Genomic DNA, 66,330 nt, shown 5'->3' on the forward strand with positions numbered 1-66,330 from the left:
AATCATAACCATTGGATCATATTAATCAATGGTTGAGATTTAAAATTACCAATAACCCAAGAAGTTTCCTAGAATTACTCTTTCATCATTATAACCGACATAGTTTCCTAGAATTGTTCTTTCACCATATTTGTAATGCCAAATGTCAAAAATTTGTTGGTTCTTACCATTAATAGGAAACTCCTTATTCTTATTTGAATTCTTTTCTCTATAGGGGAGGGTTATCCTAAAAACAAGTAGTTTTCTAGGAAGGCTAGGAATAAATCATAGCCATTGGATCATGTTAATCAATTGTTGAGATTTAAAATAATCAAAAACCGTCATAGTTTCCTAGAATTACTCTTTTACCATTATAACCGACATAGTTTTCTAGATTTGTTCTTTAATCATATGTTGTAATGACACATGTCAAATATCTATTGGTTCTTATCATTCCTATGAAACTCTTTATTTTTATTTGAACTCTTTCCTTTCTCTCTCTCTCTATCTCTCCCTCTATATATATATATATATATATATATATATATATATAGTGAAAAGACGTAAGGCCCCGAACCCGGTAGCCTTACTTTAGCGTCGGATTTACTCATAAACACAGTTCTTACAAATCAGAGTTCATTAAAACTTTCGCGGAATATAAAAACTTTCATAAAACATTTCATAACAAAACACGTCTTGTCTTAAAACATCATTTTGTCTTTCAAAATAAACGAAACATTAAACTTAAACGTCTTGAGTCTTCCGATGCCAGCCTCTTATTCAGTGCCACGTGTCTCCTCAAGCGAGCTGCCTCATCCTACTCACCTGCGTGCATACTAAAAGTCAGCTACGCTGAGTGAGTTCTAGTTAATCATACACTATACAATACACATAAACTTATATTCTTACATTCATACTTTCATACTTTCATACTTTCTTTTGTATTAACTTACTTTCATATCTTACGTTATAAAGAGCATTACGCCCTACATTCCTCGAGTATTATTAGGGCTCGGTACCCTCCTTCCTCGAGTATTATTAGGGCTCGGTACCCTCCTTCCTCGAGTATTATTAGGGCTCGGTACCCTCCTTCCTCGAGTATTATTAGGGCTCGGTACCCTCTTTCCTCGAGTATTAGTAGGGTTCGGTTCCCTAGTTCTCGAATATTAGCAGGGTTCGATTCCCTCTTCGTTACCATACAACCATACATCATACCTCGAGTATTATTAGGGCTCGGTACCCTCTTTCCTCGAGTATTATTAGGGCTCGGTACCCTCTTTCCTCGAATATTAGTAGGGTTCGGTTCCCTAGTTCTCGAATATTATTAGGGTTCGATTCCCTCTTCATTACCATACAACCATACATCATACCTCGAGTATTATTAGGGCTCGGTACCCTCTTTCCTCGAGTATTATTAGGGCTCGGTACCCTCTTTCCTCGAATATTAGTAGGGTTCGGTTCCCTAGTTCTCGAATATTAGTAGGGTTCGATTCCCTCTTCGTTACCATACAACCATACATCATACCTCGAGTATTATTAGGGCTCGACACCCTTTTCGTAACCATACAACCATCATTTCCTTCTTTTATTAACTTTTTACGTTCATACACAAAAGCATACATATCATACTTACCTTATACATAGCGTTACAACCTGACAGTACGTGCAATATCCGAAGATCGTTCACGTACCATCAAGCAATCATTCATACATATCACATTATTCACATAAGGCATACACTTATCTCTTAGGATAAGCGTATTAACAAACATATCGAGTATGCACACAGCCCCGAAAACATAACACATAAATGGGGCTAGAAACTCACCTGAATCCTGTTACGCTCTCCGTTAATCGTTATTCCCTTCTTGAGCTGTGCACGGCTAACTGTATAATATTTACATGTATCAATTAACTACTACTACTTATGTTGTATTTCTATCTTTATACAACCCACAACAAACAGGGGTCCGGGGGCAGCGCCCCTGGCAGCGGGGTCTAGGGGCGGCAGCCCCTAGCAGGGTCCAAGGGGCAGAGCCCCTGGCTGGGGTCGAGCTGTCTTAACACATTTTTCATTAGGTTTTTAATTTATTTTCTAAGCGAACTTAACTTTAGGCGAAGTTAAACCTTAGGCGAACTTAGCTTTAGGCGAAGTTAAACCTTAGGCGAACTTAGCTTTGCAGGCGAAGTTGTCATCAGGCGAACTTAGCTTTGCAGGCGAAGTTCATCAGGCGAACTTAGCTTTGCAGGCGAAGTTGTCATCAGGCGAACTTAGCTTTGCAGGCGAAGTTGTCATCAGGCGAACTTAGCTTTTCAGCGAAGTTGTCATCAGGCGAACTTAGCTTTGCAGGCGAAGTTCTTCAGGCGAACTTAGCTAGCAGGCGAAGTTGTCCAGCTGCAGGTACTGTTCGTCCTTAAATCCCTTAATCATTTTCGTTTCTTAACCAAATAACTCGATTTAGGTATTACGGAATCGTCTGACCAGCACCTACAAACCCCAACCATCAAATCGACCTAACATCGATGTTTAAAGGGTGCGATTTAGGCATATAGGCTACGGGTTCTTTTATCAATCGATTAACCCATCAAATCATAACCATTTTCAGTAAGTTTAGCTTTGTTGGATTCGTTTTTACCATACAAACACAAATCTATCATTTCTATACTAATCCAAACCTAAACGAACAAGTTCTCGATATAAACGTACCGTAAATGAGTCGAACTATGAACACGAGCTGGTCTTGTTGCTTTGGTTCGTCACGACGATCTAGCACCAACGAGCTCGGGTCCTCGGCTTTGGATCTTGGTTCGGGTTGTGTGTGTTTTGGAGTGTGCAGAGATTAGGATGGATAAATGGATGGAATGGAAATGATTGGGGTTTAAGGGGGTATTTATACTTCCTTAAGCCCATGGACCGAATGCCCATATTTCCTTTTGGTCCATATCTAATCCCATCTAATTATCCTACTAAGTCTTCATATATGCTATTATTATTATCGTTCCACTAACTCGTTTATTTCACCCGACAAAATAATATAATAAATATTACTTTAGAAATTTCGGGATGTTACAAAAGATCCAATACAATAATGTCTTAGCGTACATTACGTACGCGAATTCATTTTTTCATGAATCGATCCATGAAATCACATCCAAACATCTCGAAATCGTCAATACATATCCAATCAATCATTTATTCACCGAAAAAATATAGTTTTGGATTGTTAATCAATCAATTTTTCACTTCTTTCGCAAAGACCGTTTTTTGAGCATTTAAGTTTTGTGAGCGTTTTCTGAGAGTTTTAGGTTTTTGCCTTTGAGCGTCTCGCGTACCTACCGTACGTTAAGCATTAACGTACAGTAACTGCATCCTATATATATATATATATATATATATATATATATCTTATAAGAATGAATGGTTTTTTTAGGATCGCAGCAGATTAGACACGTTTTTAGATGTTTATGATCCAGTTATCAGGGATGATCTAAGACTATCCACATTGGTTAGGGCAAAAATCACCTATAGACGTGGCAAGTCAGCTCCACATTTCCTCTAGTTTTTCCAGATTACTCATTTTTTATCCATTCTTGTACAAACATTCTTAGATCATGTGTAGTTATAAAGCTCCACTACTAGGCATTATGCGCCACGTGGCGCCCAGTCAGAGTTATGGTTTTTTACAAAAACATGCTGTAGTCATAACTCTCCACATCCAGGCATTATGCGCCACGTGGCGCCCAGTCACTTTTACACTTTTTTTTTTTAATAAGAATAATCAAATATATTAAATAAATATTACAAGAAAATAAAAAAAAATCTTCGTCGTCGTCCTCGTCGTCGTCTTTGCCCTCTTCGTCGTCGTCCTCATCGTCGTTTTCATCGTCTTCGCCATCTCCGTCGTTGTCTTCATCATCGTCTTCATTGTTGCCCTCGTTTTGATCATCGTGTCACCAGGCAGAGGCCGATACATCCAAAGATGTTTGACCAAATCCTCATTTAGTGCGTTATGTATCTCTCTTGACCGCATGGAATCCGAGTTTTTGAGTCGTTGCTCCATATTTGCCGGAGTCCGTGGTGGATCCGGGTCCGGTATGAAAGTTGGACATATTGCTCTTCCCTCGTCCTCGATGATCATGTTATGCATTATGATACACGCATACATAGCACATCTCATTCTTTCTAAAGACCACAGACGACAAGGATGTTTTTAACATAATCCCATCGTTGTTGAAGAACACCAAAACACCTCTCGATATCCTTTCTCGCAGACTCTTGCACTTTCTTAAAATACTGTCTTTTTTATCCATCGGGTCTCTGAATGTTTTAACGATTATCGCGAACTCTGGATATATTCCATCACCCAGATAGTACCCATGATGGTAGAAGTTATTGTTAGCCCAAAACGAAGCGACGGGAACGGTCCCAGATATGTAACTCTCCATCACAGGAGACTGCTCTAAGACGGTTATGTCATTGTTGGAACCGGGAACACCAAAGAATGCCGACCAAATCCAAAGGTCGTATGAAGCGATCGCTTGAAGGCTGACCGTTGGTCCCTTCTGGTCACCTCGTGTGCATTGACCTCGCCATGCAGTTGGACAATTAGCCCATTCTCAATGCATGCAATCTACACTCCCTATCATGCCAGGGAAACCATGCACCCTTGTATGTGCCTCGTAAAGACGTTGTAGATCGTTAACGTTGGGCTCTCTCAGATAATGTGGTCCATATAGTTTAAATATTCCTATATTTTACAAAACTTTTATAAAATAAATGATCACAGTAAACAAGTGATAAACTATTTAAAAAAACAAAACGTACCGTAACAAAAATACTCCAAGGTGTCCCGAGTTGTTTTTCGGCCATCTTTAAATACTCGTCGTTGATGTCGGTCGTGTTTCCGTAGGCGAGCACGCGTACGGCTGATGTAACCTTCTGAATAGCCGTGAATCCTAGCGTCCCTCGAGCGTCAGGCTTTTGCTGAAAGTAATCAAACTCACGCTCCAAATAATTGGTGATGCGCATAAATAAATTTTTAGACATACGAAAACGACGCCTAAAGGTCTTCGGGTTCTTGTATCTCGGCGAGTCGCAGAAGTAATCCGCCATCAACCGGTTGTTGGCTTCGGCACGATCTCGTTCGATATATGCTCTTTTTGAAACAGGGGGTGGAGAGCTAATCGCACCCGTAACGGAACTCATTTTTGATTAGTGTGCCATTCTCCGCGTTTTGTATACAACGCACAAAAAAAATCAACATAACGCAGGGGGGGCGGTGTACCCCTGCGTTATCCATCATAAAACAACCCAAAACGCGCCCAGTACGGGGGTCTTACAAATCTCACATTTCCACTTTTTAAATTATGTTTCTTAAAATAACAAAATTTTACATATTTAGCTATTCTACCCAACTACAATTATGTCTAAAATTATTTAAAATAACATATGTGATGTGCATCATTTAAACACATATTATACAGCACTACAAGTGACATCTTAAATTAAAGAAAGAAAATGTAATTAAAATTATTGATCGATCCTTACCATTTTGGCACGAACAAAGTCTTTACATACAAACATCTTCACCACAGTGGAATGCCCAGTCGCACCCTTCCTACGGGTGGTGTCACCTGTGCTACGAGCGGCCTCCCACATGCATCAATGTGTGAAAAGGATGATAGTTATTGGGACCGAGTCCTGTCCATAAGGTGGTCACGGCTCTATGCAAGCATGCCCTTCACGTGGCCAAAGGCAATTTTCAAGTCAAGATGTTAGCATGGATCAACTTTCAAATCATTAATTATTAGTATGTATCACTTATGTGTCATCACAATAAGATTTTATATGTGAAATAAAAAACTACACAAAACAAAGGGGTAATTGTCTGTATATAAAAGGTTATGTTTGGACTTTGGAACCTAAATTCATTAATTTTAAATCTAAGTTAAAACGTGTATTTAGTGACGGAAATCTTAGGCTCAAAGTTTTCATATGAAAATGAGTAAATTTACACCACTGGGGAAAAACAGTGGGGTTCGGGGGGCCCATAGTGGGGTTCGGGGGGCCATGGGCCATAGGTAAGTCTCACTGGGTGTGTTTCTTATGAAAAGAAATTTATTAGTTAAATGGGTGAGGTGTCCACAAATTGTCATAAACCAGTTTATTCAAGTGTATTTTAATAACGTTACTTTATTTATAGTTAGCAAAAAAAAGTATATACAAAATGTTTGTATGGTTCACCAAGGTGGTCACTAAAGAGTAGAGACTAAAGATTAGATATTTTTTATTCACTAGCGCACACTCGTTAATTTCGCTCATAAATATATATTGTTGTCCATCATAGGACTCAACTTATAAACTTATGGGGAGGAAAACCATTTTACACACCTTGATACCAGTATATCAAGGACCCTTTGGTCAACATGCAGACTGAACATAACCAACATCAATTTGGGTTTATGAGTAGTCAGTTAATTCGTATTTAAGTCGAGATAGCTCGTATTTTGATAAGCATATTATTTTTTTAAAAAAAATTAGTATGCGTCTTTTGAAAAAATTACGTAAATAGTTTCTATGATATGATCTTACGGTTTTAGTCCCTAGATTTTATAAATTACTCATATCAAACCATGAGTACCGCCATCAATTCATTTGCCCATAGATTGCCAAATCAAGATGACGTGTGGCTTTGTCAGAATCTTCCCAGTCTTCTTCCAGCCCTCAAACAACCTTGGAGGGTCCCCAATGGAACGATTTTGCCTAGTTAGGTGGTGGTTTTAGGCGTTCTTGTTGGATTGGTTTTACGAGGGGTCGGTTGGGTAAAAGCTCCAACACCAAATCACCAAAAGGCGATTAGGTAGTGAGTTTGTTTGATGTATAATTAATCAAGTGGGTTCGTGTGGTAGATGCTAAAAGTGAATAAAAAATTTGATTATTATCTTTTGGAATTAGAGTTACTTTTTGGATTGCGCATGTGTTGTATATGTGTAACAATTAGCTGCAAAAGTTTTTTTTCTTTTTTGTAATAACTATAATTACATATTACATATGTTAAAAAAAATTAAAAATAAAATTAATTGTTGCATTGGGTTTTGATGGGTTTTCTCAACTCAAAAAGAGTTTTCATTTCATTAAAGTCTCAAGTAACAAGTTGACAACGATATCTAATTATACAAGTTTTAAATAACAAAATAAAAACAAAAACGCACCAAGAGCATAAAAGAATGCAAATGGATTCAAGCGCGCTATCGAGAGCTGAAACTAGGCTAGAATGTTTAAACAGGCCAAATCAGCACAAGCTGAATAACAAGCGAGTTTTCTTACTGAGTGAAACAAATAATATATGACCCAAACTCTAGCTTGGAAAATTTTCTTACGAGTCGAGCCCGAGCAATCTATACAAATCCTGGCGGTGGGGACCTAAATTCCATCAGCATTCAGCAATGCTACAAATTAATTGTAGTGCAGCAGAATATAAGCTGGAATGCATAAATAGTACAGGTTACTGACCTTGAGTAGTGGCATACCCTTTTTCTAGATTCAATCTTGAAACAAAAAGTGAGAGATTGGAAAAGAAGAAAGATTGCACAATCTTTTCAAGATACAAGTCTTGATTTAGGGGTCATGTCTTGACCCTATAATAAGTAACTAAAAGCAAGATCCACTCACACATACATCCTTAAAGTGCCCTTCATGTTCATACATTATTATTATGTCAACTATATAACATCATCACAAAACACCTTTTTTACACTCACATTTCTTTATGCCATCTTTCTTTATTATTTATCAAACACACAAATATAGTTAGTCTTTATTATTCATCACAAGGTCACTCAAATAATCAGCCTAATGTCCTTAGCTTATGAAGTCTTGTGTCAAAGATAGAGATTTGGATTTCAATGATCTTTTATAAATAATCATATGTACAGTCACACGGTCGTTAAGCAAATTACATTATTGATTATTCACATGTGATGACAAACTATAACATGATTATGCAACCACTATATTATTCACAGATCATTTGGAGTTATACAAATGATATAGAGCCTATGGAACATATATTAAAAGCTAAAAAGAACGGGTTACCAGGATATCATTTCACTTGTTCATCATCTTATCAAGCACTGAATTGAGATCCACACGAGACTCGTTCACAGTTAGTTTTCTCACACAAGCTCTTACAAGGTCCCGCCTGAAACCCATTCCTGTGACCATGTCAACTACATCATCTACTGGAAATGTATCCCCATTCTCGTCGGATCTTGATTCCTCTATCACATCAATGGCAGTTGGTAACGCATGAGGCAGTGTTTGGGATACAGGGGTATTAATGTAATTACTTCTACTACTTTCTTCTTGGCGATGCAGAAACGATTCAACAGGTTTCACATGTGAAGTTTCATATGAAGATGACAATTCACCATGAACACAAGTATTGGAAAAACTAGTAAATTCAGGTGTATATGCAAAATGTGGAAACTGAAGGTCTGGTTTCTTTTGGGGAGGTGTATGGGATTGCTGATGTGGCGGAATGGCATATTGATGAGCTGTAAGTTCATGAGCTTGGAAGACTACTGGATGATACGAAACAGCTTGTGGCAAATTTAGTTCGTTTGATTGTCGATTATAAATTGGTGTATTACAAGATGACGATGGGGCAATATTAATTTTGTCCCTCATCGAACCATGAAGAATATTAAGCTGAAGTTGTGTTTCGGATAATTCATGTTTATCTCTCAAATACAGAACACCGTCTTGCACCTGACACGAATTAAACGAAAATATTAAAAATCATATACTTACGAAACCAATATGAAATGAAACCGTAACATTAAGTATGTAGTAATCAAAACCTCTTGTAAAATACTCTGCATCCACCTCAGCTTCCTGTGAGTTGTCCCATGATACCGTTCATCAGAGTTCTTCACATCCTCCACATGGTTATCAAGCTTGCAAGTTTCATCCTCTAGGTGAGAGATTTGTGTGCCAATACTTTCAATTTTGTGGTTAAGTTTATCAGATATGTTCTTCATTGTATTATCTAACTGACATATCAATGCCTCATTGTCAAAAGCCACAAATTCAACAATATCATTCCGGTTCATCACACCACTTGTCTGTAGAATAAACCAATACCAGATAAGTTAGGATTTTAGGTTTCATGAGCTTTAAATACGCCTGCCACTTTTATTCGCAACCAGAAACCCGAACCAAGTTGTATCCATGGAACCCAAATTCACGTTACCCGAGCCGTTCTAATTCGGTTCAGTTACTGGTTACTCGTTTCAGGGTTTCGGGTTACCCGAATAACCCCTTCTGCGCTTAATACCCATCCTAATAGTGTGCGTTCATTCGCTTAGTATTCCATCACAGATTCATTTGACTCTTGGATTGACGTTCCATCGATTTCAAGTTCTGTGGCTGTTTTACTTATAAACTCTTAACTGCTTATTTATTCTACTAATTCTATGAATTTTACACTTTTCAACTTCTCTTCGACAACAACTCTACAAGTTTTTATTTGATCGATTTCAAGTTCGTTTGACTCTAGAAGCTTTTGTTCGATCGCATTCATATCTGTTCTCAGTTTCGTTCGAAAAAAAAAGTTTACTTTCTAGTTTTAAGTTTTCCAGGTCAAATGCTCGAAACCCAAAAAACCGGGAGAATTTAGGGTTGAGTTTCAGTTATCGACTTAAAATTCTCAAGCCCGAGGAACCCAAAAGCACTACCGGAATAACACCTCTAGGTTTAAACTTTAAATTAGGGTTGATAAGGTTCAAAGAAATGTAAGCATAATCTAATTGAATGTCCAATTCAAGTTTAGGTACATGAGCTACATGCTTTATTATTGCTAGTAACATAATCCAAAATTAGTTATCAGAGAGCATATACGAACTATTATTATTATTATTATTACCTGGGAATTAGAAGGAGTTGGTCGATTAATCCCGAGGGGATGATAGGTGTGGAAACTAAAATCACAACTGCGATCATCATCATCATCATCATCATCGTAGTATTGTGATGCATCATCATCGAAGTCAGTAAGATCATCATGAGGGTTTGTGAAGTGAAAGTAATCGTTGCTTCGCGACTTAAAATGTTCCATTTTACTTTACTTACCTTACCTTACCTTACTCAATCCAACTTCAACTTCCCACGATCAAACACTTACGTTATCTGCTCTCTTTCAGTAATCATGTTATCTGACCCGGTTATGTCGAAGCACGAGATGAATCTGACCTGATCCATGACGATGTTTCCACGGATTTCGAGATGAACGAACCACGTCTTGATCTTCTTCTCCGGCTGGTTGGGATCTGCAATGACTTTTTGGGGGTGTGGAGGTGACCGCTAAGAAATCTCCAGGATCTCTTGTTCACAGACATAAAAATATGGTGGTGGCTCTTATTGAGAATGACCAACCCCTAATAAGGAAGGAGGTGGAGACCTCCTTATATAGGGAGCCTCATGGCCACCATCATGATACCCTAATGGGCCTAGCCCAGTTAGGGTTACCTCCACAAAACCCCCTCAGCCCAATAACATTGTATTAGTCCATATAATAAAATAAGCCAAACATAATAAATTTAGGGTCGTAAAACCGGGTTTAGTACCATACCCCTACAAGCCCCCCAAGTCCAGCGTTGCTCCTGGGCGCGCAAGCGTTTAGGTGGAGCGCTGGACTTTATGAGGTGTGTTAGGGCGTGAGGCGGTTTTTTCCCTTTTCTTCGGCCTTATCTTTATTGTCTTTGAGTTTTGGGAGGTTTTCTTCATGATGGTGACGAGTTGTGGTTTTTATGATAATGATGGTGCACTAGCATGAATAAGATATAGCACGCCGAATAATAAAAGCCTGCGCGCGAGGCGTCTTACGAGCTATGAGAATAATAAAATCTTGCGCTCGAGGCGTCTTACGAGCTGTATGAATAATAAAGCTTGCGCGCGAGGCGTCTTACGAGCTATAAGAATAATAAAAGCTTGCGCGCGAGGCGTCTTACGAGCTATATGAATAATAAAGCTTGCGCGCGTGAGGCGACTTACGAGCTGTAAAAATAATGAAGCCTGCGCGCGAGGCGACTTACGGATCTATGAGAATAATGAAGCCTGCGCGCGTGGCGTCTTACGAGCTGTAAGAATAATAAAAGCCTGCGCGCGAGGCGTCTTACGAGCTATAAGAATAATAAAAGCTTGCGCGCGAGGCGTCTTACGAGCTATAAGAATAATAAAATCTTGCGCGCGAGGCGTCTTACGAGCTATATGAATAATAAAGCTTGCGCGCGTGAGGCGACTTACGAGCTGTAAAAATAATGAAGCCTGCGCGCGAGGCGACTTACGGATCTATGAGAATAATGAAGCCTGCGCGCGTGGCGTCTTACGAGCTGTAAGAATAATAAAAGCCTGCGCGCGAGGCGTCTTACGAGCTATAAGAATAATAAAAGCTTGCGCGCGAGGCCTATGGGTTTATGAGGATTCCCAACCTTTAAGTTTGGCGCGTAGCCATATGGGATATTATGAGGATTCCCAACCTTTAAGTATGGCGCGTAGCCATATGGGATATTATGAGGATTCCCAACCTTTAAGTATGGCGCGTAGCCATATGGGATATTATGAGGATTCCCAACCTTTAAGTATGGCGCGTAGCCATATGGGATATTATGAGGATTCCCGACCTTTAAGTATGACGCGTAGCCATATGGGATATTATGAGGATTCCCGACCTTTAAGTATGGCGCGTAGCCATATGGGATATTATGAGGATTCCCAACCTTTAAGTATGGCGCGTAGCCATATGGGATATTATGAGGATTCCCAACCTTTAAGTATGGCACGTAGCCATGTGAGTACAATCATGGTTGTTCTTATCCTGATTTGGATTAGACTGTTCATTTGTTATGTCGCTTACGCGCGGCCTGCGCAATGTCTCCTTTATTCTCACGCGCAGATGTGGTGCGTGAGCGTGCATGATGCGTGAGCATCTAATATGCATGAGCATACGTGAAGCCCAATAACATATGTGATGCGTGAGCATATGAGATGCGTGAGCATGTGATATGCGTGAGCATACGTGATGCGTGAGCATACGTGATGCGTGAGCATATGTGGTATGCGTGAGCATACGTGATACGCGTGAGCATGCGTGATGCGTGAGCATGTGATATGCGCCACGAGCATAGGTTTTGGCTGTCCTCATGAGCATGTGATATGCGTGAGCTGTGGCGTAGAGTAATCGCCGGGAGCGCGCATGCGATCCGCTGTGGCGTAGAGTGATCGCCGGGAGCGCGCATGCGACCCGCTGTGGCGTAGAGTGATCGCCGGGGGCGCGCATGCGACCCGCTGTGGCGTAGAGTGATCGCCGGGAGCGCGCATGCGGCCCGCTGTGGCGTAGAGTGATCGCCGGGAGCGCGCATGCGGCCCGCTGTGGCGTAGAGTGATCGCCGGGAGCGCGCATGCGGCCCGCTGTGGCGTAGAGTGATCGCCGGGAGCGCGCATGCGACCCGCTGTGGCGTAGAGTGATCGCCGGGAGCGCGCATGCGGCCCGCTGTGGCGTGTAGTGATCGCCGGGAGCGCGCATGCGTCCCGCTGTGGCAGAGAGTGATCGCCAGGAGCGCGCATGCGACCCGCTGTGGCATAGAGTGATCGCCGGGAGCGCGCATGCGACCCGCTGTGGCGTAGAGTGATCGCCGGGAGCGCGCATGCGACCCGCTGTGGCGTAGAGTGATCGCCGGGAGCGCGCATGCGACCCGCACGATCTAGAGATTTTGAATATCCACATCAGGTAGGTTTTATGTAAAACCAACAGATCTAATAGGATTTATAGATCTATGAATATGAAGTGTGACTGTTGCTCAAACGAACCCAGATCTGAAAAAATCATAACTAGATTTGGTATATTTCACTTAGAAAAAACACAGATCTAAGGGTTTTCCCCAAAGGTTCGGTGGTATTTCTTCCTGTGTATTTCCAGATCTGGAAGTATTTTTTAGATCTACGGATTTTTGGATTTCCATAGAACATATCTGAAAGAAGAAACCGTAGACCCGAGATATTGATGAACAGATCGGAGGGCCGAGATGAGAAGCGAAGCGTGGTTCATTGCCGTCACACGGATAGCGCCAATATCGAAGCACGAGATGAATCTGACCTGATCCATGACGATGTTTCCACGGATTTCGAGATGAACGAACCACGTCTTGATCTTCTTCTCCGGCTGGTTGGGATCTGCAATGACTTTTGGGGGTGTGGAGGTGACCGCTAAGAAATCTCCAGGATCTCTTGTTCACAGACACAAAAATATGGTGGTGGCTGTAACACCCCGACCGATGGCGGATTATACATCGGGGCGCCACGTATTGTTTCATTACTCGTGACACTATTTGGGTGTCAATATTTAATAAATACATTTTCATTGCGCACGCGCAGGACACAAATCGTAAAGTAACATAAATCATATCATAACTTAAAATATTCAAATAACATAATGTTTTGTTACATTTTAATCTAGGTCCAAAGAAAAGAAAACATCCTACGTGTCCTTGAGATTCCCAAGAGCAGCTACAGCAAACCTGAACATGTGTTAAAATAAAACGTCAACACTTGCGTGTCGGTGAGAAATCAAGTTTAATAGATATAAATAGATAATAACTAACACTGCGCGCAACATGTGCTTAACTGGGGTTTAACATAGGGTGTAATCAGATTGTGATCAAGCCTAAATAGATCATAGCTCATAGTTCAATCCGTGCTCCCAATCGAGCACAAAAACAAATAAATCATACGTGCATGTGTAAACAAAACAAGAAAACCGTAAACGATAGGTCTCCCGTGTTCATCTAATGGATCCATGAAAACTTCGGAATAGGCCGAACAAAGCGGTTAATGATTCACACATACAAATAAACAGCCAAGTAAACGTCCATAACACATGGGGTTTTGCGCACATAAATTTCATAAACAAGTTTAAGACTCAAGTTGTACGAACACATGAACATCCCAAAACGTTAAAAATAAAAGGGGATTAAGTACGAGATTACTCACTTGTAAACGGTGCGTTGAAAGATAATGCAAGAATCCAAATTTTAAACAAGCACAAGTTAACCTATAAATAAGAGGTTATTGGTTTAACGATTGGTTTTTATGTTTTGAATATATGCAGTAAGTATCGATTTTTGTTAGTTAAATAAATTAAAACAGGGTATATATATTTATTTTTACTGAGATTCTGGGCAGAACAGAAGAGAAGACGGAGGTAGAGAGAGGGATTGGGGCTGCTGAGTAACTAGGGCAGAGAGCAAAGGGAGAGAGATTAAGTGTAGTGTGTGTAGTGTTAATAGACAAGAAATTAGCTTAATTTATAGGAAAACCCAAGGGAACACAATCCCTTGAAAAGGGGAAAAGATCTTATCAAATCCAGCAAAAGGTATTAAAAAGCATAAGAAACCAAAAGCAAAAGATATCAAAAGATATGCCGGCAGCTGCAGGGGATGGGGAAAAGCTGACAGGTTGCAGGTAAAGCATGGGAGGTGTCAGATAAAGCACTGTTCAAGACATGCAAAAGAAGATTTCAAAAGATTATGTTAGTCACTTTTTCTGTCAACCAATAGGATTGGTGCGCATGCTGCGCCGAAAGTGGCTTTTCGGACAGATGTCGGAACTGACCTACAGTGCTCATACCAAAGATAAGATATTTCAAAAGCATACAGGCTGGCTTAAACTGGAGAAAAGACTTAAGTGCCTAGCGCGAGAAGGCTCGAGCGCGAGGGCGAAGGCAGACAGAACAATCCTTAGCGCACCGCGGGAAGAACAACAATCCTTAGCGCACCGCGGGAAGAACTACAATCCTTTGCGCGCCGCGGGAAGAACTACAATCCTTAGCGCGCCGCGGGAAGAACTACAATCCTTAGCGCGCCGCGGGAAGAACTACAATCCTTCGCGCGCTGCGGGAAGAACTACAATCCTTAGCGCGCCGAGGGAACAGTTCGCCTCGCGTATCGCAGGAACAGCTGGTCTTCACGCAGGCTTCCCTGTAAGGAGTCTGGCGCGTGGAGCTGCGCAGACATCCTTAGGCGGGAAGAACCAAAGGACAAGCAAAGAGTTAAGAGAAAAAGGGGTTTTAGGCTTAAGGGTTAAACAGAGGGGCGGGACGGCGACAAGAGAGAAAAGGGAGGCGGGATGGCGACAAGAAAGAGAAAGAGGCGGGACGGCGGAAAGGAAATTATTATTATTAGTAAGTAATATAAAAATATATATATATAATTTATTTAATGTTAAATTTACAAAGATTAATAATCAACTTTTAAATCATAAAAAAAAAAAGAATCGGATTCGAAAACGGGTACCTGGGTCGGGTCGAATTGGGCAGATGTCACAGTCTCCCCTACTTTAAGAAATTTCGTCCCGAAATTTATCTCGAAGTAGGTTGCGCAGAGAAAAGGTGCGGGTACTTGATCTTCATCTGATCTTCCCTTTCCCAAGTGAACTCGGCTCCGCGCTTGGACTGCCAACGAACTTTGACAATAGGGATGCGACTGCGCTTGGTTTGCTTTACCTCGCGATCCATAATCTCAACAGGCTTCTCAACGAAATGCATAGACTCATCAACTTGAACTTCATCAAGTGGTATGTGGAGGTTCTCGTCAGCTAAACATTTCTTGAGATTGGATACATGGAAAGTTGGATGCACATTGCTGAGCGCGGGCGGCAGGTCCAGTTTGTAGGCAACTTTTCCCACCCTCGCAAGAATCTTGAACGGACCAACATAACGAGGTGCAAGCTTACCTTTCTTCCCAAAGCGGACAACACCCTTCCAGGGCGACACTTTGAGGAGAACAAGATCACCAACTAGAAATTCGAGAGGCTTCCGCCTGCGATCTGCGTAACTCTTCTGTCGGCTTCTGGCAGTCAGCAGATGATCACGGATCTTGGCGATTTTATCGGTTGTCTCTTGAACTAGTTCGGGTCCTGTGAGTTGAACTTCACCCACTTCGTTCCAACAAATCGGCGAGCGGCACTTTCGACCGTAAAGTGCTTCAAATGGGGCCATACCGATGCTGGAATGATAGCTGTTATTATAAGAGAACTCGATCAGAGGTAGGTGTGAATCCCAATTACCTCCAAAATCAAGAACACAAGATCGAAGCATATCCTCAAGGGTTTGGATGGTTCGCTCAGACTGTCCGTCAGTCTGAGGATGATATGCAGTACTCATGTCCAAACGAGTTCCTAACGCAGTTTGGAGAGATTTCCAAAAGCGAGATATAAAACGGCCATCGCGATCGGATATGATGCTCAAGGGAGTACCATGACGGCAGACAATTTCATTGACATATAGATGCGCAAGTTGTTCAACACGGTAGGTTTCACGAATGGGCAGAAAGTGGGCAGACTTGGTCAATCGATCCACTATTACCCAAATGCTATCATGTTTGCTTGCGTTCAAGGGTAACTTGGTGATAAAGTCCATTGCTATACTTTCCCATTTCCACGTAGGAATTTCAGGTTGTTCGAGCAAACCAGATGGGCGTTGATGTTCAGCTTTTACCTTAGCACAAGTTAGGCATTTAGCTACGAACACAGCAATATCCTTTTTCATACCAGGCCACCAATAAGAAAGGCGCAAATCTTTGTACATTTTGTCAGCACCAGGATGAACGGAATACCGAGTTTTGTGTGCTTCACTCAGTATGACAGAGCGAAGATTCTCATCATTGGGGATCCAGATGCGATTGAGATAACAGAGAATTCCATTCAGGTTAGGGACTAGATGCGCTTCTACACCACACGCTAACTCGTCGCGTAGGTTGCCTTTGCTGATCGATGCGCGCTGCGCGTCGCGAATGCGCGATTCAAGATTGCTTTGGATCGGCGCGAAACGAAGCTGCGTGCGCGGCAAGATACAGTTGAGTTGACTGGGTTTGCGGCTGAGCGCATCGGCTACCACATTAGCCTTTCCAGGGTGATATCGGATCTCACAATCGTAATCGCTGATGAGTTCGTTCCATCGGCGTTGTCTCATGTTAAGTTCCTTTTGATCAAAAATGTGCTGAAGGCTTTTATGGTCTGTGTAAATGATACACTTAGTCACATAGAGGTAGTGTCTCCAGATTTTTAAGGCAAATACAACTGCACCAAGTTCGAGGTCGTGAGTCGTATAATTCTTTTCATGAATTTTGAGTTACCTTGACGCGTAAGCGATAACCTTGCCTCGTTGCATAAGTACACAACCGAGACCTTGGTTGGAGGCATCACAGTAAACGACAAAGTCGTCAGTACCCTCTGGTAATGTTAGAACAGGAGCTTCGCACAACAAATGCTTGAGCGTTTGAAAGGCTTCTTCTTGCTTCGAGCCCCAAATATACGGTTTGCCTTTGTGCGTTAATGCTGTTAAAGGCAAGGCGATTTTTGAGAAGTTCGAAATGAATCGCCGGTAGTAACCAGCTAAGCCCAAAAAGGAACGGATTTCGGTAGGAGTGGACGGTGCAATCCAGTTCTTGATTGCTTCAATTTTGGATGGGTCGACATGAATACCCATCTTGTTTACAACATGACCAAGAAACTGTACTTCATCAGACCAAAACTCACACTTGGAGAGTTTGGCATAGAGTTGTTCAGTTCGAAGCTTTTGCAACACCAACTGAAGATATTGTTCATGCTCGGCCTTGGTTTTGGAATACACCAGAACATCATCGATAAACACGATCACGAATTGGTCCAAGAAAGGCCTACACACCCGGTTCATTAGATCCATGAAGACAGCGGGTGCGTTGGTTAAACCGAAGGGCATGACCAAGAATTCAAAATGACCGTAGGGGGTTCGAAAAGCAGTCTTGGGAATATCTTCTTCTCGGATACGCAACTAGTGATAGCCAGAACGGAGATCGATTTTGGAGAAACAAGAGGCACCTTGGAGTTGGTCAAAGAGGTCGTCAATACGCGGTAAGGGGTACCGGTTCTTAATGGTGAGCTTGTTCAGCTCGCGGTAATCGATACACATGCGAAACGAACCGTCTTTCTTTTTAACGAACAACACCGGAGCACCCCACGGCGAAGAGCTAGGGCGAATGAATCCTTTATCGGTCAACTCTTGAAGTTGACTTGCTAATTCTTGCATTTCAGCGGGTGCAAGTCGATAAGGAGATTTGGCTACGGGGGATGCACCAGGGACAAGATCAACACGAAACTCGACTTCCCGAGCGGGAGGTAAACCAGAAAGATCATCGGGAAAGACTTCAGGAAAGTCACGCACGATGGGGATTTCAGAAAGTTTCTTCTTTCCTTCATCGGGTTTGACTACATGAGCTAAGAACGCGACACATTTCTTCCGCAAAAGTCTTCGGGCTTCAGAGCATGACATAAGTTTAAGACCGTTAAATGGTTTCTCGCCGTAGATATGAAGATCTTGACCATTTTCCCGAGGTATGCGAATCAACTTCTTGGCGCAGATTACTTCGGCGCGATTTTGCGAGAGCCAGTCCATTCCAATAATCACATCAAAACTTCCAAGAGGCATGGGAATGAGGTCGATTAGAAAATCATGTTCATTAAGGTTAAGCGTACAATCTTTGATCACGGAGTTTATTAAAATAGTTTCACCATTAGCCAATTCAACTGAAAAGTTTTCGTTTAAGTTTACTCGCGGTCGCGCAAGTTTTTGTTCAAATGCGCGAGAAATAAAACTTCTATCGGCGCCAGTATCAAAAAGTATAGATGCATATTGTCCGTTAAGTAAAAATGTACCATTAACCACGTCATTATTCGCTTGCGCTTGGTGCGCGGTTATATTAAAAGCTCGTCCGCGCGTCACTTGGTTTGAAATTTGGTTAACCGGATTAGCTTGCGTAATTTGTACTTGCAGTCTCGGGCACGCGTTCCGGAAATGACTGGGGTCACCGCAGTTATAGCACGACCTGGGTCGTGGATTAGGGTATGTTGGTTGTGGGTTTAGCGGGTAAGTTGGTGGTGTTTGCGCGATTGGGTTGGCGGGAAGGACTCTACAGTTCTCAGCAGTGTGACCAGTACGGCCACATCGGTTACATTGTCGACGCGGGACTTGAGCTGGATGGTGAAGTCTACAGGTTGGGCAAAAGGGTTGGTTTCCTGTGTAAGGTTTCTTCGTTGACGGGGCAAGGAGTGCGGGATTGGTTAAGGCATAGTTATGAACTACAGGGGGTGTTGGGTAGGTTGACAGTGGGTTAGAAGCGTATACTAGAGGTTGGTAGGCGGGTTGCTGGACAACGAGCGGGTTGGTAAGCGCGTAGGTTTGATGATTGGGTCTGCGCCTACGCTTGAGGTTGTTACGGTTTGAGGGTTCTGGCTTGGTTTCTGTTGGTTGTGGGACAGTCTTGGTGAGTTTGGTCTTTTCGGCTCCCCGCAGGAACAGGGTTCCTGCCCTGACATGGTTGTCGCTGAGCACAGCGGCCAACTCGATGGCGTCAGAGAGGGTTGCTGGGTTCCTGGCCCATACAGAATCTTGAATTTCCATGGGGAGACCCCCAAGAAACTTCTCGATGGCTCGGCGGGAAGGGGTAACTAGGTGCGGGACAAGCAAACTTAGTTCGTGGAAGCGCGTAGCGTACTCGCGCGCTTCGCCACTGTACTGCTTCAAGTTCCAAAATTCCTCCTCAAGGCGCTTTATTTCGTTGGGAGGGCAGAATTCTCTAGTCAAAAGTTCCTTGAATTCCTCCCAGAGCATGCTAGAAGCAGCCTCTGCGCCACGCGCGTGAGCTACTCCGTTCCACCAAGTAAGCGCCCTTGATTCTATGACACTTGAGGCATATAAGGTTCGTCGGTCTGGAGGGCATTGGGTATGGAGGAAGGTGTTCTCAATTTTCTCGAGCCATTGGAGCATTACGGTGGCTCCTTCAAGCCCTATGAATTTCGGAGGGTTACCCGCATTAAATGATTTAATATTGTATCCGGAGGGGTTGGTATTATTTTGGTTTAAGGCTTGGGCTATTGCGGCGGCCATTTCCTGGGAACGTTGCTGCATTCGTCTGCGCGCGGCTTCTCTCCTCTAATGACGGCGAGCTGATAGCGGAGGCATTCTATAAAAGTTTTAATTTTTGTTAATATCTTGGTATGGGAAATCGTTTTAGCGCAAAGTATATCGTCGTAAAGCTTGTTTCGCGGAGTTAAATGCTATCAAATTTTGAAGTAAAATATGAATTTAAATGTAAACTTAATACAAGTAATGAAATTGAATTGAAAATCGACAATTCATGCATCATCATGACTTTTCAAATCTTCAATTTAAACTATCGAGTAAATGAATATTGGAGATTGACAATTCATGTATCACCATGACTTTTCAAATCTTCAATTTAAAACATAAAGTTAATTGGGGATTGAAAATCAACTATTCATGTATCACCATGACTTTTCGGATTTTCAATGCCAAATCCCAACAACAAACGAATATGTAAGTAAAGAGATAAATTGAAATTTAACAATAAAAATCGAAAGATCGCGGATAAAACACGAAATCATGTGCTGCGTATGCGCAAGCATATTTTATAAATATCGAGTAAATAACAATTAGCGCACAAACATGAGATATTTCTCATGCGCGAGAAGGGACTCTTAGGTATTCTAGGTCGTTACGTCTAACCACCTATCCTAAAGTCACGGAGCTCTGATACCAATCTGTAACACCCCGACCGATGGCGGATTATACATCGGGGCGCCACGTATTGTTTCATTACTCGTGACACTATTTGGGTGTCAATATTTAATAAATACATTTTCATTGCGCACGCGCAGGACACAAATCGTAAAGTAACATAAATCATATCATAACTTAAAATATTCAAATAACATAATGTTTTGTTACATTTTAATCTAGGTCCAAAGAAAAGAAAACATCCTACGTGTCCTTGAGATTCCCAAGAGCAGCTACAGCAAACCTGAACATGTGTTAAAATAAAACGTCAACACTTGCGTGTCGGTGAGAAATCAAGTTTAATAGATATAAATAGATAATAACTAACACTGCGCGCAACATGTGCTTAACTGGGGTTTAACATAGGGTGTAATCAGATTGTGATCAAGCCTAAATAGATCATAGCTCATAGTTCAATCCGTGCTCCCAATCGAGCACAAAAACAAATAAATCATACGTGCATGTGTAAACAAAACAAGAAAACCGTAAACGATAGGTCTCCCGTGTTCATCTAATGGATCCATGAAAACTTCGGAATAGGCCGAACAAAGCGGTTAATGATTCACACATACAAATAAACAGCCAAGTAAACGTCCATAACACATGGGGTTTTGCCACATAAATTTCATAAACAAGTTTAAGACTCAAGTTGTACGAACACATGAACATCCCAAAACGTTAAAAATAAAAGGGGATTAAGTACGAGATTACTCACTTGTAAACGGTGCGTTGAAAGATAATGCAAGAATCCAAATTTTAAACAAGCACAAGTTAACCTATAAATAAGAGGTTATTGGTTTAACGATTGGTTTTTATGTTTTGAATATATGCAGTAAGTATCGATTTTTGTTAGTTAAATAAATTAAAACAGGGTATATATATTTATTTTTACCGAGATTCTGGGCAGAACAGAAGAGAAGACGGAGGTAGAGAGAGGGATTGGGGCTACTGAGGAACTAGGGCAGAGAGCAAAGGGAGAGAGATTAAGTGTAGTGTGTGTAGTGTTAATAGACAAGAAATTAGCTTAATTTATAGGAAAACCCAAGGGAACACAATCCCTTGAAAAGGGGAAAAGATCTTATCAAATCCAGCAAAAGGTATTAAAAAGCATAAGAAACCAAAAGCAAAAGATATCAAAAGATATGCCGGCAGCTGCAGGGGATGGGGAAAAGCTGACAGGTTGCAGGTAAAGCATGGGAGGTGTCAGATAAAGCACTGTTCAAGACATGCAAAAGAAGATTTCAAAAGATTATGTTAGTCACTTTTTCTGTCAACCAATAGGATTGGTGCGCATGCTGCGCCGAAAGTGGCTTTTCGGACAGATGTCGGAACTGACCTACAGTGCTTATACCAAAGATAAGATATTTCAAAAGCATACAGGCTGGCTTAAACTGGAGAAAAGACTTAAGTGCCTAGCGCGAGAAGGCTCGAGCGCGAGGGCGAAGGCAGACAGAACAATCCTTAGCGCGCCGCGGGAAGAACAACAATCCTTAGCGCGCCGCGGGAAGAACAACAATCCTTAGCGCGCCGCGGGAAGAACTACAATCCTTAGCGCGCCGCGGGAAGAACTACAATCCTTAGCGCGCCGCGGGAAGAACTACAATCCTTAGCGCGCCGCGGGAAGAACTACAATCCTTAGCGCGCCGCGGGAAGAACTACAATCCTTAGCGCGCCGCGGGAAGAACTACAATCCTTCGCGCGCCGCGGGAAGAACTACAATCCTTAGCGCGCCGAGGGAACAGTTCGCCTCGCGTATCGCAGGAACAGCTGGTCTTCACGCAGGCTTCCCTGTAAGGAGTCTGGCGCGTGGAGTTGCGCAGACATCCTTAGGCGGGAAGAACCAAAGGACAAGCAAAGAGTTAAGAGAAAAAGGGGTTTCAGGCTTAAGGGTTAAACAGAGGGGCGGGACGGCGACAAGAGAGAAAAGGGAGGCGGGATGGCGACAAGAAAGAGAAAGAGGCGGGACGGCGGAAAGGAAATTATTATTATTAGTAAGTAATATAAAAATATATATATATATATATATATAATTTATTTAATGTTAAATTTACAAAGATTAATAATCAACTTTTAAATCATAAAAAAAAAAAGAATTGGATTCGAAAACGGGTACCTGGGTCGGGTCGAATTGGGCAGATGTCACAGTGGCTCTTATTGAGAATGACCAACCCCTAATAAGGAGGTGGAGACCTCCTTATATAGGGAGCCTCATGGCCACCATCATGGTACCCTAATGGGCCTAGCCCAGTTAGGGTTACCTCCACAAAACCCCCTCAGCCCAATAACATTGTATTAGTCCATATAATAAAATAAGCCAAACATAATAAATTTAGGGTCGTAAAACCGGGTTTAGTACCATACCCCTACAGGTTCCATTCATTAAACACAGGTTTTTTATTTTCAAAATGGTAGTCAAACCGAGTCACTTATTTGGCTTTAAACTGAACCGGCCTGACTAGTTAGTTATTAAACGAAAGTCACATTAGGTCTGTTAGGAGGGCTTGATAGTTTTCTGGTTAAATTATGACCCAAATCACTTCGTTAATCTCTGAACTTAATGAGTTGCTGGCTAAATTCACCACATCGAGATACAGTCGTCTTTTGATCCAGGAAAAACCCTCACTTAAGGTCAACGCCCATGAACAATTGCACGAAAACCCGTTAAATTCAAATATCCAACTAGTGAAAGCCACATACTCGCGTAATATAGTAGTATTTGTATTTCATCATCATCCTAGTGCCACTGAAACTAAATGTTGAGAGCAGGAATCCAACATGGGTCACATGAAACACGTATCTACCTTACCACTCCAACACTAGCTCATTGACAAGATCAAAACCAATTGTTACCAAGGTTTGATTTCACGGTTTAGGTTTATTAAAACTAAATGTTGATAATAACATCTAAGTTTTGCATGAAAAAACCATGCATCATATCAGTCATTATCTAAACTCCATTATGGCACATTATTTTTGGTTATTTATGTTAGACCCAGGATTAGAGGTGAAAAAAACCCTGCACTCAGAACCGGATCCGAAAAAAAATATTCGGAACCGGAACCGACCCTACCCGTAGGGTATGGATAGGGTATGCTTTTTGAGCTCAATACCCGTACCCGAAACCGTACCCGTTTTATACCCATAAATACCCGAAACTGGTTATACCTCATACCCATACCCGGTTATACCCGATAACAGTTTTCTAATACCCAAAATAATACATGAGTTTTTATAGTATATTTTTATGTTTACTTCACAACTTTTATGTTTAAGTTTTCTTTAAATGCATATTATTAAGTAAATAATTTGTACTTAAGTGGATTTATGATTTTTGTAATATAGTTTAATTACTTTAATAAATTACAAAGCAAATTTTAGTTTTAAACAAATTTAAAAATGAATAAATAATTTACAAATTCAAAACCGGTATTAATACCCGGTCGTACCCGGTTCCAATACCCGAACCCGATTATACCCTACCCGGGTGCATAGGGTTGAGTTTTTCTCGTCAATACCCTACCCGAACCCTACCCGATTTCTCTCAATACCCGATTTTACAATACCCGATTATACCCGAAACTAGTTTCATACTCGAACCCAGGTATTAGAAAAACCCGATTTGTGCACCTCTACCCAGGATTAAGTGCAATATTCTGTCAGGTTTTATTCAGGAGTTTTTAAACTAAAAACCCTTCATTTTGAATAGGTATAAGAAACATCCACAAAACCAAACCCATGACCATGAGAAACCGTGACATCACACATGCATTTAAATTCAATGCAACAACAAAATAGTCAAACGAATAAGCACCCATCGAACAAGTTACTTCAAATGAATGACCAAGAACATATCAGAAGCTTAAACCCATTTGTGTCTAGATGACTACTGAACTTCAAACAAAACATAATAAACAGAGCGTTATACACGAATGGTTTTTTGTGAAAAAAAACGTTCACCACATAGCATGACGTTTGGCGAGCTTTTCAAACAAAAATACCAAACAGACACAACTACAAAGTTGATTGCATGTTTACAATTTCTCATTTTCAGTGTCCATTGGGTTTATGTTTTCCTCGTCATCTTTGTCGCAAACTACTGTCTCGGTTACTACTTTGCCCTGCTTTTGTTCCAGGTCCTGCTTCAATCTTTGGATCTCCACATCCTTGTTTTCTAGTTTCTCTTCCAATACTAGTGTCTGCAACAAACCAAAAACATGTTAAGTAACCATTTTTGGGTGCATATAGTTAAGTTCAGTACAGAAGTCTTGTTTCATTAAACATCAAGAAAGGGTTTAAGAAAAACAAACCATTTCATTTGATTTTTCAGCTTCGTTTGTCAATCCCTCCATGTGCTTGCTAAGTCCTGCATAAACAAGTATGATTAACATTTAGTGTAGACTTAATTTTATAATATAAGTGGTCTTAAAATGAGAGAGAAAAAGAAAATTTAATGTCCATATTAAAAATAGAAATAGAACACTAACCTTCAAAATGATTTTTGAGCTCTAGATTTTGAGATTTCTGCAAAGCAAGTTTCATTGATAATTCATGTATCTGCAAGGCAAAAAAATGTGAATCAATCATTAATATTTAATCAGAACCTTTTAGTTCTAGATAATTTAATCTTTTTTTACAAAATGTATATCACCTTTCCTTCCCTAGCCTGATTTCCAATCTCCTCATTTTCCTCCTGCAGAGTCCTGCACTTAGCCATTAACATCTTCCCCATCTTACTTTGTGGAGTGAAACTAACCGCATCAATATTACTTTGCACCTCCTTTATTTTTTTATCCTTTTCCTCTACCAAATTCTGAAATCATGATAGCATTAACTACAAATACCTTACACAGTAATAATTGTATCTTTACTTTTTTAACTTGTATTGGCAGTAAATTTATGTTACTAAGATGTTACATACAGCTTCATCATTCAACATCAGTTTTATACTGAACCTTTAAACTTAAACATTTTAATTTACATAATGGTTATGCAATTTCATCAAAACATCTAGGCGCTTGATCCTTGTACCTTCAAACGTGTAAACTCTTCATGAATTGCTGGATCAAGTAACAGTCTTCTTGCCTGCAAAATTTTCACAAAATGTCATACCAAGAAAGTCAACAAAATAAATAAAAAAAGATAAATCAATTTCAGCTTTTCTAGGGAGAAAGGAATACCGTAGGGGTTTTTCTTTACCTGTTCTTGGTCACACACCATTATGTTTTCCTCTTTTCATATATTTTCTATATTGTTATCTATACATGTATTGGTATTATTAATTGTACTACGTGCTATTAGCAATTTTATTACTATCAAACTTTGATGCTCTTTATTTTCTCTCATACAATGTTACTCTGAGCTGAGGGTCTCCCTGGAAGCCACCTCTCTATCCCGTCGGATAGAGGTACGGTGTGCCTACATCCCACCCTCCCCAGACCCTACTTATAGCTTTGCTATTGGTGGGACCCCACTGGGTATGATTGATTGATTGATCTAGTGTGGTTTAATCATTACTGCAGTTGACATTTTTGCACTTTATAAAGGCATGTCAGCTATGAAAGTTGAAGCTAGTTTCACTCCAAAACTAAAAGAGTACAAAGTTGGACACAATGTACCTCATTCTGGCTTTAGGGATAATAAGAGATTATAATAACCAATGACATACCTGCATCGATGGAGGCTTGAGTTGTGATCTTAAATCCCGAACTGCAGACTGAAATAATTGAACATAAATAGCAGTTAGGCGGGTAGTGAAGAAGGTCAGTGTGTGCTTCGATCGATTTGAGTCAGTTTTAGGCTCAAACTAAACCCAAAATTCTTTTTTCAGATTTTGGGAAGCATTTGGTTTCGGCCTTTTCAGATTTATCATTTGGGCTTGAAATTTTTTAGCTAAGAAAAAAAATTGGCCAAAATGATGTATTTTTGGCTTCAGTTATTTTGGCTACGGTGGTTTTTTGGGTCTCATGCACAACCCTAAGTGAAAGTATCCAGTAAAATATCTTTTGAAATAACCCAACAAAATTCTAGAGAAAAACAACTAAGAGCGCCAATTGTTTAACATAAATTGGTAGATATAGTGGCGATAAGAGATCAATTATTACATAACCTGTGAATATAACTATATAAGTCCATTATATATTCACACAACTGAAAAAAATTATACCTTTAAATCTGCTATCTCCTGCTCCCGTTTTGCAATGGTTACTATAAAAGCAGCTTCCTTTTTCTTTGCTTTTTCTAGCTGAAAACAAGAATACAATATATAATGTCAATTAGAACTCAAAAGTCAGGATTGATATTTCATTACTAACACAAAAGCATTATTATGTAACCTGCTCTCTGAGTGTTCCCTCCGAAGATTTTAAATCGTGGAGATAACCGATAACAACGTTAGGTTCTACATGGAAAATGGTTCATATATCAATAAACCCATAAATAATTAAAAATCATATTTTATGTGTTCTATTTTTAAAATGATAGTAATATGTATTTACAGAAACTAACCAACTGATGTGCCTGTTGTAGCAGACTCATTCTGAAATATAGAATGCCATTTTTGAATTTCTGACTTTGCAGCTTCAAGCTCTAACTGAAAACAATATCAACAATTTAATGTTACGTACCATGAGGATTTTGAAGACTAAAAGGTCATTTAGAACAAGTGTAAAAGTAACATCATACATACTTGGCATGTTGCAAGATTATCCTTACAGCTCTGGAGACTACAAAAGACAACAAATAGAAAGATGTGAATGGGTTGACTTATGCATGAATTATGATCCAACTATAAGTACTTCAAAAAGAATATAATCTATATCAGCTAACAGTACCTCTCGCGAAGGGATAAAATCATCCCAGTAGTCACACCTGGTACAGTTTCTTCTACTTTTGAGTTAGCCTGAGATAAAAACAAAGCAGTAATAAGCACGAAAATTATCAAAATAGCACTCATTTGACAACGAAAATTATATAATAAAATGTAAAGATAAAATGTTTTCTTAGGTGACAAGTCTTATATACCATATAATTTGGAATATATGATTGTTTGCTCAAAAAACAAAAAAATGGAAACCTTTACCGTTTCGTGCTGATGAATTTATATTGAAAAACAATTTAAATACTTCTAAGCGATCTTAATTCAAAATACCTCTTGAAAGATCACATGTAAATATATTTTAACAGATACAACGAGTGATTTAGTCTCTAAATTATTTCGCATAAACCCTCACACGTTTAACTCTTTATTCAGGAATATATACAGAATTGTTGTTGTGAGTGATTTAACTCCTCAAAAACTTAGTCTTTGATTTACAAGTTAAGGCATTAATGTTTATACGTCTTATTGAAAAAATCGAAGGACTAAACCAAAAAATCGAACTTTAAGGACTTCATCAATCACAAAAATATTTAGGGACTAAACCACATTTCGGCGGAAGTACGTGGATATTAATCTGTTAATGCATATAAAAACTGATTGTGGAAATAACTGTATTTCAAGAGAAAGTAAACCTCGTAGTAGATGTTAAATTGTAAAGCAAATAAAAATCAATAAAACTACAAACATACGAAGTAACGTCGTCTAAAGGTAACCAAAAGAAACTGGTTACAAACAAATAGTATTAGAAATTTTTAACTTGAGACAGAAGGCACAACGTTCATTGACTATGTGTTTTATTTAAGATGCTCTTGGCCTAGAATGATCTAATACTCTCCATTTCATCCTAGATACTTAAGGCAATATATGTTTCAACATATCGTCTTATGGTCGTTGATAGTAGAACCTAAAAGGCTCAAGGTTGTCGGTCCAAGTTTAAGTTATTCATTTGCTTACAATGGTATGAAAAGTTGGAAACAAAGTGTTTAATAATTTTATAATTTCATGTGTTGTTACTTGTTAGCAATAAGGTTGCTGCTCTTAATAGCATACACCCAAAGTTAAGGCTGAATATAAGCAATAATATAAAGAAAGAAAACCTTTTTGGAGCCAAATATATCGTCCTCGTCATCATCAAGATCTGCAAATCCTCTCTTAGTGCCTAAAATCATATTACGAAATCAAAACCTAAAAGGAAAATGATGATGATGATGATTAAGTAAAGAGGAAATTAATAATAGTAATAACCTGGACGCCTGGTTCCGGTAAAATCCCCCATCGAATTCATCATCCTGCAATTGCAATTAATTAGGAAAATGAAGAAGTGATTAATTAAGAGATAGAAACCCTAGAAATTTATGAGACTTACGTCGTCTATGTGAGCACGAGATGCCATAGGTGTTAACAACAGTTTTAGGTGTTAACAACAATTAAAGTTGAACTCACGAACAGAGCCTTAGGTTTTGTGTTTGTGCTTCGTGACTCAAATCGGTTATTTTACGGATTTTACATTCTATTCTGTTTTTTTTTTAATATTTTAAAGAAGATTATAGCGTATTTTCTATTGTATGGACAAGTGTCTGAATTAGCTTATATTCTACAAGTTAATTATGGTTTTTAATAAGTTGTTATTCTTTAATTTGTTAGAGTAATCACTTGTTTCATAATTACTAATCCACCACTGTTTAAAGGCAAATGAGTAACTTACACCCCTTACACGAGTAAGCTTCTTTAAATAAGCTAAAAAACCATTTTCACATAAGCTTCTTTAAATTAGCTTATAAGCATAAGCTTAAAAGCTAAACCAAACACCAGGAAAAGCTTATTTGTAAAAAAAGCTAAAAAAGCCTCCTTAAAAAGCTAGGCCAAACAAACCCCTAATAATACATCACTCGTTCTGGTTTCGGTATCGATAGAGGTTTCGGTTCCGAATAAACCGAAAATCGAATCAGAGCCGAATTGCATAAAATCAAAATGATTTATGCGTGTCATTTTGACAGGGGTTTCCTTTTTTGTGGGCTTGGGCTAGGGATGAGTAAAACGGGCTCGAGTAGGTACCGAGTTAGTGCGAGTTTTAAGTTGTTAGTATCAGTATTTCCCAAATTTTGTCTTCAATGCCAGTACCGAACCAGAAATGGTTCAATAATCAATACTGATATCGGTACTAAGAATTTCGAAAAATCAATAACGGTATTTTCGGAACCGATATCGAGAATTTGGGAAATTCAATAACGGTATTTTCGGTACCGGTACCAAAATTTTGGGAAAACCCAGTATTGGTATATTCGGTACTGGAGCCGGTATTGGTACCCACTCATCCCTAGCTTGGGAATATTATTATAAGTTGCCTCGTGCAAAGTGACCAAATACGAGAGAGCGTATCTTGACAACCAATGCGTGTTTATACATTTCACATTTGATACTTTTGGTTTTGTAACGCCTGAGATTGTAGAGCTACTTCATTTCAAACTGGTTATGAATAGTAAATGTTGTGAACCCACGACCGATGAATGTTTTTTTTATAAGGCTTGGTTTTGTTATCCAGAAAGGGCTGGTGACACAATTTGTTGCTCGTTTTTATTTTATATCAATGTAAATACTACTTTTTAATGAAGTGTATTGCTTATTCGAGTTGGGTTTCATTTTAAACCAAATCGAATTAGGTTATTAGTTTTCGGTTCAATCTGAATCTACGCAAAATTAATCTTATTTAGCTTAGATTTAGTCAAATTTAGTCTTATCGAATCCCATTTCATTTAAACTTAACCAAGAAACCGAAATTACATGCATTATTTTATTTTTTATTTTTTTGTTAAAATGTGATTTTCCAGTTTGATACCAAATTTTAATCTGGTTTTCACACCTTCCAAAAACACAAACCTCTTTATTCTTGTATATATACAAGACTACAAAAGCATAAAATGGTTGTTTTTATAAAACAAGTTTAATAGTTGAATAATAAGAGATACATGTATCGAGAAATATATACATGGGATGGATCTTGCGAGAAGTGATATCACAGCGAGAAGTGAAGGTATAACTCTATTAATCCTTAATTTCACACCCTTTCATATGATGTTACATACATATATGTAGGTTGGTTGTATTTATGTCTTAATTACACATTCAAACCTACCTACAAATATATAAATGTACCGAGCCACATTCAAACCTTTGTACCTACACACATACAAACATACATACACATATACAAACATACGTACACATATACAAACATACGTACATACACACATATATATGCACCTACACATAAGAAATGGAGTGAAATTAAGGATTAATGGAGTTACATCTTCTCTTCTCGCACTTCTCGCTGTAAAAGAACTTCTGAAATGATCCAATACCTATATATATATATATATATATATATATATATATATATATATATATATATATATGGGTCGGGCTAAAGTGAAATGTGCTCCCTCTTCTACTTATCATACCACCTCCTCTATATTTTCCGACTTTCAATTCCTTTAACAATTTTGTTTAACATATTACTCTCTAACATTTTTTTAAGTTTTATAATACAAAATTTGTGCATTTATTACGCAAGTACACTATTTTTTTAACTTTTTTATTAACAAACATTAAGAAATTTGTTTTAGAAATTGCAAACTATCTCCAAAAACTATTAAAAAAAGCACTCTCTAAACAATGAAAACAATTATATAAAGAAAATGTGTTTATTTTTATTAAGAAAACATATTTTTTTTATTTAAAAAAAATATGTTTTAAAAATATAAAAGATAGTAAAAAAAATATTCTTAAAAATTATAACTAAAGACAATAATAATAAAAGATAACAAAATGACAACAAAAAAAGGCTTGAATTGTATAAATTTAAAATTTGAGGGAGGGGTATGTTTAGTAAAAATGAGATGAAGAGGAGGTACGTTTAACCGCACCCAAATTTTATTAACTAAGTATTTTACAGAAAAGAACATGAAGTATTTATTGTATATAGGAGTAGGAAACCTAATCAATCTACAACTATTTGTATAAACATTGCAAGTATATGATAAAGCTTACCTATACAATTGTTGATAAGTTGATATATTTATCACACTTAGCCTATGTTTGCGGGCGCGCAAACATAAACTTTTGAAGACTATTTGTTTTTTATAAAAAAAAAGATCTGAAAACTGCTTTTATGGTCTTAAAAAATAAGTTTTTTTTTCAACATTTTCACACTTCTTCACACTTCTTAACATTATACCAAGTACCAACACCCAATGTCCAACACCACCACCACCCACCGTCCGCCACCACCACCACCACCATCCACCGTCCGCCGCCACCACCACCACCATTCACCACCACCACCACCGCCGTCCATAACCACCACCACTCCCGTCGACCACAACCACCGTCCACTACCACCACCATCCACCACCACCATCCACCGTCCGTCGCCACCACCACTCGCCACCATCCACCACCACCACCCCCACCACCACCCGGCACAACCATCCACCACTATCGTTCATCACCACCACCACCCATTGTCAGCCACCATCACCGTCCACCTCCCACCACCACAACCTTCCATCACCACCCCTTGCCGTTCACCACCTACCACAATTGTCTACCACCACCCACTTCCATAGTTCGTGCACCGCTACCAATTATTTTAGCAGTCTACAAACGCTAAATGACTTTTATCCACTATAATATATATGATAGATAACTAATTTTCAGCTTATGTAGACGATATCCAGTTTATAAAACAAACAGTATTATGTTTTCAGATTGCAGACCTTCAGACCACATATTCAGTTGCAGACATTAAATTAGATAAAATCAGATTGCAGATAATTTTTGTCTTAAAAAACAAACAGCACCTTACTCTTAGTTATCAACTAAATATGCTGTGTTGTTCAAAGAAGAAAAAAACTAAATATAGAAGGGTGAGCTAGTGAATATGTTCAGAGGAACTTCTTTTTCTGGATTAAATTTGTTTTATACCAAAACTATTTGGGGTTTTCTCTAAAGGGCTCATCATTGTAGTCCAGTCTTTAATGGGCTGTAACTATATATTCATGAATCCAATTCATATAACTATTAATTGGTGAAGCCCATAACTATTAATGTACAAAAACAAGATCACGACCTCAAATCCAGTCAGTTTTGTGATTGTTTGCCTTTGGCCCCAACATTTGTGTTCACCTTCGAGTACAAACCTCCAATCACTCTTTTCGTTTAAGGTCGACGACGCTTGGTCACTCTATTAAGCTTTCCCAACAAGTTTATTGAATGTGGTACGAAAGATTGTTATTCAAAGCATCCTTTTATTCAAATTGGGGTTCAAATTCAAAGCTTTGAAAATCGAATTCTCAACCATTTGAGGGTGTATACGCATATGTTCGCCCACACAACTCCAACGCGAGATATGTCTCCTGACTCTTCTCCAACATCATGGTTTATTAAGTTCTTTTCTTCCTAAGAAGAAACAGTTGTGTGGTAACCGACAAAGAAACAGATGACAAGAGTTTACACGACTTAAATAAGCATAACTGGATTGTCGGTGGTGATGGTTGCCTGTATGGCCGGTTGGTCCATTCCACTCGGTCTACATGTTCATTAAATAGTATAAACTTCTATTAAGATGTATAATTCAATAATACTTTGTTTTAATGCAGCTAAATGATTTGTTAGTTTTTTATGTGACTATGAAATTAAGACTTTTACTTTACTTGAGACACGCAAGAGAGATTACTACAAGTTCACAAATTATTTCGAGCAATGACATATGATTGTCATGCGTGTTTTCATGTTTGTGTGTTTATCTTAGTTGATACTTATTGCTCTGGTTGTTGTAGTTCATCTATTTATTTCAATTGTAACTAATAATGTAATTATTTTTCTTTCACATTGTAGATTATTTTATTATTGTGAGCAGCTTATCCTACAAAATCACCGCGGAAAAGAATGGGGTCATGAGAAAAGAGAGACGAAGGTGATGGTGACGTTGAAAGAGAATGAGGACGGTTCAAGTGTAATTATCAAATGTAACTAATGATTGTTCAATTACACTTAATCATGACTTAATTATATTTAAATGTATTTAACATGTTTAGTCAAGAACAAACAATGATTTAATGCTTGAAAAAAAAATAGGTAATAATTTTATAATGACTTTTCTTAATAATTGTGAAAAACAATAAGGTGCTTAGTTGATATTACTCAATAAAAATGAGATGTTTAGTTGATGTTACTAATAAAATTTTGATATTGTCCTTCATTACAACTTCAAACAACAAAAATAAGAACGTATATAGTTTAATAATTATTGGTCTACATGAAATTGTTTATAACATGTAGGGTATGTTTGGCAAAAACTAGCTGGTGGCTGTTAGTTGTAAGCTGGAAGCTGGTAGCTGAAGGTTGGAAGCTGGTAGCTGCTAGCTGTAGCTTTTTAAATTTGCTTAGGTGTTTGGCAGATTAGTAGAAGCTTTTAATAAAACTAGCTGGGTGCCCGTGGTGTGGCGGAATGGGCGCACAACCTAACATCAACCGCATAATAAGTGTCGGTACATGATTCATTTAATGACAGTGCATGCATAACATGAATGTAGACGTGTAATTCATGGAAAGGCTGTAAGCGTGTAGCTGATGGCGAAAATCAAGAAACAAGCTGAAATATACAGTAATTTCAAATAAATAATTTTTTAAACTAGCCTATTTTGATATGAACCCCTCTTTGAACATGCACTGTTTTAATCTGAAACATGTTCTGACTTGACCCTTTTCGACTAAAAAACGTGCCGACACGAACCGAACTAATTTAACCCTTTTGTATCGACTCGTTCTGACCCTAATTTTGTCTTACACATGACTCAAGTTCATCTGAATCGACTCCTAATTTGGTCTTACACATGACTCGTGCTCACCTGACTCAACTTGTTACTGATCATAACCGATAATTACGTAGTATGTTAATTTTTTAAAGTTAAAGAAGTATAACAATATCATACTCAAATTAAAGAGAATAAAATGCTCGTTTTTATAATGTAATTTGTTTAAAAAATTATTAACGTGTGAAAAAGTTACGCCGCTTAAAGTCGTGGGGGTAGTTAGTTTGAATAAGGGTTGAATGTGTAACTATTATATAAATTAACAAAAGTTGATAGAAGTTCAAGTACTAAACTTGTAAATTCAGATGTAAAAGCTTGTAGCTAGCTTTTTCTCAAACGCTACTAATACTAGCGTTCAAATATGGAGTTTTTTCTATCAATCTAAAATCTTGAAGCTATTTCTACCAAACAAAGCTTTTTACTAAATATGAGTTTTTTTTAAAAAGCTTAAGGTATGTTTGGCAATGAGCTTTTAAGAGCTTTTAGGAGCTTCAAGCTTTAAACTTTTAAGAAAAAACTCATATTTAGTAAAAAGTTTTGTTTGGTAGAAGTAGCTTCAAGATTTTAGATTGATAGAAAAAGCTTCATATTTGAACTCTAGTATTGGTAGCATTTGAGAAAAAGCTAGTTACAAGTTTTTACATTTGAATTTAAAAGTTTAGTACTTGAACTTTTATCAACTTTTGTTAATTTATATAATAGTTACACATTCAACCCTTATTCAAAACTAACAACCCCACGACTTTTTTAAGCGGCGTAACTTTTTCACACGTTAATAATTTTGTAAACAAATTACATCATAAAAACGAGCATTTTATTCTCTTTAATTTGAGTATGATATTGTTATACTTCTTTAACTTTAAATAATTAACATACTACGTGATTATCGGTTATGATCGGTAACAAGTTGAGTCAGGTGAGCACGAGTCATGTGTAAGACCAAATTAGGAGTCAAGTCAGATGAACTTGAGTCATGTGTAAGACAAAATTAGGGTCAGAACGAGTCGATACAAAAAGGGTTAAATTAGTTCGGTTCGTGTCGGTACGTTTTTTAGTCGAAAAGGGTCAAGTCAGAACATGTTTCAGATTAAAACAGTGCATGTTCAAAGAGGGGTTCATATCAAAATAGGCTGGTTTAAAAAATTATTTATTTGAAATTACTGTATATTTCAGCTTGTTTCTTGATTTTCGCCATCAGCTACACGCTTACAGCCTTTCCATGAATTACACGTCTACATTCAGGTTATGCATGCACTGTCATCAAGTGAATCATGTACCGACACTAATTATGCGGTTGATGTTAGGTTGTGCGCCCATTCCACCGCACCACACGGGCACCCAGCTAGTTTTATTAAAAGCTTCTACTAATCTGCCAAACACCTAAACAAATTTAAAAAGCTACAGTTAGCAGCTACCAGCTTTCAGCCTTCAGCTACCAGCTTCCAGCCTTCAGCTTCCAGCTTACAGCTAACAGCCAACAGCTAGTTTTGCCAAACATACCTTTAAAAGCTCCTTGCCAAACATGCCCATAAAGTGGTATAAACATAAGTGTATTAGTATTTATATATTAGACAACTAGACGTGACATGAACTATTTTCTTAATTTCTTAGAAAGTATTAAGGTTGATTGTAAAAAAACTTATAAATCAAAATATCAAAGTTTGTCACTATAATCAACACAATGGCTCATTTTATAGTTCATAGATTCACTTAGCACCCTCTAGTTTATAAATACCCATAATAAAACCTTACAAACACGGTAGGCATTACAAGCCCACCAGGGCCGTCTTTGAGGCATGACAGGGTAGTCGATGGCCACAGGCCCGACACCCCGTTAGGCCCGAATTTTTATTTTCAAAAAAAATTATATGGATTTTTATAAACAAAAATATGTATAATCAATGTTTCAACACAATTACATAACTACTAGCTTGGTCTAGTGGTAAAGGGCTATGACATCTAACCAAAAGGTTGTGAGTTGTAGTCTTATTTAAGACAATTTTAAGATTATATTTATACAAAAGTTTTTTACACAACTCAAATCTTAATCAAATAAGCCCATTTAAAATTAAATTGTTTAAATCTAACAAAATATTTTTTTTACTTAAGGGCTAAAAAAAATTTCGCCTCTGGGCCAAAAAAATTTTCGCCTTCTCGGAGCCGACCCTGAAGCCCACATTTATTAAAATTATCCAGACTCTTTCCAATTCCCCAACATTATAGTTTGTCCTTCATGACAGTTCATGTTCCTCAATAGACGACCTGTAACTTGAAAAATTTGACTTAAAACCTCGTAAAACATTAATACATATGAGTTATATTAGGTGTATATTCGACATTGATATCACAATACATGGATGTGGAAGACACGTCTCTTAGATATTGATATTATACATTGATATGAATGTTAATATACAATATATTGTTAACCGTGAAAACCTTTTTGTGGAAAAGTCACGAGCCATAATTAATACTTTGCGAAACAATAAGATCATGCAAAATGTTAGATGCAACTTGTGTTTGACGGATGTAATTTAAGATGTTCACAAAGATAAAATTAGTAAAGTTGGATTTTGAGCGTACAACTTAGCTTGATTTGTATTAAAAAAACGCAAATGCACATGGACAATTAGCCACCACTTGTCAAGTAATCTTACCAAATATTGACACTTTTTTATTTTTATAACTAAAGTCAATTATTTATTTTAATTAGTTGTATTAATATAATAGACTAATAGTAATATAATATACAATTAAAACATTAATAATAAATTTATAATCGTCAAATTAAAAGAGTTCTTTAAACATCTGATCAAAAAAAATATCAACCTGGCCTATGATAACTTAATAGTAGAAAACCAGGCATCAATCATTGATGATTCCATAGATTTTCTTAATCATTATTGTAAAGTGATGATAAAAACTTTGAAAAGCTTGCACAAAAATATATAAACAGAACAACCCAAGATTTCCATGCACATTCTATCAAACCATCATAGTGTTTGCACATATTATAGTAAATGATTATTGTAGTTTGATTAACATTAAGTTATATAATGTTAACACTAATAATTGGTGTATTTTGTCACTACTCAATAACCAAACTAGTCATAATTGCAATTATATTATGCTTAATTTTCCAATCAAGTAATTTATGACTCATTCTTTTAGATAACGATTCGTTTGCTTATAATTCTTTTTTTTATTATTGTTGTTGTTAATGGTGTATAATAATAGTCAAGATAGCCGTACCATTGATGACAACTCTTAACCCCACCTCACCACCTTAATCGTCTTTGGGTACTCCTCAATAAAGCTAAATCTATCAATGACATTGTGAAATGGTGGTTAGATAATTTAGTAATTTCCCTAAAATAAAATCATGTTACTATTTTACAACATGTCAATTACACTTTGTATCAAATGGAGTGCCATGAGCCGTGTAACAATATAAAAATCAAATAATGATTAATAGGGCTACATAAGTAGCTAGCATGTACACCAATGTGTGAAAGGTATGAACATGCCATTCAATGCATCCACCATCCATAAGTACAATATTTAAGCGGGTCAATCTCCAAACTACCAGGTCGACCTGGTGTTCATGAGTTTGACCCAAAACAAAAATGAACCTGTTTAGGCTAAACTTAAGCACATAAATACGTTTTGGTGTGCTTTGTTTCGTCAAATGCAAGAAGTTAGCATCCCCAATATCAAGCAAGAAATCCTGACCAAAGCGAGAGCAAAGGCTCATATCAAGTAGCATCAATGTCCATATCAACAAGTTAAATGTCTCTCTCTATTATGAAATCTATGTTGGAAGATTATTTGCAAAAGTATAAGGCACATTGAGTTTCTATGATATTAATCACCCCACAGTCCCACACACACCTTTCAGACTATGATATTTGATATCTTTTCACAAAGTCCAAATATTATAAATTCTTTACATTAAAATAAAGACTTAAAAGGAATTCTCCAATGGATAGGCCAACACACAAATCACTATCAATAATATATATAAACGAAAACATAAAAATCCTACGTGTCGCGATGTGGTCGCTCTCCCTTTTTTTGGAGTCACTAGATTTGCTTGATTTTTAAATAGAGGCTTCTCATGCATTTGACCCGAATTCATGGGTATGGGTCTTACCAAACCCAGATATTCCTTAAACGGGTTATAACATCTCATTAAATTAAAAATTATTCTCACCGATTTGTTGATGTAAAAATCCTATAAAATAGGATATAATAAAAATTAATATCTTATTTATTTTAAAAAAGATATATATATATATATATATATATATATTATTTAAATTAAAAAACCAAAATTTGATAGTAAAAAAAAATAAACGGGTCTTGGGTTTCATCAAACCATAAGTATATTATTAATTTTCATAAATATTATTTATAATTAAAAAACCAATTATGTAGTAAAAAAATAAATGGGTATTGGGTCTCATCAAAACCATATAGCTTTTAAACCGGGTTATAATATCTCATTTATTTGTGAAACAATTTATTATCATAGCATAAGTATATTATTAACTTTCATACGATAAAAAAAATATAAATTCAAAAAATAAATAAATATTAGAATAAACAATATAAAACAACCCCCGTAATACGGGGGATAAAAACTAGTATTATATATACCCCACGCCTCACTTGACACGTAGGTTGTGTTTGTTTTTGATTAAAACATCTGCAGGAGGGGTGATGTCTGCAGGCACGCAGACATCACCCATGAAAACTGTTTGTTTTTTTTTCAAGATAAGATCTGAAATCAGCTTCTTTTATCTTAAAAAAGAAGCTAAAAATTATTGCTTCACACATCTTCACCCTACCTGCTCTCCTGCTGCCTCCTCTCCAACCATCCAAAAACAACAATAAGCATCCCATAAACTCCGGCCAGATATGATTCACCTCCGTCATCGCCTCCGGCAACTTCATCGTCGCAAAAATCCTCATCACCCCACCGGAAAACTCAGCACTAGCCTCCGGCACTTCAAACGCAATCTTCCCTTCAACAATTGACGAGTAGGAGCTAATATTATACGTCTTCACCGTCATCGATCCGTTGGAACCCTTGAACGCGATAAACGATTGAGCCCCCGCCATTCCGGTCCCGATGGGATTAATCGCCCATGCCACCCATCCATTTCGAATCCGGTGTACAACGGTGAGGAAAACGGGAGAAAGAGTAGGGTCGCCGGAAATACGCCGTTTGAGACGCCGGACACGTCGCCGTCACGGTTGGAGACGGAGGAGACGTCTTCTGGCGACGACGAAGACGTTTGTGGCGGTGGTGATTCGAATAGTAACAATGGAGTTTCTTCTACATCGTCTTCTGGAACTCCTTGTACTTCCCTTTCTTGGTGATATTAATGAATTAATAAATAATTTATTAATTAATGTGTTTGTATTTTCAGTTTATGCAGACAGTGTTAACTTATAAAAACAAACAGTCTTATTTTTTCAGCTTACAGAGCTTCAGACCACATCTTCAGCTGCAGACATAAAAACAGATGAAATCAGCTTACAGACAGTTTATGTCTGCAAAAACAAACAGCACCGTACTCTCTAATCGAGTTTGTGTGTGGCTGTAAAATTATGTCTAGGCATCATCGTTAGTCCTGACTAGTCGCTTATTAATTGTTATTTGGTCATAATTGGTCAAAAATGAAAATTTTATATATAAAATTTCGTGTTTGTGTGTGCGTATTTGAAACAAATTACACATGAATTCCAATCCGATGAATCACTAGTTCCTACCACACTGTCCGACTGGTGTTTAACGAGTTATACAACACTCTCGTGCATAGATTCCTGAAAATGGACATACTTGTACACTAATTTAAGTAAAATAAATAGCACCCGTACTCCATAATATGGATTGGATTATGAACTATGAAGTGTACCAGAATCCAAATCACGTGATCTCCCTCATTTGCATTTCCTATATTTCAATAATGAACTATTCTTAACAATATTATTATAAGTATTCGGGAAGAAACAAAAAATCGAATCTTCAGCTAATTCAAATAAATGTAGTAAGATAAAAAACAATAAATATAAGTGGTAACATGATTATCTATATTTATTTCATAGTTTGTAACTGAAAGTGTGTCACATGCGATGGTGGTAAAAGTCATGCGGTACACAACTCATTTGCAGTTTCATTTTCTACTCGACTCAGATCTGTCCTTTTGTTTTCCAAAACAAGTTAAACTAGTGTGGACCCTGGAACTTGTACTGTACAATCCCTCACTGCGTTGATAAATGATATGATAACGCTGTTCGTATACTTTTATAGTTTATGAGTTCAGATGTACTTGTCGGTCTGTTCGTATCCGGTATCCTTGTATTATACCCATAAGGATGGATTTATGCCTTACCTCATTCATCTCAAACATCATGGTCTACCTGTCCTAAGATCCACAGATTCCGGGTCACCATTTACATACCGTTCACCGTTGTGCTAATTGTACCCGGTTAGCATCTAAGCATACCACTCTCTACTGAACGTATCGAATGTGAAAAAGATAATATAATATTTATGAGGGTGGACCCACCAAATTTGTAAGAGTAGGATAAGATTAGCAATTATATGTTGTACCTAGTCTTTTTAATGTGTCACATTACTAATACTTTACTGTTATTATTATTATTATTATTATTTTCATTTTATAAAACCAACAAACTCTATGTGACAAATGACATTGTTCCTCCCTAGACTCACCCCCTTCATTCCCCTGCTTCTTATCAGAGTTTGCAACTGATTTATCATATTTGTAATGCCTCTATTTCAACCACTAATTTCACTTTCTATATTCTTTGTTTTAATCCCATCTTGTTTCTCCCTCAACCCACAAGGCGAATCTCTAATTTCATGGCAAAAAACCTTAAAAGGACCAAACTTAGATGTTTTAACCAACTGGGATTCAACCAATGAAACCCCTTGTGGCTGGTTTGGTGTCACTTGTAATGTAAACAACAATGTCATTGAATTAAGCTTAATTCACATTGACTTACATGGAACAATCCCCTCTGATTTCACCTCACTATCAACTCTAAAAAAACTCGTCCTATCCAGCACGAATCTTACCGGCTCAATCCCAAAAACAATCGGGTCGTTGCACAACCTTAATCACTTGGATTTAAGTAACAACAGCCTAACCGGTCAAATCCCAAAAGAGATTTCTCAACTCGCAAAGCTCGTTGAGCTTTACGTCGACACGAACAGGCTCCGAGGTTCGGTTCCCGATAACATCGGAAACCTTTCGAGCCTGGTCGTGTTGACGTGTTACGATAATCAGTTAAGCGGAACCATTCCGAGTACCATAGGAGGATTAAAAAACCTTCAAGTGATACGAGCAGGCGGAAACAAGAACATTGAAGGCCCATTACCAAAACAGATTGGCAACTGCACTAACTTATTAGTGTTAGGCTTTGCAGAAACCAGCATTTCAGGCATTCTTCCTACAACAATTGGTTATCTCAAAAACCTTCAAACCCTAGCTATTTACACCACCTTACTCTCCGGCCAAATACCGGACCAAATCGGCAACTGTACCGACCTCCGAAGCGTTTACTTATACGAAAACTCAATAACCGGTTCGGTACCGATCACATTGGGTAATTTAAAAAACCTAGAGAATCTATTACTATGGCAGAACAATTTAATCGGAATTATTCCACCAGAGATCGGAAACTGCATGCGGCTGGTTGTAATCGACATGTCAATGAACTCGTTAACTGGAGTCATTCCGGTAATGAAGAAACACTAACCGGACCCCGGGCAGGTTACTGGTAACCTGGGGGTTAGATAGATGTTTCCCACGAGGGGTTAGACCCTTGGAAGATGGTTCTTCTGATAACCTGCAAAACAGACACCGTGAGCTCGTCACTGAGAAGGGGGGGTTCCTCCTTGTGACCACCCTCCGGCGTGAGAATCAGACTAGATTGCTCTTTAAATATAAAAGTATATTAAGAGATTGCTAGAGCAGATATCAGGTATATTATGATAAGATATGATAAGATGAGATGGTCATACCATTTGTGGTATTTATAGCCGAAGGTAGGTTTCCAAAGAGGTATGGCCGGCTGCAACAGTGTTCCTGTTCTACCAACAGTAGCCTACGCACGTGCCCTGCTGGTAGTTGGTGGGTAGGTAGCGGCTGATAGTGACCAGGCCAACTGTATACTATTCCTGTTCCACCAACTGACGGCTACGCACGTGGTATGGCAGTAGTTGGTGAGTAGGCAGCGGCTAATAGTGATACAGTACAGGAGCATGCTGCTCGCCATACTGTATCAGTGAGCTGTCGTATCTCTGATCAGATCTTTCGCCCATACCTCGTCAGGTACAGTAAAAGATCCTTCAGTATACGGACTGGCTTATTTGGGCGGGAGTATTCCCCCTCCCGCCTCTGTGCGGGATTGCTCCCGGCTTGGCTCATTCCTTCAGGTGACACTGATCGAGAGCTAAGTGCCTTGTGCGTGTAGCCATGCTGCGCGGGTGGCCTTCCCTAATGGCTTGTATCCGAGGCTGCGGGGACAGGCGGAGTCCTTCACCATTGGGAGGCATTTCCTGCGGGACCAGCTTGCGTACTGCGCGTAAGGACGTCACGTCTCTGAGCATGGTTGGTCCTGCGGATCCAGTTGGTCTCTGCGCAGACGTCCCTGTTTAAGGTGAGTCTTGCGGGTCCAACTGGGCTCTGCTGGGACCTACCTCTTCAAGTCCCCCCAGTCCAATGTTCTTCTCATGAGTGTTTAATAAAGTGAGGTGAACTTTTGGACTTGAGCAAAGGGTTTTGAAAAGGGTTTTGTAAGGTTTTCCATGGGGATTCTTTCCGCGGAAGTCCTTGTCACTTGCAGAAATGCCCGAGTTTCCTGCTTGGTCTTTGGGTATGATGCGGGTAGGTCTGTAACCTCCTCGCAAGTCAGGAGCATTGAGTCCCAGTTGTATGTATTTTCCATGAGGTTTTGGTAGTTTTGAACATAGTGATCAATTATGTTAAAACCATCAATTCCATCTTGGAACTTCCAATCAACGTAGTTCTCGTCGTTCCCGCTATGCGGGGATGTTATTTCCGTTTCCGCAAGCATTGCCCAGAAGATCCTTCTTGGTTTCAATTCCCAGCGGAGCGCTAGGTATGTGAAGGGTTTTGCCTTGACACTGTACCTGCGCTCGTCTTACGGTTACTTTACTTCCAAGGTATTCCTGGCGTCAATTCCCTGCGGGTGCTAGGTATGTGAAGGGTTTTGCTTTTACACTGTATCCGCACCCGTCTTATAGTTACTTGGTTGCCGAGGAATACTTGGCTTCAATTCCCTGCGGGTGCTAGGTATGTGAAGGGTTTTGCCTTAACACTGTACCCGCAGCCGTCTTACGGTTACTTGTTCGCCAAGATTTTTTTTTTTTTTTTTTTTTTTTTTTTTTTTTTTTTTTTTTTTTTTTTTTTTGGCTTTAATTCCCTGCGGGCGCTAGGTATGTGAAGGGTTTCGCCTTAACACTGTACCCGCACCCGGCTTATGGTTACTTGTTTGCCAAGGTACTTGGCTTCAATTCCCTGCGGGTGCTCGGTATGTGAAAGGTTTTGCCTTACACTGTACCCGCATCCGTCTTACGGTTACTTGTTTGCCAAGGTAAGGGGTATTTTCCCGCTTACTTTTTAATCATTTTGAATTTTGAATTTTGAAATTCGAAGAGTTGGTGAAAAGATAAGAACAGTCCAAACCTCTGAAACGTCGCGCGACAGTTTCTTCTGACTGTGTCAGGACGTGCAGGAAGTTATGGTGACGTGACAGAACATGGTCATTCCAGTCGCTTTTTCAGGCGCGTGGGCGTGATTTTTCTGGCGCGTGGCCGCGAAATTACTGGCACACGTCCTTTCAACAGCTGTTGCCAGCCTGCTTTTTGCCACGTGTCATAGTTTCATTGCACCTTTGATTTCTCTCTCCTCCGCATTAAATTCACCGCATTAATTGCGATTACTATATAAAGGGGAAGAGAGTTATCTGTAATTCACACTTTCACCTTTCTTCTTCTTCTCAAGTAATTTCCGGCAAATTTTTCTGTTCAGTAAAGCCTTACTCTGAAATCTTTTTCTTTTTTCCACCATGTCTTCTCATGATACTGATGATCAGAAGACTGCTGGCGAATGCCAGTGTTCTCTTCCTGTCGATCTGTACCAGTATATCGTCAGGAAGTTCATGCTCGAGTCTCTCGAGCCTGAGTTTCCTGAACCCCACCATACTGTGTACGATGCCCCTAGTGGCAAGATCGGGGTTTATGCTGCATTCTTTGTCTACGGAAACCTTAGGTTTCCGTTGACAAAGTTTGTGTACCGTGTCCTGGAGAGGCACGGTGTGCACCTGACAGAGGTGCACCCCATGGCCATTGCCAAGGTCCGGCACTTTGAGTGGGTGTGCCGGATACTGGGCCTTGAGCCCTTTGTTGACCGTCTGATGACCTTCTACACTTGGAGGTGCATCCAGGGGTGGTACACTCTTACAACCCGTATAAAGGGTTTAAAGATTTGTACCACCGAGCGGAGTCTTCGCTCATGGAGAAGAGAGTTCTTCTTCATATCCGCTCGCGCCGTCCCCATCGCCATGAAGTTTAAGAATGGCCAGGCGCTTCCGAACCTTCCCGCCCTTAACTACGAGGAGGCGGAATGGTTTTCGAAGATATCCCGGGTCCAGTCCCCGGTTTTCCGTTTTCCGGAGTCGGCGATGGTGATGCTGGGGATGAGCCGGGTGTGGAAGGCGGCGAATGCGGATAAGGTTCCGATCGTCCTTGAATATGGTTCGAACTCTACCCCTTATGGTATGTCTTGTTTCTTTTTTGCTGACTACGATTTTTTCTAACTTTCTTGTTGATTTCAGAGGGTAACGATCTTCAGTCGCTCCTGAATCCGCGGGAGGAAGATGGTCCTGCGCGGATGGGTACTCGTGCTCTGGACGAGAACGAGTTGCCCATCCTCGAGCAGACTGCGGGTCGGTTCGTGGAGGTTTACCCGCCAGGCCAAGAGATCCTGAGCCACCGTCGGCCAGGTAAGCCTATCTTCTACCCTGAACCTCTCAAAGCTGTGCCTGCTGCTGGAGTTCATGACATTTCTTCTTCTGAGGAATCCGCAGAAGGTCCTCCACTGGTGCGGAAGAGAAAGGCTGCCGTCGCGAAGGGCAAGGAGAAGGTGGCCTCTACGGCCGACCCGGTAGTCCTATCTGACTCGGAGTCAGATAATGCAGAGGTGGCGGGGAAGCCCGGTGGTGAGGAGACCACCGTTCCGGAGGCTGTAGCTGTTACCTCCGGGGAGGCAGCGACGACGACGGTTGCCGGTGCCAAGAGGCCGGCACCATCGGGTTCGCCCCCGCTCGTCCGTGCGTTCAAGCTCAAGAAACCCCGTGAGTACCCCCATAATTCTTGTCTAGATTTGTTGTTTCAAATAAATTTTTCTAACACTTTTGCTTGTGCAGGTGTGGATGTTGACGCATTCCAGGGTGGAGTTGGAGCAAGTATTCCCCCGCCAATGACGGTAGGCTCGGTCAGCCTTCCCGAGGCGTCGACCCAGGCGTCTACGCCTGCTTCCGCTGGTTCCAGCCTTCCTGAGGCTGTTCCAGCTGAGAAGATGTCTCCGCCGGTCGTGAGTGCAATTTTTACAGCATCTTTCACGGAGCCGGCGGTTACTGTTGCTGAGGAGGTGGCGCCAACAATGGCTACCGCAGCGGCTGCCACTATACCTGTGCCACCGGCAAAGACGGCCGGACCATCAGGTACGCGCCAGGATTCCCGCCGATCTATGCCACCTTCCCGTCTGCCTGACCTGTTGGATGGATTTCCTTTAGGTTCAGGTGATGGGTTTGGCGGCTATCGGCATGTTATTGACCCTACAGGTACGTAGGGTCTTTTTTTTCCCTTATATATTTTTATCATCTTTTCCTAACTGCTTTTGTTTCTTTTGCAGTGTCGGATTCCAATGAAGTGTATGTTCCAAGATGGAACATACGCCGAGGAACAACCCTTCGTACCCCTGTGGAGTGCGTGGACTGGGCTCGCCACGCTGCTCCTCATGGTGCGTTGGGGGAAGCCATGGCTAGCTACCAAGAGGGTAGGCTAACCAATGAGCTTCGGGTTCTCCAGGCCCGAACGCAGCCCCGCGTCGAGCTGCTTTGTCGTGAAAATGACAAGTTAAAAGCAGCTCGCGCCAAAGATATATCTGAAGCGCGGGCTCTTCGGGAGGAGAACCGGCAGTTGGCCGCTGCCGCAGCCGAGAAGGAGAAGGCATTCAAGGCTCTCGAGGTTGAAGTCCAGGCGCGACTCGAGGCCCGCTCCAAGGCTGCCCAAGCTGTGAATGAACAGCTTCGGCTGGCCAAGGAGACTGCGCGAAACTCAACTGAGAGGGCTGCCAAGGCTGAAGCTGTTGCTGAGCCACTTCGCGAAGAGAATGAGCAGCTTAAATGCAAATTAAAGGCTCTTCAGCATGCTCATGACGCCTTGGCAATGGAAGATGCCAAGAAGCTGCAGGAGATCCTTGACCAGAGGGGGGTGCTTGACCGTACTGAAAGGAAACTCAAAAGCGTCGAAGAAGCTGCCGCCAAGGAAGTTCAACTTGCCAACCTTGATAAAAGCGTAGCCGAACGTGCTTACAAAGAAAGTCAAGCTACCCTCCAATGGCTGCTTCGAGAAGCGTTGCCTGAGGTATCTTTATCTTTTTCTTTACGCTTTCCGCTCGTAATTAGAAAATGCTCTAACTTGTAATTTTCTTTTGTAGGTTGTGCGTCGGGTCCTTTCAGAGACCTCTTACGACGATGCAATGAGCGCAGCCCTCAACGCTTCTCATGAGGATGGGCAGAAGACTGGCTTCCTGCTTGGTCTAGGGTTTGCTGAGAGAGGCTTTCCGCCCTCCAACTTCCCTTTATTCAATGTTAATACTGAAGCTGCTTATGACCAAGCTGTGAACCAGTACGCTGCCTTCCCGCATCCGGTGGTGGAGAAGGTGAACGAAGCTGCTGCTGCTGATGATGGGCTAAACATCCTTAAGGCTTTCCTTGGGCAGTCACGCTCAGACGGTGCTGGTCCAAGCGGAGGTGGCCCTGAAGCCTGATCCTGAAGATCTCTTCCCACCGCTAGGATAGACTTAGCTTTGTATAGATTTCTTTTAGGCGGGTAGTTACCCGGCCACTGTTGTAATATATCATTGAAATATTAATCTTTTTGCGTATAAGATTGTTATTTCCTTCTTTGGGTTCCTTGCTTTATAAACTTATGACTTGCATACTTAGTTTAAATTAGCAATTTCCCAAGTGTTTAGAATAAGAACCTTTGAACGTGGTTGATAGTGGGTTAAAGTTTCGCTTCTTCCTTCGTGATTGTGCGGGTAGAACCGTCACTTGCACTTGGTGAGATGGCTAAACTTTAACTTTTATCTAACCTGCGTGTAGGTTTTTCTTACTTTTTGAGGATAAGTTAACCTTTGAACGTGGTTGATAATAGGTGTGAAGTTTTGTTTCCTCTTTCGTGATGGTGCGGGTAGAACCGTCACTTGCACAGTAGGATGGCAAAACTTTACCCTTACCTGACCTGCGTGTAGGTTTTTCTTACCTTTTGAGGATAAGTTAACCTTTGAACGTGGTTGATAATAGGTGTGAAGTTTTGCTTCCTCTTTCGTGATTGTGCGGGTAGAACCGTCACTTGCACTTAGTAGGATGGCAAAACTTTACCCTTACCTGACCTGCGTGTAGGTTTTTCTTACCTTTTGAGGATAAGTTAACCTTTGAACGTGGTTGATAATAGGTGTGAAGTTTTGCTTCCTCTTTCGTGATTGTGCGGGTAGAACCGTCACTTGCACTTAGTAGGATGGCAAAACTTTACCCTTACCTGACCTGCGTGTAGGTTTTTCTTACCTTTTGAGGATAAGTTAACCTTTGAACGTGGTTGATAATAGGTGTGAAGTTTTGCTTCCTCTTTCGTGATTGTGCGGGTAGAACCGTCACTTGCACTTAGTAGGATGGCAAAACTTTACCCTTACCTGACCTGCGTGTAGGTTTTCTTTATCCTTTTTAAGAATTTTGTTTTGAACCGTTCGACGCGCGGTTGTCGATAGGTTAGTGTTCATTTTCCTTTCATGATTCATGCGGATAGACCAGCACTTTCATTTAATGGGATGAACTCTTTCAACTGACCTGCGTGAAGGTTTGTCATGTTATTGGGTTCGTGCGGGTAGGACCGCCTTCCCATGCAATGACTTCACGTAATTATGCGGTGAAAACCGGCATATTAGTGTCCAGAAAAGTATAAATGTAAAATCATCAGCTTCGATATTCTTAAAGAGAATCATTTCCATTAGAAGTGGCTCTTGGCCTTCTCTTTACAAATTGGAATTGATTACATGCAAACTGTGTAATTGAACTCCCTTCCATGTTGGGATGGGAGTGCCATCGAGCCGATACGCACCTGGTTCGGGATCTCGTTCTTTACGCAGCATGTAGTCTCGATTTTGAAGCTGGAATTGGTTCGTGTTTTCCCCAGCTGGGGTTCTATACGCACTCGCCTGCCCAGCTTTTATTTCGCCACGAGGTGCGCGAGCGTCCCATCTCTGACGAATGTTTCGACCATGTCTTTTACGTCTATGCATTCTTCAGTGTTGTGGCCTTTTGTTCTGTGATAGTCACAGTACTTGCTCCGATCGGCATCGTGACGATGCCGGATTACTGGAGGCTTTGGCCATGGTAGCTCCTCAGTAGCAAATATGTCAGTGACGCTTTTGGTAAGTGGCGTCCATCTGGAGTTCCGGTGCGGCTTTACATTATCCCTTTCACCCAATCGGTGCTGTAAGCCGGATGAGGTGTCAAAGTTTACCCTTGACTGCCAAATGCCTTGCTTCCGTTTTTTGTTCAATCGGGCGGTGAGGACGTTGTCCTCTCTCGTCCTCTGGGTGTAAAGGTTTGTGTTCTGCGGAAGGTCTCTACCCAGTTGCTTCTCCGTTTCCGCATAGCGTTTGGCTGCTGTCATGATGCCATCCCATGTGGATGGCATTCCATCTTTACCCGTTAGGGTTCGGATAAGCTCTGGGTCCTGCGCGCCCTGGATGAAGGCTGCGCGAACCAGATCCTCACTGATATTGCCCAAACTTAACTTCTTTGAGTTGAAGCGAGTGATGAAGTTTGGCAGAGATTCATCTTCTTCCCGTGTGCATTTGAGGATTGTCCATTGCTCCTCGGTATACTTTCGCTGCTGGCTGAAGTGTTGGCTAAACTTCTGCTGGAAGTCTGCCCAGTCGTAAATGTGGTTAACCGGTAAACGATCAAACCAAGCCCTAGCAGCCCCCACCAGCGTCATTTGGAACATGTAACACCACGTGGGTTCCGTCCAATTGCTAACGGTTGCCCCCGCTATGAACCTGTTCAAATGATCGTCTGGATCAGATAGACCGTCATATGTGCCTATGTTAGGCATTTGTTTAGCACTCCTCGGGGCAATTGCTTCAGCAATGTCCCTTGCAAATTTGGACGTTCCTGCATTTGTAACGTTTGGTCTGAACGTTTTAGAGAAGTCTCGTGGACTTCCATCTATGCTTTTTGGTTTGAAGGTTTTTCCAAAATGCCTTTTCGGTTGGGTTTCCGTTTCTTTACGCTTCCCTTTTGCCTTGTGACGAGGGTTCGCGTCGGAGTCGGATTCCTCCGAGTCATCCTCCCAGTATTCGAATTCGTCGGCCTGTTGCACGGAACGCAAGCGTTCGTCCAACTCAGCCTGGAATTCCTTTTGTCGTGCCTCCGCCCATGCCTTAACTTCATCGAGAGTCTGGCGGGGGAGTCTTCGTTTCTCAAACTGGGTATCGGTGGATCCCAGTAGTCCATCATTTACTGCACTTGCCCCAGCTTTGGTAAGTGGGGTAGTGTTCGTAAAATTTACTTCACTTGCCCCGGCTTCGGTAGCCGGGGTAGTGTTCGTAAAAACTGTGTTGCCGGTATTCCCCCTAGTAGCTGGGGTTGTGGTTACCGGTATTTCTCTAACCATCTTTGTAGAAGTTTGAAAAAAAAACTGGAGAAAAATAAAGTTCTAGCTTTATGCACGGATGGCGCCAATGAAGAAACACTAACCGGACCCCGGGCAGGTTACTGGTAACCTGGGGGTTAGATAGATGTTTCCCACGAGGGGTTAGACCCTTGGAAGATGGTTCTTCTGATAACCTGCAAAACAGACACCGTGAGCTCGTCACTGAGAAGGGGGGGTTCCTCCTTGTGACCACCCTCCGGCGTGAGAATCAGACTAGATTGCTCTTTAAATATAAAAGTATATTAAGAGATTGCTAGAGCAGATATCAGGTATATTATGATAAGATATGATAAGATGAGATGGTCATACCATTTGTGGTATTTATAGCCGAAGGTAGGTTTCCAAAGAGGTATGGCCGGCTGCAACAGTGTTCCTGTTCTACCAACAGTAGCCTACGCACGTGCCCTGCTGGTAGTTGGTGGGTAGGTAGCGGCTGATAGTGACCAGGCCAACTGTATACTATTCCTGTTCCACCAACTGACGGCTACGCACGTGGTATGGCAGTAGTTGGTGAGTAGGCAGCGGCTAATAGTGATACAGTACAGGAGCATGCTGCTCGCCATACTGTATCAGTGAGCTGTCGTATCTCTGATCAGATCTTTCGCCCATACCTCGTCAGGTACAGTAAAAGATCCTTCAGTATACGGACTGGCTTATTTGGGCGGGAGTATTCCCCCTCCCGCCTCTGTGCGGGATTGCTCCCGGCTTGGCTCATTCCTTCAGGTGACACTGATCGAGAGCTAAGTGCCTTGTGCGTGTAGCCATGCTGCGCGGGTGGCCTTCCCTAATGGCTTGTATCCGAGGCTGCGGGGACAGGCGGAGTCCTTCACCATTGGGAGGCATTTCCACCGGGGACAGGCGGAGTCCTTCCCTAACGTCTCTGAGCATGGTTGGTCCTGCGGATCCAGTTGGTCTCTGCGCAGACGTCCCTGTTTAAGGTGAGTCTTGCGGGTCCAACTGGGCTCTGCTGGGACCTACCTCTTCAGGTAACGTTTCAGAATCTCAGCTCGTTACAGGAGATTCAACTGAGCATGAACCGGATATCCGGTTCGATACCGAGTCAAATTGTGAACTGCAGAAGTCTCACACATATAGAGCTTGATAATAATCGGATTACCGGTACTATTCCTTCTGAAATCGGGATGTTAGAAAACCTAACTTTATTATTCTTATGGCAGAATCGTATTGAAGGTGTAATACCTAATTCCATTACGAATTGTCGAAAACTTGAAGCTATTGATTTGTCACAGAATATATTAACCGGACCGATTCCAAAAAGTCTGTTTAATTTACAAAGCCTGAATAAGTTATTATTATTAGGTAACAACTTGTTAGCTCAAATACCTGATGAGATCGGTAACTGCTCCTCATTGATCCGGTTTCGCGCCAATAATAATAAGCTTATCGGATCCATTCCGGTTCAAATTGGTAGGTTGACGAATTTAAACTTCCTTGATCTCGGATCCAACAGGCTGACCGGAGACATTCCGCCGGAGATATCTGGCTGCCGGAATTTGACGTTTTTAGATTTGCATTCTAATTCGATCACCGGAATCCTACCGGAGAGTTTAAAAGGTATTGTATCTCTCCAGCTTGTTGACGTTTCCGATAATCTAATCGGAGGCTCATTGAGTAATAATATCGGATCACTGATTTCATTGAATAAGCTTGTATTACGTAATAACCGATTCACCGGTCAAATTCCGGTTGAAATCGGTTCGTGCGTCAGCCTGCAGTTACTTGATCTGAGCAGTAACGGATTCTCCGGCGAAATTCCGGCGAGTTTAGGCAAGCTTCCGGCATTGGAGATTGCTCTGAACCTCAGCTGTAACAAACTCTCCGGCGGTATACCGCCGGAGTTTACAGCATTAGATAAACTCGCGGTTCTGGATATCTCTTACAATCAACTTACCGGAGATCTTCAAAATCTCGTCGACCTTGAAAATCTCGTATGCCTTAATATCTCGCACAACGATTTCACAGGTCACGTGCCGGACACGCCTTTCTTCTCCAACTTACCACCAAGCGTGTTATCTAACAACCCTAAGTTATGTTTGGCGGGTGACACGTGTGCCGCCAAAAAAGGCGGGAAGAGTGCCAGGGTGGCAATGGGGGTGCTGATAACCGTTGCATGTATTCTTATTCTATCCGCGTTGTACATTATACTCGCCGGAAAAACACGTAGTCAAGAACGTGGTGGTTTAAATGATGCTGACGTGGAACTGGGCCCACCATGGGAGATCACTTTATACCAGAAGCTTGAATTGTCAATTGCTGACGTGGCTAGATTCCTGACACCTGACAATGTGGTGGGCCGGGGCCGGTCTGGTGTTGTGTACCGGGTGAATGTGAATATGAATACGAATATTCCAATCGCCGTGAAAAGATTCCAATCATCGGAGAATTATTGTGCGGCTGCTTTCTCGTCGGAAATAGCCACACTTGCGCGTGTCCGCCACCGGAATATTGTTCGGTTGTTGGGTTGGGCGGCAAACTGGAAGAACAAGTTATTGTTTTATGATTTTTTACCTAATGGTACACTAGGTGCATTGTTGCATGAAGGTAGTGTAGAGGTGGTGGAGTGGGAAACAAGGTTTAAGATCGGTTTGGGGGTGGCGGAAGGGTTAGCGTATTTACACCACGACTGTGTGCCGCCCATCATCCACCATGATGTGAAGGCGGAGAACATATTATTGGGTGATCGGTATGATGCTTGTTTGGCGGATTTTGGGCTTGCAAGATTGGTGAATGATGACGATACCTCATTTTTGGTGAAACCTCAATTTGCGGGTACATATGGTTACATGGCTCCAGGTAAAATGTCTTTAGATTAAACATCAACCTAAAACGAGCATATTTAGAATTGTGTAATTTGAAAACAACTTGTGTAATCCATTTATTTAAACGAGTTAAACAGGTTGTTAAGTACAACTTATTAACATATATTTACTTTTTAAGGTTAAGGGCAATCATAAAAATGTTTAACGGCCTATAACTTTATAATAACCTTTGTTTTAATAATTTTGTTTATAATAACAGGTTGTTGAGTACAATTAATAATTTTGTTTTAATTTTAAATGGGTTTACGGATCAACATGCTTTTTAAACGAGTTAATAATTATTTGTTTTGCAGAATATTCTAGCATGCGGATAATTACAGAAAAAAGTGACATTTATAGTTACGGGGTGGTTTTGTTAGAGATAATAACAAGAAAAAAACCAGTTGACGAGTCGTTTCCCGAAGAGCAACATGTTATCCAATGGGTTCGAGATCACCTCAAGAATAAGAAAGACCCGATACAAATAATAGACCGAAAGTTACATGGCAATCCCGACTGTCAAATACAAGAAATGTTACAAGCCCTAGGAATAGCCCTCTTGTGTACTAGTAATCGACCCGAAGACCGGCCTACCATGAAAGAAGTGGCAGCATTATTAAGAGAGATTAGACACGAAACCACAACAACAAATGAATTTCATAAACAGGCCAGTGATCCGCCAAAATATTCGAACGTTTGTAGTTTGTATTTGCAATCATCAGTAACCATAGATCGGCTGGGCATTCAAGGTTCATCATATTGCTCCCTTGGTTACTCATCCTAATCCTGATTCTGATGACAATAAATTTGTAGGGTTTGTTGATATATCAGCATTGTAAAAATGTTAAAAGGAAGGTGTTTTTTTTATTAATATTTATATTTTATTATTTTGTAACATTTTAGAAACTAAATCTACAAAACTCGAGGTGAAAGGGAAAGATGGCCTTCTATTTAAATTTAATCATTGGAGTGGATATTATTGTGGATTGATGCAAACTTGAGAGGAGAATTGGATGCTGCTAAACGTACCCTTCTCTCAACCATTTTCACTAAATATATCCCCTCCTTCAAGTTTTACATTAATACAATTTAGACCTTTTTGTTGTTTCTTTGTCATTTTGTTATCTTTTATTATCGTTATTATTTTTCTAAAAGCATTTTTTTTCTATTTTTATTTAACAATTTTTTTTTCTATTTACCCTTTTATGTATATTTAAGAACCTTAATAAAAACATATTTTTTCTTACTTAGAAAAATATTTTTTTCTTATATGAAAAACGTTGTTTTTCTTGTTTTAAAAAAAAATATTTTTTTCTATACTTGTTTTAATCTTTTTGGAGAGCGTTTTTTATAAATTAAGAGATATATTACATTTTTTATAAAAAAATAATATTATATTTTATAAGTAAAAAGGTTAAATAACATACAACTTGATAAAAAAAATTGACTATTTTCTCAGGTAATATTAATCTCATGTATCCAAACCTAACAAATAAAATCAAATTGTTTTGAATGCATTTTATAAAAAAAAAAAAATAAAAAAAAAAACTAGCTAGAAAAGACATACAGTACTTTTTAATACATGTAAAAAATATAAACAAACTTTTGATAAGATCTTAAAAAATAAAATCAATAACAAAAATATGTAAAAACTGCAAAACAAAAATAAAAAGTTAATAGTTTTTTATTTGATATTTTAAGAGAATTATAAAATAAACTAAGAGGGACTAATATGTCAATTACAAATGTTAAGGGGAAATGAAAGTTCAAGGGGAGGTGTATGGATAGCAAGGGAGGGGGGTACGTTTAGCCTGACCCGAGGAGAAATTGTCTCTTATAATTGAGTCATATCATACCCCAATTTAGCTTTTTAATAATATTGAAAGGTTCATAATCTTCTACATCTATAAAAAGAAATTTTCTATACATGATTGTACGAAATAAATTTGCCGACGATGGACAATGAATTTATCACATTGTCGTATATTAGGATCCGGTATTTAAGCGTGGGCCCACTAAGGTTTGACTCGTCCTCTTTGAGGACTCTTGCAGTCTCGCTTGTTCCTGCTTCAAAATCTTACCTGCCAGAATGACGAAGTTTATGTTGCTTCAACAAGGTTAACTTTTATAGACTCAAAGGCTGAGCTAAAACTAAAGTAGAGATGATTTTTTTTCCTAAACTTTACGTCGAAAACTTGAAACGGATATTAAAGTTGGATATAGGATCATGTTAAAAAGAGTACTAAAACGATTTTGTTATGGGTTATGTATGTGTATGACTATCTTTATTCGAGAACTAGGTTACTAACCCGTGTAGTACACGGGTGGAAAATAGGATATTTGTCACGTAAAGAAATTTGATTATATATTTGAATATTATATTATTCGTCTAATTATAAAAACAAATAGTTTTAACCAACAATATCGCCCGTTCTTTAAAGTAAGTTCATTGAACTTGTCAAAAATCGAAGGATACACAAAGTCTATTAAATCATAATAATGAATATAATGAATTGTTAATTAGAAGATCATCGGGAATTTGTACATTCATTTGTCGTCATTTGGACCCCCACCCCAAACATTCCCTTCACCTATCTCCAATAATTAATTCGCAAATTATTTTATCTCTTCAACATGTAAGGATTGACATCCAACTATGAGCCTCGTGTTTTTTTTTTGTTGATAATTTCAGTACCTTTCACTTTGACAAGATATAGGAAGAACTTATTGAAGTATAATTTAAAATAAACACGAACAAAAATCTATACAATCTAACTATTTATTTAACAAAAGTATCATAAATTTAATATTTACAACTCCCTAAATACTTCCTTTTATACAAAGTTTATACTTTAATTTGTAGCATTTCATTGTTTTCAATGATTAATATAAAAAGGAACAAATTGATTTTTTTAATAGCTAATAGCTAAACACTTGGAAACATCAATTGGCTTATATGACTTGTTTAACGTTTCATGGAGCCATAACTTGTATATACTCTAATATTGACTTGAACTTGTTATGGCTTCAACTCATGATGCTAATAACCCATTTCAATATACATCGTTGGATAAATTAACCTTACAATATTCCAAGGCATGCCAAAATGCAATTCGAGTTAGATTTAGATTTAGTAACGATATAAATCATTAAATTCATAACAATAATTTAATATCACAAAACATACTTGTATACATTTAATTAAATGGTGACCAAATTTTGATTTTTTTGGTTGAAATGTTGACGAAATTTGAATACTTGTATTAAAAAAAATCAACTTCTCCGGGCAATATGCAGTCATTTCGATGGTATAAATCCCTAAAAATTATACACGGACTTATATTATTGTTTGGGCTAATTATACACATAAATATCTCTTGGCTAATTTTTTAAGGAATTTATATACATGTATTGATTATTGTTTGGGCTAACTACCATTTCATCTTGAACAGTCATTTCGATGGACCAATCTTCTCCGGGCTTTGAATTATCCTTCAGACGTCAAAGTTTGAGAATACGCACCTTGAGGATACAGTCACTGTTAAGGACATCCAATTGTTTCAACATAGTGATGTTTGTTGGCTCCATCTTCCTAGTGGTGGAAAAACAACATTAATTTCTGAAAAATAACACTTTTAACCAAAAAAGGAAAAAAAAATGAATGATATAAACAACAAAAATATAAACCTTAGAAATCAAGAAAATCGTTTTAGCTCAATTTGGTGTGATAGTGTAAGAATTTTTGTGTGAAATTGAAGTATTTATATATAGTTCATAATAAAGGATTGAATTTTGAGAGGAATGAATAAAGAAAGAATGTATATATGGAATTAATTAAAAACATAAAATTAGGGAACTTCAATTACATTAAATCATGGACGAAAATTAGGGAATGAGGACTAAGGGATTTTCAAAATTTGAATTACTAAAATGTAATGTTGTTAAATACAAAATAATTCAATTCAAATCTTTAATTCTAGACTATATTTAAACATACGGAATTAACTTTTTAATATGGAAAAATAAGTTACTACTTTTTTTATTTACATGAATATAATTAATCATCAATTCAATCAATTAAATAATTATCGTATATCTTGAATGATTATCAATTACCGTATATCTATTATCTAAAATTATAATCAATTATGATATATTTAAATTGTGAATCATATGGTTGAAATTTATAAAAATAGTCAACATAATATAATTAATAAGCATTTGAATAATTAAGTAACTGATATAAGCTATGTAAAAATAACTAAGTAATTTCTGTTTTTTTTATGTATTAACAATAACACAATTTTATTATAATAAACAACAATTTAAAAATTGAGTCATTGATATAACATATCGTAAGTAGTAATAATAATTATAAATTAACATATATTTCAAATTAGAATCAGCCTCATATATTAAAATCTTTGATTGACTAATTTTGAATTAGTCAATCGGTCAAAATCCGTATTTATAGTAACCCTTAAGAATGCTTAATCAAAACCTTAATAAAATGATCAAATGATATATCATAATTTATTAAAATATAGAAATTTCGTAATTAAATAATTCCTTAATCAAATGGAAAATTTATCCCTAATTTACAGAAATTGATTACAGAAATTGATATTTCATAAATATCAAATTACACACAATTATAGTATAGTTAAATCCGTAATCTCTGTATATTAGGTTGTTTTATATTGAATCCAATGGATGAAATATCAATTAATTATCTCAAATAAGTTAAACTTGGAAGGAAGTCTGATGATTAAACTGACTTGAGGTAATGTTGATGGTGAGCACCTTCATGGATGGTGGACCGTGAATTTGACAGATAAATGAATTGAAGAAAGTGATAGGTGGAACAGGATAGAACCATCAATGAAAATGGAGGCGTGAAAGAGGAAAATTGTTTTGAGTTTCTAGGTTAATTAAGTTATATTAGTTAGATACATAATAATAAAAATAACATAAACAATAAAAATCATAATTAATTAATAAATAAATTGGTTGATCATTATTAAATAAAATGTTAAATTAAAGTTAAAGAGAATCATTAAAGAGAATTGATTGTATCTTACTTTAATTTAATTTATTCAAATGAAAATTAGAAAGATGGTAGATATATATGGAAAGTTTAGGAAACAACCAATAGAAATAGGGAAAGTTGAGTTAAAGCCTGTTGCTTTAAAATATATATAGATATTTTCATAAAAGTGAAAATCACACAAGTGCATTTTGATTAGCTAAATTACCTAAATGATCGATTAATATTTAATGATCATTTAATTATTATTTTTATTTTCATTTTCAACGTCTCTATAAAAACATTCTCAATCTATCATTCATTCTCATATCTATAATTAAACTAAAAAAATATTACATTTCTCTCTTATTTTCAATAAACTGATATTTCTTTATAACTTTATCATTACAGATTTCTCTCTTATTTGCTTACAATCAACTCAACAAATATTAAAAAATAAATAATGACAAAATTTGTTTCCCTCAATTTACAAAAAAATTACTACAGTTTATCTTTTCACCATATAATTTACAATCACAACCACTCAAAACCTCATTCTATAATTTGCAAACTGCAAACTTTTCTCACATAAATTTGGGGTATAAGATGAGAACCTATCCCCCATCCTCATCTGTATATTTACACTAAAATGCACTGCATTTTTTAATCATATTCAATTAAATAATATTTTTTATACTTTTATCACTACAATTTTCTCTCTCCTTTACTCACAACCAATTCAACAAACTTTAAAAAATAAATATGGACACACTTTGTTTCCCCAAATTTACAAAAAGTCATTACCTTTTTTTATCTTCATCCTATAATTTACACTCACAAGTTACAACCACTCAAAACCTCATCCTATAATTAGCAAAATTTCCTCATATAATTTTGAAGGATAAGCTAAGAATGCTCTAAGGCCATGTGCAATGGGTGATAAATTGGGGCGAAAAAGGGCGACAAATCTGTGAAACACCCCCCCCCCCCCCAAGGTGATTTTGGGGCGATTTGGGGGGGGACTACTTTTTGTCGCTTGTTCTTGTTATTGATATAAATTTATTATATAGAACGTGTGTGTAATATATATATATATATATATATATATATATATATATGTGTGTGTGTGTGTATGTGACATTCGTCAATTTCAGGTTCTATTTGTATTCGTTTGTCACGTAAACCGACCCGATTTATATCTCGAACATTTCAAATATATAAAATATTGGATTTTATGTTACAAAATCATTCTCACTTGTTCAATTTGAAAAATCCTTTTTACGGATTCAAAAACGGCTTTAAAACGATCAAATTACATCAAAAACGAGCTTCCGGGACGCAAAACGAACCACACTAGACGAGCTGGACCAACCCCACCCCAGGGCGGCGCCGCGCAGCGCGGCCACCAAGGGGCAAGGGGGTCACGGGTGGCGGCCTCATGTCTGTAGCATATATTTGTTTGTTGTGGTTTATGGTTTATATCACTTTACCCAATCCGAATTTTCTACCCTTTATACCTCTTGCTTATCCTCTCAACCTTATCCTCTATTATCAATACCTTTTCCTTCATTCATCCTTGCTCTCACTTAATCCTTACTCCAAATTCTCTCTCAATTCTTAAGATTCAAGGGTTGTTCTTCATATTATTAGTAGTTTGACTTCTCAAGTCAAACTAACCATAGTCTTTCATTCTAACTTGTTCATCTAACCTACTAACACTTGATTATGGTGGTACAACATATATATATATATATATATAATATTATACTCCTTGTTACCTTTGGTAGTTGCTTCTCCGGCTCCGGTCGGTGAGGTTTCGGACCTTGTAAGGCAAAGCTTCATGGAGAACTTCGTGTTCTAGATACATATATACTTATATAACTTGTTGATACATACTAACCATACTTAAATTATGATCATTTTAGTTTATTTACAAGTTCCATAGTTATGAGTTTGAGGGTCTATGCTTCGGTTTAACCGTAAATAGCTCTAAACTGTAAACCGAACTTTTGCTTATTAGTTTTGTTAAAATAGTTGTTTAAACATGTTTAATGTTAGATTTGAGTTTCTAAAATCATTTTTACAAGTTTCTTGATATTGGGCATGTGGAAACCATCTATGAACTTATTGGGAGATGGAAACCGAACCAAAACCGAACTCTTGTTTAAAGACTTTATTGTTAACTTTTTGGTTGTAAAACTTAAGTTTCTTCAATTATAAACTATTATACAAGTTCTTGGATATTTGGGCATGTGGAAACCATCAATGAACTATTTGTGAGATGGAAACCGAACTAAACCGATTTTCACTCGCTTAAGACACACAAGTGTGTTTTTAGCTATCAAGACTTGTATATTTCTTTAAAAATGGTTTACAAACTGATTTTAATTATTTTTTTAAGTACTTGGAAATATTGGATCCAACTTGCTCTCATAACAAAGTTTGGACCGACAAAATCGAACACTCGCTTAACGTACGTTGATAGTTCTAAAACAATAGATCTACATACTTTGTTAAGTCTTATTAAGTTTTATTACGTTATCTCTTAACATTCATTATTTTGGAAAGTTAACTTTGGGTTTTGACCAATTATCAAGACCCGAACCAACAACCCGAAACACTCGTTAAAACCCGTTTTAGTATCTTTATTCCAAAGGGACTTGCATTCTTGCATTTTTACCCACCTTATTACTCAACATTGATTGGGTAAATATTAAGGTTAGATACTTTAACCCGGTTTCGAGCAAACTTACATTTTTATAGGGTTATTATTATAAATTCGTAAATATTTACATTTTAAACCTTAAACTTTAAATTGTTGCTTTTCTTATCATTTATTCCATTTAAAGACTTCTAAGACAACCTTTCAAATACAAGACTTCATTTCACCTAAACCTTGCCCATTAAACCTTATCCTTCCGGTTACTCGTTATTTTATCGACCAAGTTTATAACTTGAATGTGAGTACTTTCATACCCCGTTTTCTATCTTTTATTTTGGGGGTGACATTTTATACTTATTAAACTAAATGTTTTATACTTGAATCTTAAACCACAAACGTTATTGTATACTTTACTTGAATAATTGCTCGATTTGGTATTCTATGATTCTATGCCTATGTGTTTATCGCTTTTTGTTGATTGATTTATAAATCCTAGACTACTTGGCATCCCCTTGTAGCAAGATGTCATTAACGTAATGCAATTAACGATAACTATAAAATCCTAGACTATCTGGCATCCCCTTATAGGTAGGTGTTGTTAACGTAATTCTATTAGCGATATCTATTTATCCAAGTTATTGCTTTTGTTTATTGTTTCGTATACTAGTTTTGTGGCTTTTCCTTACTATATACTATATGCACAAAGTTATGAATTGCTCACCAACCTTTGTGTTGATAAACTTTATTTATGAAATGTTACAGGTTTGACTTTGGTTGACTTGAGAACTTGACGAAAAACGTTATTTAGACTATTAGGATATTAGAAAAACGAACAATCTATTTGTTTACTTGTATTCAATTTGTTTGTATGAACAAGATGTGTTGTTTATTGATTTATGAAATAAATGAGTTAATTAAATATTGTCACTTAAACAATGTCTTGTGTTTTGGGCAATCCGTTGCATCTCGGCATGTTCCGCCGCCTTTGGTCGGGGTGTGACAATATATATATATATATATATATATATATATATATATATATATATATATATATATATATATATAAGGATCCTAAGAGAAACATTTGAAAATTGAGAACTTTGAGAACTATTTTGGACCACTAAAAATCCTCTAAAAAACATTTAAAAAGGTTAAAAACAAAAACAAAATTTTTTAAAAAGTAAAAATAAACCAAAATTCTTATATTTTATTTTGGTTTAAAAAAAACAACTTCGTATTATACACATGTGTATAATTTCATTTAATCTCTAGTTACGTAATATACACATATGTACATTATTAGTTACCTTAAATTGTACATATATGCGTATAATGAAACATGTATGTACATATATATACATATTATACATATATGTATAATTTAGCTAAATCGCGACTTTCTTTTTAGTGAAACCGATATGATAAATTAGAATTTTGTTTTTTTTTTACTTTTTTCATTTTTGCGTTTTTTTTTTGTACAAAATGGTTCTCATGGTTCTCAATATTCAAATAGTTCTCACATGATCCTTTTCCAGATCATGATCCTATATATATATATATAGGATTGATTTCTTTTGAGAACCACTTTGAGTTTTAAAAACTCGAAAGAAATCAACGTAACAATTTTTTTTTTCGAATTTTTTTTACACATGTGTAATACGTAAGTGTAAGTGATGTACAAAAAATTACGGTATTTTTTACACACCGAATCGACTTTTTACACATGTGTAACTAACGTTTAAACTTGTGTAATTATAAAAAATACTTATTCTCTCTCCTGCTTCATTTTTTAATTAAATTTAATCTCAGCCACATGTTTCATATCATTTAATTAAATATGTGGTCAAAATTGAGTTCTTAAAGTTCTTAAAACTCACCATGGTTCTCAAAATAGCCATCCTATATATATATATATATATATATATATATATATATATATATATGGAAGGGTTAACGTAAAAAACAATGGTTTTGTGAGAAACATAAGAATAGATGTAGACCATTGGATATAGGATGTAGTGGTTGAGATTGATAGTTTCTAAAAGTTGTATAGTTTCCTATTTACATGGTATAATGTCTTATTTAGGTGATGTACTTTATTCTAAAGCTTTCTTATATTTCTCACAAAACAATTGTTTTTTATTTGAACTATTTTCTCTCTCTCTCTCTCTTATATATATATATATATATATATATGAGAGAGGGGGGCTACAACACCATTAAACCCTATCGTATTGAATTACGCTTTTAAATCAAATATTATTTAAGGCATTATCAGTTTGGCTTATATTTTAGTTGCTTCTTTTTTTTATACTTTGTTTTTATTTTTAATTTGTATGGGCATTATTGATGATTATTAACACCAATGATTGTAACATTCTTGAATTATTGGCAAATGAATGCAGCTAATAATATTATGTTGATAATGGTGGATACTCACTATAATATACAAAAAAATCGAAAACCAAAAATATATAAATACCAATTAATTTGTCGAATTTTAAACGAGTTGATAACCGGTAAAACCGATCAAATAATAATATCGAGTAACCGAAAGTGATATATAAAATAAATATTATCTAATCAACCTCATAGGAATAAATAAGATAATATGTGCATATGAATGAAATTAAGATAATAATAAAGGTGGAGTTGTAATCAGATTGTGTCATTCCAGCGAAAACAGAGTAAAAAACAACAAATATTTCGGAAGTTGATTGTGTTTATAACTTGTTTAATATATATAAACGATAAAATTCCAATGATATCGATTCATCAAACCCCAAATCGCATCCTCTCTCTGTCGTATACCCCACCACCGCAGCCGCCTACGAATCGCCGGAGAAACCACAGCCACCGCTACACGAGCTCTCGCCTCCGCTCTCTGTGTTTCTGCATTAAGCCGCTGCCATTGGAACTTGCTAAGTTAGCCACCGTCGACGCCGCTTGCTGGAAATCAAGACTCGCCCCCGCTATACCCGTAGCCGTAGCCATAGTCGGAGGTTCTCGTGCGACTTAAAGACTTTCATAATTAGCGTGATTTCGCTCATCGGTTAAGGTACAGATTCTGTGGTCTTTTACTTGTAGCGTAAATATTGGTTTCCATCGATCTCATAGTGTATGGACTTTGTGGTCTTGCACTTGTAGCGTCATACCGTGTCTTCGCTTTCATAGTATATGGGTTATTGAGTCGTTAATCGTGTTATAATGATTGAGTTGATTCATAGTATCGTGTCACCGTTATTAAGTAGTTTCGTTCTTTATTTATTGCATATTGTTATTGTTCAATTGATAAGTGAAGTTAACATACATGCGATAGAATAGATTTTATTGCACTCATTATCGCATGTTCCTAAATGACCATTGTACAATGACTGACTGTTATTGAGACATTATATTGATATTGGCAATTGTTATTCTCTTTATTTGACCTCAATACCCGAGCATTTATCCACCTATGGGGACGTTGGGCGTCAATCGAGGCACCTTTGACGTGCTCTATCTGTGGCAGAGCGATTAATCCACAGTGTCTCTATTTTATTGTGCGATGAGAGCATGAACTGATTACTGAGAGACGTATGGATCTATCCTAGGTAAACTGTTACTGGAGTGAGATGGTTAGGTGTGTGTGCCCACATTCCTATCTCACTTAAATATTGGTGCATTAGTTTGCAGCTAATGTACATACTGTTATTGTTATTGTTACTGTTACTGTTACTGGCTCACATGGGTATTTCCATAGATTATATTGTTATCGTACTGCTTCATAACTGATAGTTCCACGTATTGTTACTGTTATCGGCCCGCAAACTGAAAATATCTTCTTCTTTGATTGTTCATCGTATCGTTTTTAATTGTATATTTTTACTGCTATTGTTTCCTCCGTTACTGGGCAATTTTTGGCTCATCCGTGTTTCTTTGTTTTGTGTTTTCTTTAACTTGTTACAAGTACTCAAGGGAATCAGGGGAATGTGTGATAAGAGAGTAAAAGTAAAAGTCTAGAAGTTGGAAAATGAGGAACTTAAATAATTTATTTTGAGTGAAACAACTTTATTTAGTTTCGTTGTCAATGATATTGAACATTTTTGGGTTTTGAATGATTTTAAACTTTTAAATTTGGATTTTATTTATCGTATTGAGTGACACGTCGGCCCTAAACGGGCTGGGGTGTTACACTCACACTGACTTATCACTAGGTTTTCCGGCGTAATTCGTTACCCTTTGTTCTCTGAGTTTCAAATATGGGATCTTAAGAACACAATGACTTACAACACATTTGGGCTTGAAATGTAGTTAAGATACGGATGTCTTTCAAAATTTTGAATGTTTCTTCATCAATGTTGGTGATTCTTTTATACATATAACGGGTGTTTGGGATTTCTTATTTTCACCAACTTATAACTTATAAACTTTTTGAAAAATAATAAGGTGTTTGGGATTGCTTATATTGTAAGAGAAAAAGTTTCATAAATTACACTTTTATAACTTATAAACTTAATGAAAAGTTATAAGGAAACAAAATAAGGAATCCCAAACACCCCCATAGCGTCATAAAATGTACAATTATTACAGTAGAAACTCGATAAATTAATACTCGATTATTTAATAAACTCTCTAAGATAATATTTTTTGCCGTACCCGACTCGGGGATAGGGTGCTAAATTAATAATTCGCTAAAATTATAAGATAATACATTTTTGATAATTTCTTTAGACCCCATATAAAATATAAATTAATAATTCCTTATATATAGCATATTACATGAATGATTTATGAAGGTTTTCTTGAAAAATGACTCAATTGTCTTTTGTTTTTTGTTGAAATCAATTTCCCCCTGAATATCGTCTCTAATTTTCCTTAGCATGGTAAGAACTTCTGGTGTTGTTTAGAGTGAGACTTGAATTATCCTTATTGTGCTTGCATAATGCTCTTCGAATCTCATCTGTCATTGTTGTTTTTTTCACACCTTTAAAGATGGGAAGCCATGTTGTGTGTATGATTTGTTTGTGTTAACCTATTTTGATCTTGTATTTATATAGAAAATATTTTTAATGTCCATAAAGTGATACATTGAACACAAGAAGCATAATAAGGTGGGAGATTGAAAGTTTCTTTCAAATTGGGCCGTTCATTTGATATACATGCATTGTATACAATAATTAAGCGGAAGTTTAAAAGGTGTTTGTAAACTAAGTATTATACTATAAATTAATAAAATATTAATTAATATATAAATTAATAATTATTAATTTATCAATTAATTAATAACTTTTTTAATTAATAAATTTTGATAATCCAAAGTGTATTATTTTATAGAGTTTCTACTGTATTTCTAATGCTCAGTTGTGTAACAAACATTGGTC

The 66,330-nt window shown here is 38.2% G+C and overlaps 3 protein-coding genes across 3 annotated transcripts; 1 reads left to right on the top strand and 2 right to left on the bottom strand.

Annotated features, from left to right (window-relative positions):
• Positions 1-7,846: 7,846 nt before the first annotated feature.
• LOC143559207 (uncharacterized) lies at positions 7,847-10,106 on the bottom strand. The gene is made up of 3 exons (XM_077047862.1): positions 9,906-10,106; positions 8,842-9,105; positions 7,847-8,749 (listed from the first exon to the last, which is right to left on the bottom strand). Exons 1-3 carry the CDS (start codon positions 10,095-10,097, stop codon positions 8,087-8,089), a joined length of 1,119 nt encoding a protein of 372 aa, XP_076903977.1. The 5' UTR covers positions 10,098-10,106; the 3' UTR covers positions 7,847-8,086.
• A 14,322-nt stretch (positions 10,107-24,428) lies between these two features.
• LOC143559208 (FKBP12-interacting protein of 37 kDa-like) lies at positions 24,429-28,805 on the bottom strand. The gene is made up of 13 exons (XM_077047863.1): positions 28,768-28,805; positions 28,620-28,681; positions 27,476-27,543; positions 27,331-27,367; positions 27,150-27,234; positions 26,978-27,042; positions 26,809-26,886; positions 26,311-26,358; positions 25,674-25,727; positions 25,294-25,455; positions 25,130-25,199; positions 24,953-25,008; positions 24,429-24,841 (listed from the first exon to the last, which is right to left on the bottom strand). The coding sequence occupies exons 1-13, from the start codon at positions 28,796-28,798 to the stop codon at positions 24,677-24,679; spliced, it is 981 nt and encodes a 326-aa protein (XP_076903978.1). The 5' UTR covers positions 28,799-28,805; the 3' UTR covers positions 24,429-24,676.
• Positions 28,806-41,064: 12,259 nt separating this feature from the next.
• Positions 41,065-54,063, top strand: LOC143559209 (uncharacterized). The gene is made up of 3 exons (XM_077047864.1): positions 41,065-42,169; positions 51,447-53,274; positions 53,594-54,063. Exons 1-3 carry the CDS (start codon positions 41,195-41,197, stop codon positions 54,061-54,063), a joined length of 3,273 nt encoding a protein of 1,090 aa, XP_076903979.1. The 5' UTR covers positions 41,065-41,194.
• Positions 54,064-66,330: the final 12,267 nt, after the last annotated feature.

This window comes from Bidens hawaiensis, unplaced genomic scaffold (genome assembly GCF_021521415.1).
Source record: "Bidens hawaiensis isolate Kalapana, Puna unplaced genomic scaffold, B.hawaiensis_p1.1 tig00019791_1, whole genome shotgun sequence".
In the NCBI taxonomy this organism is placed as follows: Eukaryota; Viridiplantae; Streptophyta; class Magnoliopsida; order Asterales; family Asteraceae; genus Bidens; species Bidens hawaiensis.

Bases quoted from the DNA above. Each gene is read 5' to 3' on its own strand.
- LOC143559208 (XM_077047863.1), bottom strand. From the start codon at position 28,798: ATGGGGGATTTTACCGGAACCAGGCGTCCAG. The intron at 25,728-26,310 runs GTATGTCATTGG...AAAATTTTGCAG, and splicing joins TCAAGCCTCCATCGATGCAG to GCAAGAAGACTGTTACTTGA. The intron at 25,456-25,673 runs GTACAAGGATCA...TCATGATTTCAG, and splicing joins AAGAGTTTACACGTTTGAAG to AATTTGGTAGAGGAAAAGGA.
- LOC143559209 (XM_077047864.1), top strand. From the start codon at position 41,195: ATGCCTCTATTTCAACCACTAATTTCACTTTCTATATTCTTTGTTTTA. The intron at 42,170-51,446 runs GTAATGAAGAAA...CTACCTCTTCAG, and splicing joins CGTTAACTGGAGTCATTCCG to GTAACGTTTCAGAATCTCAG. The intron at 53,275-53,593 runs GTAAAATGTCTT...TTTGTTTTGCAG, and splicing joins ATATGGTTACATGGCTCCAG to AATATTCTAGCATGCGGATA.
- LOC143559207 (XM_077047862.1), bottom strand. From the start codon at position 10,097: ATGGAACATTTTAAGTCGCGAAGCAACGATTACTTTCACTTCACAAAC. The intron at 9,106-9,905 runs GTAATAATAATA...TTTATTCTACAG, and splicing joins CAACTCCTTCTAATTCCCAG to ACAAGTGGTGTGATGAACCG. The intron at 8,750-8,841 runs GTTTTGATTACT...AATTCGTGTCAG, and splicing joins TGCAGAGTATTTTACAAGAG to GTGCAAGACGGTGTTCTGTA.